The sequence below is a fragment of the Ammospiza nelsoni genome, chromosome 5 (genome assembly GCF_027579445.1).
Source record: "Ammospiza nelsoni isolate bAmmNel1 chromosome 5, bAmmNel1.pri, whole genome shotgun sequence".
Taxonomy (NCBI): Eukaryota; Metazoa; Chordata; class Aves; order Passeriformes; family Passerellidae; genus Ammospiza; species Ammospiza nelsoni.
In genome coordinates, this window is record NC_080637.1 from 17956669 (window position 1) to 18028757 (window position 72089).

Genomic DNA, 72089 nt, shown 5'->3' on the forward strand with positions numbered 1-72089 from the left:
ATGTGATCCAATACAAGTCTGTATACAGTGCTTGCAATCCAAGATTTTGGCAGCAGTTCAGCTACAGGGATGACTTCCACAAAAAGAGACCAGAAGATTTCCCTGATTTCAATACAGCCAATACCATCTAAGGCAGAGAGATAGAGCAAAGACAGACTCATTCCTGGGCTAAGGCCTCCTGTGGCTGTGGCAGTGCCTCTGGGATGGCCTGTTTAGGAAGGGGAAAGCAAAATATTGGAAAGCAGGAGCCAGGGAGAGGAGTGAATGTGTGAGAGAAACAGCCTTGTGAAACCAAGATCAGTGAAGAATGGGGAAGGGATGCTCCAGGCACAGAAATTCCTCTCCAGCCTGCCGAGGACTCCATGCTGGTGCAGGTAAAGGCCTGAAAGGGACCACGACCCCATGGGAAGCCCATGCTCAAACGGGTGCCTGGCAGGACCTGTAACCCTGGGAAGGAGAGGAGCCCAGGATGCAGCACTTTCAGAGGCAGGACTTGTGACCCCACAGGACCCACAGTGGAGCAACTTGTTTCCGTGTAAGGGATTCTTACTGGAACAGCTCATGAAGATCTGCAACCTGCGTGAGGGACTACACAATGGAGCAGAGGAAGACTGTGAGGAGGAAGGAGAGGCAGAGACAACATTGGATGAACTGACTGCAGCCCCCATTCCCTTCCCCCCGTGCCACTGAGAAATCATGAGTGGAATCCAGGAAGAAGAGAGGGTGAGGGGAAGATGTTTTAATTTTTTTTTTTTATTTCATCTTATTCTATTCTGATTTGATTGGTAGAAAATTAAATTAATTTCCCCAATGGAAGTCTGCCTTGCCCATGTTAATAATTGGTGAGTGATGTCTCCCTATCCTTCTCAATTTTTTCATAAAGTCTTCTCTCTACTTTCCAGCCGACAAGGGGTGTGGCAGAGAATCTCTGGTGGACACCAGGCATCCAGTAGGGTTAACCCACCACAGTCTGACTTCAGGAGTAGGCCCTTGGTTTCTTTTATTTTCTTATAGATATATGTCTGGTTTTTTATGTTGGTACTGGTTTTGGCTGGTATAGAGCTATTTTTTTCCACAGTAAGTAATATGGATCTGTGTTTTGGATTTCTACCAGAAATAGTGTGGATAGCAAAAACATGATTTGTTATTGCTGAGCAGTGCTAAAGAAAGTCAAGGCCTTTTCTGCTACTCACTCCATCTAATCAGTGAGGAGGCTGGGGAGGCACGAGGATTTGGGAGGGGACACAGCTGGGACAACTGAGCCCAACTGACCTAAAGGATATTCCAGACCACGTGGTGTCATGCTCAGTGTATAAAGTTGGGGGTAGGAGGAGGGAGGAGAGAAAATTTGAAGTGATTATATTTGTCTTCCCAGGTCACTGTTACATGTGAGGGGGCCCTGCTCTCCTGAAAATGGCTAAACACCTGCCTGCCCATGGGAAGAAATTAATTAATTCCTTGGTTTTCTTTCCTTATGTTTGTGGCTTTTGCCTTCCCTATTTAAGTGTCTTTGTCTCAACTCACATGTTTTTCCAGCTTTTACCATTCCAATTTTCTCCCGGACCCTACTGGTGAGGGATTGAGTGACTGGCTGTGTGGTGCTGGGTTGCTGACTGGGTTTAAACCAAAACACCTGCACTACAAAACACTAGATGCTGTTATTACATCTAAGATAAAAGTAATTCGATCACTCCTAAATCAGTTCAAAACCTGCAGCAGTTTTCAGCCCATTGTATGCTCAGTGTAAGCATACTGAAATACAGGAGATATAACAGCCTCAGTTATTCACTTTTAATTCACTGCTGGAAGTTCCATGGAGCCCTCAGGAAAGTACTCAAGAATGAACTCAGGCAAACAATGAAGGACAGAAATATCCAGTTACCATGAAAAGAATATTTTTCATAAAAACATACTGCTGCCTATATCTCTCCATCCTTGAATGAGCTCAGAAAAATAACTTAATTGATGAGCCTGGAAATTGTAATCCATAATTCCACTTTGTTCTGAAACTCATGGATTCAATAAAAAAAAATGCGACCCATTGCAAGTTCCTCTACATGTCTTCTGCTAGTTCCTGTGTATTCCAGAAATGTAACTACTTTGATATTTTCCCCATAGACTTTAAAAATGTCTCTTCTGCTACCTTAATTCTCTTAAAAAAAAAAAAAAACAAAACCTATACTTGTGCATTTACTTATAAGTAAAATACCCATACCCACAATAAAAATAAAAAAGATTGAAAATTGGTTGGCAGAGACTTGTAGCCTAGAGGATGTTTCCACTCATGTTTTGAGTAGAAAACTGGAGCCTGGCCATGTGTATTTTTCTTTACATCATCTGTACACATTAGATTCAGTGAAGTTTAGACTCCCAAGCACATGTAAATATCTACATATACAACCTTAGGTGTGGTAATCCTAATCTCAAAAGTGATCCCACCCTTGAGACTTGTTTCTTTTACTCAGATAAAGCCAACTAGTACCATTTGAAATGTCCTTCCCCTATATTAGGCATCTGCATTGAACTCAGATGACCAAGAGATATTTTCATTCTTCAGCAGCAAGTGAAGACCAGAGAAATCAATTTTCCAGCACCTAAATTAAATTGAATTCTTTTATTTAGGAAACTGACTGGTGCCCAGTATGTTTACTTAATATGAAATTTTTATCTCACAAATGAAAAATTCAAATGCAAAAGAATCCTGGTGTATAGTTGCTTCTTAACACAATGAATATCATTCTTTGTTCAATTTATCTCAGTCATTCCTGCTAAGGATATTTTTCCGGATAGACATATCCTTGCATTATGGTTCAAGTACTACAAACCTATGGAATGCTTAAACAGTCGAGGAAAACAAAAGGAATATTGGATAGTTGTCACATTTGGGTGAAAGCTACAGGAGGAAGCTACTAATTTCTCTTGATGAGAAGCACTGTGAGAGATTAATATAATATGGATTAAATTCTTTTTTTACCTTTGGTCATTCTGTGGGATGGTGGGGAAAATAAGTGGGAAAAAGCTCTGTCTTCCCCTTCAGAGGGTCATGCACTTTTAACACAATCCCTCATGGGTCCAGAAAGTGAAATTTGCAATGTGCCCTCTGAAAAGTTTGCATACCATTATAGAAAATGTATGGTAGTTATTCCTGATTATTCGTATTAACAAATTGTCACGTCTAAATGCTTGTCTGTCTTGAATGATATTCAGAGATATAATACAAAAGAAGAATATTCTTCCAGGAAATTCTAAACCTCTGTGATGTGGGATCACAATTATCCTTGGCATTATAAGAAAAATCCTTACAGACTTAATTTTCCAAGAACTTAGGCCTTTTTTTACTGCTCCTTCATCCCCTTTTTTCTTTGTTTTTGCTTTATTTTTTAGTCAATGCTTCTTAACCTTGATCAGTTTGAAACAGAACTCAATAGTTTGGTATATTTATTCAATGGATTCCTTTATAGATCCTTTTATAGATTTTTTTATAGTCAGCAATTCTGTGAGACCTTACCAAGAAGAAAAGAGCGAAGAAATATAAGGTCTTATAATTAGCAACATATAAAAGAAATTATAATGAGTGTACATAAGGTGAGAATGCAAATCTTCCCTACGTCTTTGTAGATGAAGGTGTTGGGAATCGGTAGCTAATCCATGGAGAGTTTACTAATGAGCCAACAGGACTATAACAATTCAGCAGATATTTAATAAATACTTAAAATATGTTTATACATCTGTTGCTTTCTCTTTTGTGAGTTGTAATTAAAACAGCGATTGTGCCTCTCTTGGGTAGAATGGTTTTGAAGGCAACACATGCACTGAGAAAAATAGAAGAGAATGAATTGCTGGGTTTAGAAGATTTGCTCTCTAGGTAGACCTCACACTGGCTTTGCTGCAGTTTGGAGAGTTTTATTCTTTCTTGCCTCAGTTATTTCTGCACAATTATCTTAAACAACCTGCTGTCAACAATTTGTAAGCCATGAGTCATGGATATTTTTTATAGCCATTTCTTTTTTTTTCTATTTTTCTAAAAAGTAAATTAAAATAGTCTAGAAACATCCAAACAGAATGTTTCATCAAGAGTTCAATATCTAGAGAAAAGCAAATTATATCAGTGTCACATAATGAAAAACAGGTACTCCTTTAATACCCCAAGAATGGAAAATGGGAAAGTTTAATCATTATCTTTCTTCAAGACTTTTAATGCAGTTCTTGTATTTGGAGTTCTCCTAGCACTTTCAAAACAAGAGCTTCAGCAAAAGAATATGTTTGACCACAGGACCTTTTCATGAATGGTTATTTCTTAACATATTGTAGTTCTTTAAAAAGTTTCTATATTTCGTGTATCAAGAATTGTCAATATAGAATTGACATTTGGAACTGCATGAAGATTATCTCCTTAGCTATTGTCTTTGCACATTTGACCTCAGTTTGATCTAGAACACACAATTTGAAATTATCATTAAAAAAAAAGTGTCTCAAATATAACATCAGCCAACAATTATATTTAAACCAGAAAATGCATTAGAGCAGAAATATCTCTTTTAGCATTTTCCAAGATAATAGTCATTAAAGTGCTTCCTTCTGAATATCTATATCAAGAACTTCATGTGTTATTTCTTTCAAGAATCCTCCAATTTAAAGTTAGCAACTTTAGCGATACTAAATTTTACCTAGAATTTTGTTTGTTTGTGTGTGGTTTTAGTTTTTTGTTTTGTTTTGTTTTGTTTTGTTAAATATATAGCCTGTCATTCTGAATGGCTTCCATTCTCTTTCAGGTAGATGTGAATTTGCTCTGCCACTGAGGAACTGAAACTTTTCTCAGTAGTGGTACTGTCACAAAATCATCTGGACTCATTAAAATTTCTATTTTAATCCTTTTCCTTATAAAAGTATCTTACCATCATAATTTTTTGCCTCAAGATCTGAGCTGAAGGCAAAAATAATTTAGGAAATATTTACTGCGGAAAGATCCCTTCTTTACCTTTTTCACATATTTATGGGGTCTTTAGATTATTTTATTTTCACTCTTAGAGTATTTACATATCCTAACTGGAAGTTAAAAAAAATTTGGTTATCAATGATCTACTCCACCAAGAAATCGGTATTCAGAATTTAGCATTTATATGGGAATATATATATCATAATCTTATAATTATGAAATGGCTAAAGGGATTTTCTTCTAAGGTTCTGGAAACATTTGCTTTAGGAAGGAAGCCAAGCATGACCAGAAGTAAACTTTCAGAAGTTTATTTCATTAAGTCCAAAAAAAGTTTAATAAGGAAGGAGGTCTATTATACAGCAAATTTGAATTTCGATTTTATTGCTATTGAAAGCTGTCACTTTAAAAATAAATGTGAATTTCATTCCCAGGAAAGAACTAACTTCTTCATTTAACCTTTATTTTTAATGAGAACCCATTTCCCATAAATAGCAACAATTATCTCTCTATAACTGCCTTCCACCTTGATTCTGAAAGAGACAGCAGATTTTATGTGCAGACAATATCTATATATATATATTATTTAGGCATAATTCATGCTAAAATGTTTCAGTTCCAATAAATCTGAAATGTAGGTTAAAATACAGCTTTAATCTGAAAAAATGACTGCACAGATTGATGGTTAAATTGACTAATAGTAGAACAAAATGACAGAAGATTTATCATAATAAATGCACATAAAGGATCCAAAATAAAGATAATGCAGCATAATGAGACAGAGAAAAAAGGATTATGATGGAGAAGGAAATAATAGGCAATATATTTAGTCTCAATTTCTCTGTTATCCTCAGCCTCTCATGCAAGGAAAACTGAATTTACACTGTAAACCATCCAAATTACAACTTTTTTGTTGTCTGTTTAAGAATCTGAAGCATTGTCTGCATATAGATGCAACAAATCTGCATAGACTCAGCCATCAACACACAGCCTTTAATACAATAAGGGACTTTCCCATGTCTTTTCAAGACTTTTCCATATACCAGGACAGTGAAATTGATAATATGCACCTGTCTATTTGCTGTTCATACAATGAGGTAATGCTTTTCCCTCTGCAATGAAGTGTTCATTACTTCAGAAAGAAGCATCGAGAGCTTTCATGAGATCCTACTGGAACCACTTGTTCCCTCTCCACATGTTATGAACAGCTGTCTGATTTGGAGTCTGCTTTCAAAAAGTTCAAATTATGTGCAGTAATGAGGAAAAAAAATAGTAACTTTTGCTATGCTGTTTGATGTTTGCAATGAATAATTTATTATTTTTTTCAGAGTTGTTGATTTTCAGTGTACTGTTGTTCACTGCTTGTTCTGCACTTGCTAAACTTGTGCTATATTCTGATCTTACAGTATTTTCATATGGATCCAGACTCTTTATTTACACTTGCAAAAAGTCCCTCTTCAGCTTTCTTGCAGGCTCTCTTTGGATACTGGAAGTCTGCATGTAGGTCACATCGAAGACTTCTTGTACATAATTTTTCATGACTCTTATGATCATTACTTTTTCCAGTTTTCTGCTACATCTAGGAAACTGCTGTCATGCTTTTCTGGGCATGATTTACAAAGCAAAAATTATTTAGATTTTTCTGTATTTTTTTCTTTTGTCACATTTTTATTTTGTTTTATTGCCTAATCTGAATTATCTTAATTCTTTCCTATCTGATTTAAGCATTCATATTTTACTTAAAAAATAAAATAATTTCATAAAATCATTAAGTTAGTTTTCTAATGCAAAGGTTTTTTTGATCATTCTGTCCTCTAATACATTTAAATGTATCTGTTCTTTTCATTACTTTTTAAGTAATGACTTTTGACTTTTTTTTTATTGTGGGTTTGTTTTTGGTTTTTGTTTTGTTTTGCCTTGTTTTGTTTTTCCCAGCTGTATTCAACAGAAGAGCTAAAATATAAACTAGCATCCTGTGTTTTGTCAATTGAGGAAAAAGACATAGTGGGAGTTCATATCTGGTCTGACATGAGTTTGAAATTAGGATGTCTAGATGTAGATACTTACATATGGAAATCTTCCTATATTCTAAATGTATTATAATAGCCCAAACAAACATACTTCATAGATTAAGTTATATATAAAAAACAATACACTTATTACCAAGTTAGATGCCTAAAGGACAGGCAACAAGCTCACTTGGCTGTCCTTATCTTGAACTGAATCCCGTCTCTAGGCATCCACAGTTATAGGAGTTGAAGCAAAATGAAATTTCATTGCTGCTCAAAATCGACTACAAGACAAAATCCATTCAGAAAGAAGATTGAATTAATTTTATGCTCCAGGAGTGCTGCTGATAACTTCCTGACATGGCTGACCAAGGAGCAAAAATACAAAATGCTCTTCTGGACCTGATACTTACAAACAAGGAGGAACTGGCCTTAGATGTGAAATCTGGGAACAGTCTTGGCTGCAGCGAATATAAAATAGTGGATTTTAGGGATAAAACCAGAAAATTGAAGGATCACAGCCTTGGATTTAAGGGAGCATAGTTTGCCCCACTCAGGACTCTACTTCCAATAATCCCATGGGAGATGACCCTGGGAAGCTGTCTGACTTTCAAGGATCGCTTACTCCAAATCATAGCATCCCAACTCTCCCACCTACCCCAGAGGCACAAAGAGGCAGGGAATGGGGATCGTGGTCAGTTCATTGCCCACGGTTTCTCCACAGCTCAAGGTAAGCAGTCGTTCTCTCACTGCACTGTGGGATCCCTGCCACAGAAGACAGTTTTCTGTGACCTTCTCCAAGATGAGAACAACAGTTCCCTGCCAACTGCTGTTAAGAGGAGACCATCCCATAGGCTACAGTACCCCTCAAACTGCTGCAGTGTGGGCCACTCTTCCATGGGGTGCAGTCCTTCACAGACAGGCTGCTCCAGAATGGGTTCACTCTCCATGGGCCTTCTGTACGGTCAGGGCCTCCTCTCAGACATCCATCTGCTCCAGCATGGTGCTCTCCATGGGCTGAGGGCCGATCCCTGCATCCCCATGGATCCCCATGGGCTGCAGGGGCACAGCTGCTTCACCATGCTCTGCACCAGGAGCTGCAGAGGAATCTTGGCCGAGTGCCTGCAGCACCTCCTCCCCCTCCTTCTTCACTGACCTTGGTGTCTGCAGAGTTGTTCCTGTTACAAGTTCCCATTCCACTCTTCTCTGGCCGCAATTACAACTGCAAAATTGTGTTAGTACAGCGAGTCTGTAGCTGAGCAAGATAAATCTGGCCATAACAAATCCAATTCAGCCAAATTTGCTCATTCTAGAAAAGAGGTAACTGAGACTGCAGCCAACCCCATTCCAGCTCAGATGAAGATACACCACGGGCCAGAGCTAGGCAGAGAGAGGTCCCCTCCAATCAGCTATCAAAGCCCCACAATAAACTCATGGCTGTTTGCTGATGATGATCTGTGTGTTGTATTGTGTGTCTGTCTCTTTTCTTTCTTTCTTTCTTTCTTTCTTTCTTTCTTTCTTTCTTTCTTTCTTTCTTTCTTTCTTTCTTTCTTTCTTTCTTTCTTTCTTTCTTTCTTTCTTTCTTTCTTTCTTTCTTTCTTTCTTTCTTTCTTTCTTTCTTTCTTTCTTTCTTTCTTTCTTTCTTTCTTTCTTTCTTTCTTTCTTTCTTTCTTTCTTTCTTTCTTTCTTTCTTTCTTTCTTTCTTTCTTTCTTTCTTTCTTTCTTTCTTTCTTTCTTTCTTTCTTTCTTTCTTTCTTTCTTTCTTTCTTTCTTTCTTTCTTTCTTTCTTTCTTTCTTTCTTTCTTTCTTTCTTTCTTTCTTTCTTTCTTTCCTTTCTATCTATCTATCTATCTATCTATCTATCTATCTATCTATCTATCTATCTATTATCACAGAGGCATTACCATAATCTCTAATTGGCCCAGTTTGGACCAGCAGCATGTCCATCTTTGGACCCATCAGGGACTGTCTCTGCCACATGTGGAGGAAGTTTCCAGTAACTTCTCACAGAAGCCACCCCTCCAGTCTCCCCTGCTACCAAAACCCCAATCCTTGTTCTGTGAAGCAGCTAGCTCATCAGAGGAGGAAGGTGCAGTGTTGTTTATCCTGACTTCAGCAAGTCTTGCCACAATGTCTCTCATATCATTCTCCTAGATAAGCAGATGAAATATGGGTTAAATGAGTGATTGTTTTGAATGTACATTTCCTTTGTTATGTTGTAAAATATTTTTTTTTACAATAACAAAAAAATGCTGCTGGTTACAGCAATATGATCTGCCTCCTTCACTCTCTTTCCTCCTCTCCCCTTGCTGTCCTTCCTTCCAGTAAGAGTTTCTGCAGAGTATTATTTGATTGTGCAATTTTAAGGTATCCTCATTACTCAGGATAATAAATCTCTGGTGAGGCAAATTGATTTTCTTATATAAAGAACAATCTAAAAACTAAAAAAAAGAATCCTATATGGAGAGTACAGAATTTGAGATTGTTACTTCATGAAGAGTCCTTGCTTTTCTAATTCAGAGTGTGGTTTCAAATATGAAATCAATAGAACATCTTCTAAGGTTCACATCTCTCTATGTAAATTAGAGCTGGAGTGTAGGTGGTATTCTAGATGTTTCCCACATCTCAATTAGGTACCAGAGAGCAAATGTAACTAACATACAACTTCTTTCCTTGTTTGAAAATAGAATTGATAAAAACTTAATGTCCATGTGATCTATATCTTTGTGCTTGTGTAAAAAAAAAAAAATTACATTTTTCTGCCTATATTTAAAACTAAAATGAAGAAGGGATTTTCTTTCTCACAGTCAAAAATGTCTCCATTACACTCGTTGACTCATAAATATCTTTGTTGGTATCAACTTCTTTAGTACTAACAAAAGACAAATAAATATAGACACAATTCAATCTTTTTTAATATCAGTAACATTCTCTTTTACATTGTCATTTTAGCTTCCAATTATGTTTTGATGTGGGAAATAACATTTTGGGATTTTTCTTGTGTTCAGATCAGATCTCCTTGCAATTTCATGTTCTCTTTTCTACTTTTTAAATCAAGTAGGAGTCTTTGGGAAACTGATAGTAGAATGGAAAACAACATTATGACACTACAGACATCCTCCGGGCACCTTTATTTTATGGTTTTTTAGACCTTGTTCTTTGTCCTCAAGAAGGCATGGAAGCAAGGAAAGATATAGTATCAGAAGTATGGCAAGGTGTTCAGATCAGTAGAAAAATAAATTAACTGGAAACCTGAAACCTGGAAAAGAGAAGGCATTCTGCTTAACATCTATAACACAGATTGCACACATAGGTTGGGAGAGGTTTTCTCTGTCTTAAAACAGGTCATGATGCATCAAATTAAACTTGTTGAGTATAGTATTAGCCTTTACAGTTTTCTCTATATCAAGTGTTAATTAAATTCTTGATTTCCCATGATTTTCATGAGAGTTCATATATTTCATACATTCAGCTATATTTTAATGCAATAAGACTCTGGTAAAGACACTCTAATATAAATTTTATGGGCTTTTTTCATACTGGATGTTACTAATTCCTATCAATTCCCTCCTGAATGGGACTAATCATTTATGTGTTCATAAAGACAAGCTTGCTACACCAAAATCCTCATTGACATGCTAAAATGAACACATACTTAGCCGAAGCACCTCTGCTAGAATAAAGAATTGAAACAGAAGGTTACTAAAGTGATTTATTACTTATATTGTATATCACATACTGATAGCAGATTATGAAAAACAAAAAAGGTTTTTTTTTTTCTATAATGCAGGTTTTGGACTATTCTGTTTTTAAACATAATAAGATTTCTCATAATGCATCACTGAAGTTTGAGTTACAATCAGTGGGAAATCAGATTTATAGGGATCTTCTATGGCTCAACTTTTTTGTCTTTGAAATTTTCAAGTAAAACTATCAGCAATTTCCCAGTGTTACAATAAGTTAATTATCTAAATGTTTCAAGAGTTACTCAAGAATTAGAATGAAAAGAATTCAAAATATTTTAACTTTTTTTAAGAGGAGTTTTAAAACAACATAAGTATGTGGTTTTGGAAAAAAACCTTTCTTATTTTTTGCTTTCAACTTCAAACTTCCCTGTAATTTCCTTTTTTATGAGGCAGATATCTACATTTATTTTGCTAGATAGAATGAGCATTTTTGAAAGGAAAACTCAAAAGACTATTTTTCTGTTCGTTTTAAAATATAAGGAATAAAGCATTAATAAGTATTAAAAATATAAGGAATTTTCTTATTTGTAGTGTTTACAAGTGATTTAAAATTTTAAATGGAAAATCCAGAGCCTGAAGACTGAGGAAAGAATGGGCTTGAAAAAATTTAGGAGGGGAAAAGTGCATTTTCAAAGGATATAATTAATTGGTTGCTTTGGGACTGAAACTAATTAGGAAAGGAATAAGAGCAGAAAGACTTTTTTTTTCAGTCTGTATGTAATATTTGGTGTGCTGTTCATGTAGTTTTTATGTGTATTTCTAGGACTGAGTGTTCAAAGAAACTGTAGAATATATTGTGTGCTTTAGCCCTATTTTGACCCAGACACTATGGTATACCATCAGTTTTTTTACTGTATCTCCTGGGCAAAGCATCATAGCTTAATAAAACTAGACAAACTAAAGAAATACACCTGGATGTAACATCTCTGGCACCAACTGAAGGAACAGATATAGCTAGAACAAGAAACTACACTTTCATCCTGGATTTAAAAACTAAATCAAGCTGAAATAGCTTCACAACAAAGGCATTTCAAAGATGTTACATATAACCAATGTAATGTCTTACTTTTACAGTTTACAAAACATCATTGGGAAAAAAAAAAAAACCCCATCACATTTTCCATGCAATGATCACAGGTGCAATGTGTATGGTTAACACAAAATTAAAATGACAAAAGTATCATTCATTTACTTTGAGTCACTCGTAATATGCATGGCACACCTGATAATTATTTTTTAATTGTTCTAGAAATTCATACAGAGAATAATCTCACCACTAAAGATGCAGTTTAAAAAAAAACAAACCTCTCTTAGATACTGTAGGGAATTCGTTCTCTCTGATTAATGTTTGTTACTGTTTTGATGATGTACTGTGTACATTAATATTTTGTTTCAGCACAGTAAAAGAAATAAGCATAATAATTAATTGTGTTTTGAAATTATCATTAGTTTTGCATTAACAGGAGTGAGTATATATATGTGTTTAGTAGGCAGTTTAAAAATATTTTTATTTTTTCATTATTTTTTAATGCAGTGCATCTCCAGTGCATCACCTGGGCTATTTTGGTACTAATGACAATATAAACTTAAACATCAGCAACTTAAAAGCAGTCAAAATATATCTTTCCATTAGTGGGAATTTTTTCCTACTTTCACAGAATTTTCTTAATGAGGTTGATTGAAATAACTGTTGTTCAAACTGGTATATAAAATTAGAGGTCTTTCTCACCGCAACTGGTCTTTTTATAAGTATCACTTGAAAAAGTTGGGTTAGTCCTCCATTAGTACAGACTGTGGTGGAAAAAGGTAGGGAATTTGGAACATTTTGCTCATAACAGTTTTATACCAGTTTCCCAGTTGCCACATTTATTGCACTGCAGTCCATATTTTTATGCTGAGAACATAATGATTCCATTGTGTTTGAAATACAAAGAAATTTATGCTGAATTTTCTCTAAGTTCCAGCCAAAACAATATTCTGTTTCACACAAAACATTAAAAAGCTAACAACTTCAATTGCAAAAAAATTGATGTATCTCATTCTTTCAATAAAATGAAAAAGAGTTAGGAAGGTTTAAATCATGCAAAATAGTTTAGAATCTTAATCCTTACATTTGAGGGAGAGCAAAATGAAGCTCCAAAACCCTGTCTTAACTTAGGTATAAAAATTAGAGAGGAACTGCTTATTTTCTTTATCCATAATAGAAAAGTGAAAGCTGACAAAAAAAGATTAGGTATTAAATGCATTTTTATTTAAAGTTATTTTAAAATGTGTTTAAAAGCCTGACAATAGTTGGTTGACTATATCCACTTTATTGTAAAGGTGAAAATGTAGAAGGCAAAATATATTGAGGGGCAAAGCTGAGCAAACTAGCCAACAAGGCAATGAAAAACTGAATGATAGATCAGCCCAGTTGCTGGTTTTGAAAATTTTTTGAGAAATAGTGGAACAGCTGTTCACAACTGAAACTATTAAACATCTTGCAAAGGAGGTCTTCGTATAGCAGTCTACAGGGAATTCAGAATAATTGTTACTCTAAGAAAAAGTAATAGGAATGTGATATAATATGAAGATGATAGTTGCTTTCTGTACTCCTTACATTTTAAAAACCGTGAACATATTTTTGTCAAAAATACTTTTAAAAATAAATTGCTAACATCTAAGGGCACACCACATATTTATTTAGGCTCCTCAATAATATTTTTTATTTCTTTGGGTAGGTCATTTTTTGTGCACAGCTGATATGTCATTAACAAAACAGTGTGTATCGATGAGGTACTGGTGACAAGAGCTGATATTGATATATTTTGGCAGTGGATGCCTCTGACCTCATATAATTTCTTCTGATTTTCTTAAGTTATCAGTTAAACTGATTTCTGTCATGCCTAAGACTTCAAACTGAAGTCAGAACACTCTTTTGAGACTTCACTGTTTCATCAGTTTTGATTTGGTTGGGAAGAGGATTGTTACAATGAACCTCGCCTTCCTATAAGTACTGTTGGAATCTTATAAACTCAATCTTGTCAAGTTCATTATCTATATTTTCCTTATTTGTAGAATTTTTTTCTTCTCAGTGTCTTCTAGAGTCGTAGAATGATTTTGGTTGGAAGGAACCTCTACGATCCCCCATCCCTCCTATGGCCAAGGACAGATCATCCACAGCCTATCTGGACAGCCTGTTCCCAGTCTCACTATCCTAACAGTAAGAAATTTATTCTGAATATTTTATCTAAATCTGACTTCATTCTGAAGTCCTACAACCATATGCCATAACAAAAAGTCCCTCCTTCCCTTTCTTTTAGTCCCCTTTAGGTACTGGAAGGCTGCTAAAATGTCTCCCCAGAACCTTCTTTTCTCTGCACTAAACATGCACAACTCCTTGAGCTTCTTTATAGCAGAGGTGCTCTTGTATATGATGACACTGGTTTTTCAAATTCAAAAAAGGGTTTTTCACCTTTTGTGATGTAAAAGATTAAGAGTTCTGAAGCAAAATTTTGAGCTGTCAAAATTTCAATGATATAGCAGTTAAGCCTAGACTATCAATATGCATATTGCATGCAGACATGAGGATTTTGATGGGAAGGAGTACAGAGAGTGAGTGAGCCTGCAGTCAATTTGGTAAGTTAACATTGAGTTTTGAAGATTATCTGGGTTTTCTCAAATACAGCAAAGACACAGATTTTATTCTTATATCACAGAATCACAGGATGATTGAGGCTGGCAAGGACCTCAGGAGGTCATGTCCAGCCCCACATTTCAAACATGGGCACCTACATCTAGTTACTCCTGCCTAAGGCCAGAGAACTTCTGAATATCTCCGAGGAGGGAGATTCCACAGCCATCCTGGGGTGACCTGTACCAGTTGTCAGTAATGCTCACAACAAAATAAGTGGTTCCTTATGCTCAGATTGTTCCTTCTGTGTTTTGGTTTATGATCATTGTTTCTGGTCCTGTTACTAGGCACCATTGAAAAGAGCACATGTCCATCTTTTTTACATTCTCCCTCGAGATATAATTGATACATTTAGGTAATATACCCTGAATATTCTTTTCTCCAGGCTAAACAATCCCAGCTTTCTCAGCCTTTTTTCATATGAGAGATGTTCTAGCCTTTTCATAATGTTAGTGGCCCTTCTTTGGGTTCTCTCCAGTAGTTCCATCTGTCTCTTTCATAATGTGAAGCCTAGAACTGGATGCAGTGTTCCCCACATTTGGTCTTACCAGAACTGAGTAGAGTAGAAGAATCACCTCCTTGACTTCTGACAACATTCCTTCTCATGCAACCCAGTGTCTTGGATTCTAATTAAATTTGGAACAGCCATTTCAGAAGAGCAAAGAATCCAATATTCCAAGTCACTTATATTTGATTATAGGAGACCACTTGAGCTCTGGTCTTTAGTTTGGCACCCTTGTACCGAAAGAACAAAGCACAGACACTGGGTTTGACTTTTAATTTCTTCCCATATGAATCCAACAAAGTGTATCATATTTCTCCAGCAGTGTGTTGCAATGCAAAGGGAAGTAGGTCAGTTTAAATCACAGTAAGTGTTTTACTCTAGGTGAGAACTTGCACCACACTCTCTCACATGTGAGACTGGCAATTGACATCTGTGGCTCTGACAGTAAAGTTGGCTCCTGTCCTTTGTACTCTACCACACTCCTTTAGTGATACCTGAGGTGGATCTGAACCATTGGATCAGGAGAGAATTTTTTTTAATTTTTTTTTTAAGACAGGCTCTGATACTGCCAAAATTGCCAACATACTTTGAGGTCCACAGCTGGTACCTGGCTAAGGAAGTACATGGCAGTACCAGCACCTCTCATCTGCCTATGCCACATAATTTCTTTATTTCCACTGTCCTTTTCCAAGTAGTTCCTGCCCTAAACCAAAGAGTTTATAAACTGTGATGAGTCTCTGCTCAAATGTAGGGCAGTACCTAGTATGAAGAATCTACTTTATCTTCAGGGATTCTTTCCAGCTAAAATTCTTCTGTGATTCTGAGCAGTAAATTAGGGAAAAAACATGGATTTAAACATATACCTACAGTTAAAAGTAGCTATAAGGTTACAGAAAGTAAGCCTGTAAGCCTAGACTACACTACATTCTCTGTAATGATGAATTACTATACACAGAGAGCTCATTTTTGTGTGCTTTGGGTGACCTGCAGACCTGTCCCAGGCCACATGTTACAGGCACTGTAACTGCAGGGAAGTCAGAAGAAAGTGGTTTAGAAAAGGGACAAACTGATATATGTTCAGTATAAAGATTTCACTTTTTCACTTTCTGGGGAAACAGTCATCATCAATAAGTTTTATCTGCTGCGGTAAAAAATAAAAATCTTATATTTGGGTTATGGATTGTATGGAACAATATTTGAGTGAAAGTTTCAGACTAATAACATGTGCTTTCATTTCTGGTTGTGTTTCTGTAGAGGAAAATATAGTCAAAGGTATTCAAATACTTTTGTGGCCTGTGACCTTAGTGCCTCAGCTGTGGAAATAGAAACAAGAATAATAAAATTTACGAATTATTTTAGTTGGTTAGTTTTCAGTTTTGTTGTTTTGGGTTTTTTTGGTTTTGTCTTGGGGTTTGAGGTTGCGTATTTTTCTTTAGACTTTTAATTTCAAAAACATTGTATTTAAATGCTTTGGACATTTACTTTGGGGAAGTACATTGATATTATAAATTATGAAAAAAAGAAAGGAGTGCTGCCTAATATCCATTTCCCAGTCCGGAGGTACTAACTGTGACTGTCTACAAAATCAAAGAAAAACACTTATGTGAGTGAAAGGATGTCTGATTGAACACTGAATTGTATTTATTGCTTCTGGGTGGAAAAGAGATATTAAATCCCTGTTTGGGAGAAGAGACTGACCTAATGCATGCCATGGCAATTCTCTACAGTCCTTCACTTTGTTTATTCTTAGTGAGTGCATTGCAAAGGTGCTCCTTTATACATTTTTACATAAAGCACTTTCTAAATTCAAGCCGCACTAATGCGATTACCGGGAGTATGAGCACACAAAGGCTGGTTTCTTATCCCCACATTTAAATTCCATATACTCTTTCTTCTGCTTCATTTATATTCTGGTAAGCATCTATGTAATTCTTCTTTTCTTTTATCAAATGTATGAGCAAACTATAGCAAAATCATATCCAACATACACAAATCTTCCTTAGCAAATCAAATCTGAAGTCAGAAATACAAATGATGAACTAGAAACAGAAAAACATATTATGTTTTTTTCTAAAATAAAAAGTGCTCTACAAACAACAACAAAAAAGACATTTTTCACAGTTAAAGCGTGTAGCAGAACAGTTTTTCTTCACATTAAAAAGCAAAGAGGAATTGGAAAGGATATGTTCCTAGATACTTGAAAGAAAAATTGGTGGGCTATTGGTTGCTTTCTGGAACCCATATATCTTCCTGAAATTATGGAATGTTTGAAAGATAATTTCTCAATTTTTTTTCTTTCTCTTCCCCTGCCTTTTCCCTCCCTCATACTTTATGAAGATTTTTTTGCTGTACTTACACAGACATATGTCTATGACCTAATTTTGTTCAGTTTTCACTTTTGGATGTGTAGTCCAATTTTTTTTTTTTAACTGAACTTTTATTTGATCAGTTTGATTAATCGCAGCAAATCTATTTTAAAAAATTTAAATGTTGAGAGCTTTTGAAATATTACATACTGATAGAATGGCAATTTGCAAGAGCTGCCATCTGCAAGCCATGTTTTCAAACAGTGGTACAAGATGTTAGCCTTTTGGTCTTCACAACCTAAGCATAACCTCAAAAACAATAATGACCTGATCTCTCACTACTGAAAACTGTTCTCATCTGTGGCAGAGAAATTCTGTATCTAGGAGGAGTTTGATAAACTGGGTCAAGCACATTGTTAGCTTGCAGACATGGCTTTTGGGCAGGGAAGGGAAGGAATATAATTTAATAAAATAAAAATTTTATCTCTAACCATCAAAGGAGATATTAATTTCTTTCTGTTAAATGTTTTTAAAATTAGACATTTGTTTTTGCAGTGGTTACCCAGTAATCTGAACTATGTGAAAGACAACCTAACCAAATAACAAACAGCAAGCATATGTGAAATTCTTCACCTGTTTAACACTCCAGCTGAGTCATCCTGGATTTTGTTGTAATATCTGAATAGCCCAGGAGATACGGCAACTATTATCTAAAATATTTGTTTTCAGTGCTTTAACACCTAAAGCCCATGAGGTGAAAAGGGCTGTTTTGCTGAGTGGGAGAGGATGACAAGCATGTGGGTGAGGCAAAGGTGCAGCTCGTGCCATCTGGAGTGCACCTTCCTGGGACTCTGATGCCACGGCAGCGCAGTCGTGCAGATCACTCTCCTAGGATGGAGTGGGACTGGTGAAAGAAAGACAGAAAGACGCTGCAATAGGATAAAGTGTTAACAACTGTTCAAGTGAGATCAAAGTCAGCATTTCACCCTTAATAATGCGTTGACAATAAGTGGTTAATTTTTAAATACTTTAGGGTTACGTTTTGCAGGCACAAATCAATGCAGCAATTGATTTACTAAAAAATGAGTCGATCTACAACCGCTGATCCATTGTAAAAGATAGCTTTTAAATTTTGTTCTGAGAAACTGAGTTTGGGACACCAAAACTTTAATGTTGTAAAATACAGTCTGCAGGCCATTGGTGACAAATTGATTATGAAAATTAGATTTTTTTTTTCTCCAATACTTTTGATCACTTATTAAAAAGTGTTTGATTGCTCAAAAAGTAAAAATAATAAAAATAAACATGTTTTATTGTGAAAATCAATTGCATATAATGACAACTTAAAAGATATTGGCATTTATTATCATAAATTCAAGCCCTTAGTAGGTAGCAAATATCTTGTATCAAACACCTTGTGGAAATAGTGACATTTTACATGTGCATATCCCCAGAGAATACCTTACAATCTAAATGCTTGTAAACATTACTCAGGATGTATTTCGGTGTTCAAGATGTATTCACGTGTTCCAGGTCAGGTGGGATGAGACTCTGAGCAACCTGGTGTAGAGGAAAGTGTCCCTGCCCATGGCAGTGGGGTTGGAACTAGATGGTCTTGAAAGTTCCTTCCAACCCAAATGATTCTATGATTCTGTTTATCTATTATTTGATAACATAATCTTACTTTGATTTTCTATGAGTATTTCAATAATCTGTCAAAAAAATTCTAAGCATTTTATATATTTTTAAGCTAAAATATGCTTATTTTTTGCTCCATAAACCATTCAAACTAATCAGTCAAATAAGATAAATATACAGTTTTAACATTACAAAATTACACTTGAGGTCTTATAAAGTTGTTATCATCATTCCTTTAATTATTTTTTTACAATTATTTATATCTTTTTATACATGATGCATAGCTATTGTTTCTAAGAGCCTTAATATAAGAGAAAATAATGCAGGAAAAGTGGATATTCTTTATTTAAATAAGTGTTTTAACGTATGAAAATAAATAGCCAGTGTTTCAATAAAGTGTAACTTCATCAGCACTTTTGATGTTTAAAATAATTTCTTAATATGCCTAAATTTTTTTACTATTTTTTTTCTTAACACAATATTTGGATCCAAAACTCTTTAGAATCTTTTGTAATTTGTAAGTTTTAAGGTATATAATTGGCAAGAGTCTTTTTCTATGATTTCTAAACTAATAAAGTACCTAATTCTCCACAAAATCAGTAAGAATTTTGATGAGATGCTGAATTATTTGAAGTTGAAAAAAGGTTCCTTCTATTCTCATAAAGGAATATTTATAAAAAAATATATTTCAGTATTTCTCAGAAAATATTCTTATTATTTCAAAATTTATTTCCTAAAGGAATAAAAAGTTTCAAATTGGGAGCACAGTTTGGAGCACTAGAAGAAAGGTTTTTAAAGTTATTTTAGGCCTTTGGTTTCTAGAGCTCTGGATTTTTCAAGAAATCTTTGTGTAAGACTATCTTATTTCATAAATCTATATTTTGTTTAATAAATGTATTGGTCTATGTAAACTCAAGGAAATAACTTATAATTGGGCTTAATGGATGCAAAATTAAGTCCTACATATTTACTAACAGTGAGGGTTATGGTTTTAATCTGGGCTGCAAAACTTTTACCAATTTTCAATAGTTAATCTCCAAGAATAAGTTGATGCTGGATATAAAGCAAATTATTATATAACCAGTTACACAAAGTCATCTGGTAAAACACAACATTAAGCAAATTACAAGGGGTTTTAATTGCGTAGATTAACTGGTAATAGATAAAACTGTCATGGCTTAAACTTGAGAGCAACAGTCTGAAAAATGTCTGTATAACTCTAAGTAGAAACCAGGAATACTGAAAAAGGATTAAATCAATGTAAAGGCTGGCAAAGTAATAATTCGTGTTTTAATTCTTATATATTATAATAAATAATGGTAGGGAGTATGTCAATAGTTAATAAGTACTACATATTTCCATAAAAAGATTGGTTTAGCGATCCCATAAGTGATTTGTGTAGCAGTGTAATTGCATAAAAATTGCAGACATTATTCAGAAACAAACTAAATCACTATAAAACAGTGTTTCAAGGGCAAGGGTAGCTACATGACAGAGCTGGAGGCTACTCCAAAGCTGCCAATATAATTGTCTGAGGAATTTGCCAAGGAGATAGATGCTGCTGACAGAAAATATTGTTCCACTCCTCAACATTTGGGTATAGCAATGCTCAAACCTGAGACAAGCATAAGTGAAACTGTTCATTCCCATGCAATGTCTATGCATAGTGTAATGCATCTACTAAATGTAAGCACAGCAGTGTTTTCCTGGTTCTCTTAGACAAATGAGAAATTGACATGTCCACAAAGAATAAACTTTTCAAACTCTGCTATGAATCTAAAAGATTTTACCTGTACTGCAACACACAGGAGCAAGTGTTGGCAGCTTGAGAGAGAACAGTTTTAGCAGAATCATAGTGATCTTCACAACTCTCAAGTCAGCAAGCCAGGACTAATAGTTTCATCTTTGTTGTTCTGGTATTTTGTTCCTTGCAGAATTCCAGAAAGAATTGTCTTGGTTTACACTATGCAGACTCTACTGGAGTCCAGGAGATAAATTGAAGCAGAAAGTTCTGTTCCCTCTACCACAAAATGCTGAAGTGATACATCAGGTCAGGGGAAGCCCAAGCTGAAAGCATATAAACTGTAAACCTGCCACCTGAAATTCCATTTTAGAATGGACCATATTGCTGTTGATCAGTGAGGGCATAGCTGATATTAATCTTCTGACTTTTTGAACTCAGGAAGGGCAAAGGCTCAGAGTATGCCCTGAGAGATTGCTCTGTGGTGAACACACAGACAACATGTTCATTAGTGAGAGAAAATGGAGTACAGCTGAGAGCAGGAAATGCACTACAGGTGTAGACATTGACTACAAAAAAATCTCAGAGGGATCACTGTTGGAGAGACACAAAAGGTTGCCTTTAGGCTGACCTACTGAAGAGTGAAAACTTATAAAGAATTTAAGAAAAATACAAAAGCACAAGTCCTGTGTACATATAAGTTGTTTATTTGTATTTTTATTTGAACTTTGAGTTTAGTGAAGGCTCCAGAGAAAAGGGAAAGGACAGTAAAATGCCAAATAAAATGCAATACCTGTTGTTCAGATAGGAAAGGAAATTCTGGTTATCTAAAAACTGTGGTGGGTCTGAAGATCTTGGAATCATGGCAGATTTATTTCTGAAATTGAATTGAATTAGCTAAGTGAGCATCATTTCTCAAATGGTTAAATTGGCCATCACAAATCGTTAAGAAAGAAATAAAGAGTAAACCAGAAAATTTCATTATATATTATTCCATTATATGGAAAACCTTTATTCTTCCACTGTCTGTAAGACTCCATGAAGTTCTCATCCTTCTATTTCAAGACTTCTGGAATAAAATACAAATAGAAAGAAAGTAGAGCAAAGAAAATTAGAAAATATGTTAAAAGGTTGTTGTGTGAGGACTGATTAAAAGACTATAATTCTTCTCCATGTCAAAGAGAAAAGTAAAAAACAGTAAGATTTGGGTTTCTAAAGTCACATAAGGTATTTAAAAGAAGAACTCCACAGGTTTATTACCTAGTTTTTCTAGAGAACTGAAGCAGATGAGTACAGGATTAGGCAGCAGGCTTAGTTAGTCTATTTTCATACAAGATATAAAAATCTTTGGCACTAATTGAAAACATGAAGAAACTCAAAAATCTTCAAAAAATAATGGCAGAAAAGGGTTTTTTTGATAGCTGAGGGGTTATACTTCTCTTTTAGCTGTCTGTTTTTACCAAGTACTCTCCAGAGTCTCATATCTGATAGAAGGCCTTTGACCAATTCATATAGTCTTAACTTATTGTCCTTTATGCTTTAGTCATCACAAGAGAAAATAAAAAGGGGAATCAGAACTAATAATATAAAATTTAGGATAATTTGCATTGTTTTTTCATTTTTTTTTATTATCTACTATTTACAGTTCTTGATGTCTTAGAAGTCACAACTATGACATGACTGGGTTAGATAAGAGAATGTCTTGTCCTATTAATTTGCTTGTAGAATGAAACCATGACACAGGCACAGCCTAAAAAAAAAAAAGCTGGAATTGGTGTAGCTATCTAAATTTATCTCTGGAGGAATAATGATAATTCAAATAACCCTTATCTGCTCCCATCTTTTATAAGGTTTTCATACATATGCTCTTCCCTTGCCTTGCCTTATCTTGCTTTTCTCGGGCCATGGCTTTGAGTCAAGTCTTTTGTCTTTTGTCTTACTGTCTCAGTTACAGCTCCAGATGTAATTGTGTCTGCCATACCAGCTCCATAGGATGTTCAGAGTTTAACAAGGCTTCATTCCTTACAACTGTTATGGCCCATAAAGTGATTGCTAAGAGAAAGTCTTAAGGTGAGTCAAGAGTTACCATGGGAGCAATCTGTCCTAACCAGGCTACTCTGCTAAGTCCATGAGGGCTCTGCACAGTCGTTGGACTCTGGATATGAGTGTTTAAAGGGAGAGATAGCTGGCAATAACTCAAAGCAGCTGTTCTCTTCCCTCTCTCCCTGCTGCCAGGACAGGTGGTATCTCAAAATTTTCTCGTTCTTTGATAAACATATAATAAAATTGCTTTCATTTTGTTGCATTTGGGAAAAAAATTAATACTTCTGTCAATCTTCATCAAGCCCCTACTATTCATAGTGTTGCTATGAGAGAAGACTAAATTGGCAGCTGCCTCATACAGTACTTCTGAAAAACAGATCAGATTCATCGGACCAAGTCCTGCTAATGTTCAAGTCTAGCTGAGTCTCTGCAGACTTTAAGACACTGTAGAGAGTTTGGGTTAAGTTATCCTTTTCTGCTTACTATTTGCAGTGCCATCCAGGTGTTAATTTCCAAGACACTTTGTCCAAGACAGCTTGGAATTAGGAAAATACACCCGCTACTAGACATTAAGCATTTCTTAGTCTCCTAGATTTTGTCTCCTAAAAATAAAATTGGCAACCTCTATTCACTCTTAACAAGTATTTGGTCAACTTTTCTTTAGAAATAAAATGACATTTTAGATATAATATGATATAATATAAAATTAAAATTTAGAAATAAAATAAAACATAGCCCTGTTATTTTTTTAATCAATCCCCCTGGAATACGCATTTTATTTCTTTGGCTTCCAAGTTACTGCAAATTGTTTATCATGGTTCTTCTAATAACCTCCCTCTGATGGCTCTTTTCTATATGCCTCTGGAAATTAAATCTAATTAGAGTAGCTGTAGAACTGTTTGGCATATGTCTCATAAAATTCTTTACCCCATGCCCTCCTCCATACTTAATACTTCCTAATTAACTCTGAAATGAAAATGAAAAGGAATTGTCACACATACAAGTTTTCACCCAGACAAATGCAGTAGAGCTCCCCACAGAATAGCTTTGAAAACCACACTCACAGAGAATGAATGAATTAGTATATAAAACAGAGAAAATACTTTTTAAAATATATTTATATGATTTTCACCCAGGTCTTCACTTTCTAAAATATATCTTTTTGTTTATTGATAACCCAAGTAGGTCTCTTATATCACAACCTCTTACTTTCCAATAAGGCTAAAATTCATACTCCTAAATTGGTGTTCTTATGTATATAATTTGTATAGTAGCAGATTAAAATTAGCTTTAACAAAACATATATTTCATGTGTTTTAGAATAAAAAAGAAGCAGTGAACAAAGGACCCAAAATTATTTACTGACATAAAAACAACTGTTAATGTTGATGCTTTAAAGAAGCTGAATATCTTAAGCTTACATTTTAAATTTATACTGATTTAGACTCTGTTACTCATGATCAGGAAATTGAGAATATACCACCTGAAGTTCTAGTGTCTTTTTTAAACCTGATTTTCCTCTTTCAGGTTTCAAACTTCTAGACACAGTGAATATATTTAATATGTGCATCAGGTTTTACAGTCTTAGTTTACAATTGGAATGGTCTTGTTGGGCCAGCAGTGGCTAACAACCAGACTGCCACCCAGTCACTCACTCATTCCCCTCCATTCCACAGGAAGGGAGAGAAAATAGGAAAAATAGCAGTAATGAGAATTTTCATAGGTTGAGCTAAAGACAGGGAGATTGCTTACCTGTTAAAAGTGTTGGCAAAATGATTGAACTCAGGAAAATAAAAAGTTGCTAATTTGAATAGATTTGGCTGGTGAGAAACAGAGTCAAACAATAAAACAGGAACTTTACAACCCCATGTCTTGGTTTAGGACTATACATCCTAAACCATACATCAATAATTATACATCACTAAAATGAAACTGATCCACATGTGCAGTTAAATGCAAAATAAGACAAAAAGTATCATTGAGGTCATATACATAATTTTACATATTTTGTTTCTTCGGGTTGGATTCTTTTAACTGAATGGGTCATTCAAGGTGTTTTGCTTAGCTGTCCATCTCACCCTTGTGACAATAATGTTGGCTAGAGTTAGTAATATCACCATTGGTATAAAAATTCTCTTCATATTAGCCTTATCTATCAGCTTTTTTAATGTCAACATTATGATATCCTCTTTAGGTGAATTTATATCAGCATTTAAACTAACTCAAAAGAAGAGCAAATAATCTGAAAATTAAATAATAAAAATCAAGTGCCAGCAAGAGTATAAGCCTGGAACAGATTCTTTTTCCAAATCAAATATATTTTTCTACCATATTAAACGTATATCCCCTATGTTTATATCTGCAAGGCTTTTTATATTTGGTTTATCTACCTCTTAGTCCAGATAATTTTATAATAATAATTAATAATAAATATAATACTATAACTGTTATTTGATAAAAAACATCTTAAAAACCTGAAAACAATGGTCAGTTTAGAATGTAACGCCTGTTACATTCAAACATATGTGAATGCCTAGCTGTTATATGAAGAGAAATGCAGAAGATATTGTGTATGTCTACACAGGCTTTGATGCATTCTTGCAGCAATTCAATACCTTTCTGCAACCATACTAAATTTGCTAAATAGGCCCTAAATTTTCTATTATCCTGGGGTAATATTCATATGGGAAGGAGGTGGTGTTGGCAAAGGTAGAATGAGCAGAAACAGGGTGAAACCTGGGTCTTTGAATGACTTAACTCTTGTTCCATGTTATTCTTTGTGCTCCCTGTAGACCTGACACAAGTGTTCCCCTGCTATCCTGATTTAGAGTCCCACAGCAGCTCAATCACAGTTTCAAGGCAGACCTTATGAGAAAAAGATTTTAAAAAACCCCAAAATATGCTATTTAACTACTACACCTACACATAGCTGCTGACACTATTCCACCTGTGTAAAGACAAAAGGATTTAGAGATCTCTTACCACAACATTAAATAAATGAACAGTAAAATCTGAGCCTGAGGTTTCCAGCACCATGGGTGATCCAGAAAGATGTGGAAGGAGCAATGCTGATGTCACACCATGCTCCCTTAGGAATGTTTGGTTTTCCCCTCAGATTTAAGCATTCATTTGTTTTCAGGTCAGAGTTAGGATTCAGACAACCACAAAGTTCTAGGGACACTGGGACTGGATAAGGCATGCCAAGGGGACCACAGCACTGCACCAATGTTGCTCCTTCCACACTTTTTAAACTTAGACCACTCCTTCTCCTGGGGATCTTCAGCCCCAGGCCATTATTGGCATTAGAGTTTGGAAAACCACAAAGCCTACAGCTCCAGGAACGGTGGAGCTGCAAAAGGCATTCCAAGAGGAGCATGGCACTGCACCCACATTGCTCCTTCCACACATATTTCAGCTGACCCATTGTGGTGATCAGTGCCAAGCCATTGTTAGGGCTGAGGTGAGGGTTCAAAGAACAACAAAGCCTACAGCTCCACTGACATAGGGGCTTAAAAAGAAATTTCAGTGTGTGCAGTGACCCAGATCCATATTGCTCTTGCAGAACTTATTACATATATGACATTTTTCTTTCAGAATTGTGCAGATTTTTAACTTAATCCATACTGTTTGTCTTTTGATAATTCTGTAAAGTAGAGGGCTCAAGGTATTCCTCAATTTTTCTCTTTCTTTATTTTTTCTTCTTTACCCATTTAAGTCCTATTTTTAAACTCACAAGGATTCATCATGGTAAAGCATGGAATGGACAACAAAAACAAACAACTTTAGAAGCTGTCTCACCAAAGACTGCTTTGCAAACAGAGTAATCTTCTAAATCTAATATTCATCTTCTAATATTGTCATCTAATACTGTCATCCTCTAAATCTAATATTTTACACTCACACCTCAGCTGGGAGCAGACAGAGGTGAAGAAACATTCAATGATACAACAAAGTTGACCACTAGTCTAATGAGGAGAAAAATACCACCATGGACATATATCTACAGAAAAGATCTCAGGATGTCCAAAACCTTCTCAATTCTGCTCTTGAGAACAATTGTTGACCAAGACCCAAAGGGACATGGATAGATGACGACAATACCAGGGTACAGGAGTAGGTACTGGAAAGGTTGCACTTTTATAACAATTTAAAGAGTATGAAGTTTTCTTGTATTAACAGGATCATTTGGATGACTAGACTCTTATAATGTTGATTACACTTACAGAAAAAACATAGCACATGTAATATACTCCTTTCACCCATAAGAGCATTATGGGGGTAACAATGGGTTACATGTAGTTTTTGAGGACAATTGATGTGATATAAACATATTGTAAGAAAAATGCACATATACATATATATGTAGACATATATGTATATTAAGAAGCATTTTCTGAAAGAGATTTGAATTGGTCATAGTTCTCCTCTTTGTCCTAAAGAAAAGGTCACTCAAACAAAATTTAACTAATTATAATTTTTATTCTTAGTGGGGAGTGGCAAGCTCACATACGTGAATGAGAAAAAGTTTTAGCCAAAAGAGATTCTGCCCTCACTTCTATCTATAAAGCCTTAAAGTTAGGGTATAGCATCATTGAAATAGAGAGTAAAATTTGGCCTCCACAGCTACCCAAATTAATATTAATAATAGCAACATTTTAGATAAAGTGTATTTTAGATCTCATGAAAGTTGTTAACTGTCTTAAAGATTTCAAACCTGCTTCCTGCAGCAGATCAGACAGCTCAGGAGCAACACCAGGGAAAGCTGCTGAAGTTGATTTATTCATTGAGCCTGAGTACTGGTGTGGTGGGACTGCTTCTAAAGGAGGAGTTTTATTTCACTCAGTTGGGATTGGTTGAATTATTTATTGCAGTTACTGCATTATGTATTTCTGTTCACAAATAGGCTTTGATTTGTATAAATGTATTTGACAAGCATCTTTGTTCAATCAGTGTAGGCAGAAAAAATCCAGCTTTTGGGTGCCTCAGTGAAGACTCAGTCCTGCAAGGCACTTGGACTTGTCATGACATTTTTTTGTGACATGGCATTTTTGCTCTTTGAAATATTGACTGAAGGCTTCAGGACATTGGTGAATGACAAATAACAAACAAGACAGAGCAACTGGTTTGTTTTGTTAACAGATCTTCACACTTCCATACGGATCATCCTTAAGGACTGCTCTCTCTGATATTTATGATCAGGCAAATAACACCCTCATTCTTTTTTGTCAATATAAAATAAAAAGGGTCAAAAATAAACACTCAACTAAAGGGCTTTTAGAATCTGAACAGTCATTCATGCATACAGGACTTTACAAATCCCATATAATTTATAGGTCAAGAAAAAAAGAGGAAGAAGTCGAAAAAGAAAATCCAAATTGCATTCAGTTTCTTCTACCTTGAACTTCAAAACCTAGGCAAAATTGTTTTACCATTATGCTACCATTATGTTACCATAAGTCTGCAGACAAGACAAGATAAAATAATTCCTCTCTAATTTGCTTTCTCTTTCCCCTTACACATTTTTCTTCACCTTCTTTGAGTTGTCTCTGGAACTCATAACATCCGATTATGAGCTGATTTGTCACACAAATTTGTTAAAAATATGTGTTTGTATACATGTAGATCTCTATGTTGCCGGCTATTTTATATGTTAGAACCACTTAGGGAAAGGCTTGATAAGACTAAAAGCAGCATAAGGCAGAGGGCAAAGGTAAAGAGGGAGGTATCATATAACCTAGGAACTGCGGGTTGATACAAATGGATCTGAAGTCTAAGCTACATACTGTCATGTTATGATTATCATTCAGTTTTGCTAACAAAGAGGCAGCATTAATGTCTCTCAAAACAGTGAAACAGATACCTGCCATGTGACTGCAGGGGGGTTTAAACACTAACCCATGAAATGGATGAACTACTACAGTAATAAATTTGAATCTCTTGTGTTTGTAAATTACTTCTTTTTTAAATAATATTTTCCCCTTAGAAGTTCACACTTAAAGAAAATGAATAATAACTGCCCAACATTGCAGGGTGTGGGATGTAATCATAATGATTGTGAAAGACTGGAATACATGCCATCCATGTGAACAAAGAGCTTGCTGCAAGGACAACCAACACCCTCTTACCATTATGCTATACTTTCTTTATATGGCAAATCCTGTTAATCACTGTTGAGAAATATTTTCAACCTTCAGTAAACTAAAAGAGGTGTGTGCAACACTGAAACTTAGAAACTAAATATATGCATCATGTTATGCGATTGTAAAAGGTTTCATGCTAACCAAAGATTGGGCCTAGGCCTGTTTCCAAGACAGCAGGGCACTCTGCCTATTACCCAAAAAAGAAGAAAACTACACCATTAAAAAGAGATGGCTACAGGATTAGAACTATACTGTGCGGAAAGCTTGGCTTGAAACATGTATGTAATATCAAATTAAACACTTTGAGCCTAGTGCCACATGCCTACAAGGGAATTGTTTCTGTATTTATATAACCCAGTAAATGTGATCTTTGACATTTCTAGTAAAAGACCACAGCATCCAAACCACTTATTCATGACTGACATAAAGAACTCCAAGAAGACCCAAGTTTATACAAGACCCAAAAAAACAGGGCCTATCCTTGGCTTTTGGTGTACAGTGAGCATATATAATAATCTCCTATTGGACTAATTTAGTCCAGTAAAGAGATTCCTCTACTCCAGAGGGCATTCAAAGGAGACTGTCTCTCCTCTTTAGGAAAATATTTGTTTTAGTCTTTCAGGATTCTTGCACAATACCATTCTTTGCAATCCATTCTGTAGGAACATAAAGATTCAAAGTATATTTCACCATACTTAAAAAACCTGTTACCCTCTTTAATGAGACATATTAATGTTTTGTGAAGTGTTTACACAAATTTTAACTATATATTTTTGAAACTTCTTGTTTGTTGCAGTTTTACTTTCTTTCTGAAAAATTTTGCAAGAATATAGGATCTTTGTTCCTTTACAGCTGATCCACTGTTTCTATTTTTCTCCCACTTGAAAATCGTAATCCTGAATTCGTGACATCACAGTTATCTCCAGGAGGCATTATTATGTTTCTTCAAATGGAGAATTCTATCATCAGATGGAGAGTAAGGCATAAAGCCTTGAGTAAAAATAGAAAACTCATGAATCCATTCATGACAAGTAGTAAAACTAACATTGGAAAAATCATATCATGTTTCACATATGTACACAAATGTTTTGACTCAGTGATTAAAAGTAATTTTCTATTTTCAAATGTTGGAAAGAAGTAAACAGTTGAAAAATATTCACAAGGGTACTTTTCGTCTCTAATTTCTCTAAAGACAATGCCCTGTGCTGTGTAATCACTCTGCAGCCTTTTTACTCAGATAGACTCCTCTAGGAAGTGTTTCAGAACTAAGTTGCCCTGAAACACAACCTTGAACCCTCTATACAAGGAGATCAAGAGCTTGAACTAAAGACAGATAGAAATTATGAAAAACTCCCTATAAACAAGGATTTAGACTACTCTTTTAAGCATCAAACACTTGAATGCCTTTTTCCCTTTATTTTTTTTCCTTGAATTTTTGCATGAATAATAGGATTAACTTACCAAAGGGTAAGAAAAAAGATCCTCAAAAGTTCTGCTCCTAATTTTTGAAAAAAACACAATACACTTGACTCAAACATTGTTATATCTATTTGATTCAAACCTAACTACATGTATTTCAAGCTCTGGGTCTGCCTATAATCACCAATTGTAGGCACAGGTCAGAGTGAAAAACAAGCTATTACTGAAAGGGTTATCAGAATGTCATGGTTTAACATCAGCCAGCAACTAAGCACCACTCAGCCTTTTGCTCACTCCCTGCCAGTGGCATGGGGAGAGAGAACTGGAAGAGCAAAAACATAAGGAGTACTGGTCAGTGTGAAAAATAAGTTATCTTTGAAAATGTTATATGTTACTTACCAGGAAAAGAAAAAAATGGGTATTTTATTCTGGATAATAACAATGGACCTTTTATTCTGGTTCTGACTTAACTGATATGACCCCTTTGAAGCTGAGACCAGAGGTTCAGAACTTTTAAAAAAAGCCCCCTCATTTGTTTGCGTCAAACAAAAGTTTTATAAGTAGCCAGTAATAGGTTTGCTACTGGTATTTTAATGTTCCTAAATCTGTAGCTATTGCTCTGAGCAATTTGAAAAAACCCAGCAATGACAATTGATATGTTAACCTTAGAGAGTTCACTGATGGTCCATGAAGGCATGAAGGTGCTGGAAGATCATGGAATATCTTCATTTACATTCAATGACAACTCATTCTGATGCCTTCAGTAAAGCAGAGAATGGTAACAAAACCTTCTGCCACTCTGTAGCTAGGGCACGAGTTCTATTCTATTTACTCTATATTCTACTCTGAGTGTAACTCAGTACAGTGTGTTGGCACAGCAAGATCTCAGTGAAAGAAGATTCAGAAGGTCTCATAATTTTTTCTTAATATACATACTGTTTATCTCAGTATGGTTAGGCAAAAAACAAGCGCTTGACATTTTAAAGTTCATAAAAAAAATAATCTCCCATCTTACATGCACAATGCATTGTAAACAGGAGATTTACTATAAAGTTCTGTGAAAGTATAATGACTTTTCAACATGAGTAGAGCGAACATATGTGACCACTAAATATTGATGTCAACATAATATATATTTCATTAGATAAATGTAATAAAATATAAATGCTCTACTACACTATATAACACAGTATATATAGACATAGATATTCACTTAGTATACAAAAAATATTTTCTATGTAAGTGTATGTGCATATGTGTAAAGAGACTTCAGGAACTCTTTTGATGCAGTATAATTTTTTTTTTTTTGACAGGAGAATAAGTCAGTTTAAAAACAACCCACCTATAAGTTTCTATCACTTCTGATGAGTAGTCTCATTTCAATTGCAACTATTGCTTATCTATATGAACTTACTTTGTCATAAAATATGCACGAAATTAGAAGATACGCTACAATTCCAAAATATAGTTTTATGGATTAGAAATAAAGATTATTTAATAAACTACTAATCTCTCAGATTTTTTCAGATCTGAAGGCAATTTTGGTCATGTGGTCAGTAATTAAAATTATTCTGTTTCATGTATTTATAGAAGAATTTTATTTACTGTGCTTATTTATTTACATATTAATTCAAAGATAAACTGCAAGTCCATAATAAGTTAAAAAATATGGAAAACTCTTATATAAATGATTATATAACTGTCTCTTAACACTTGGTATCCTCTTTGCATTATTATTTTCTTATGAGACATTTTGAAATAAGATACAATTTGGGTCTGCTGCAGAAAGAAATGTTATTCTTCCAGAAGATTAATTTAAAGTGTAGAGACAGAGTAACTATTTTTAATATTTACATTAACATAGCATTTTTAGTGTATTGTACAAAGGCAAAATTATTTAGATTTAGATTATTTATTAGTCATTTACTTTCTATTGATTAAGACATAGCCTAATGGAGATGGAGCATAATAAAAGTAATAATTTTTTACCTTGTAAACTGACAAGCTGCTTATATCTTCAAGGCTTCCCTTTTCAATACTGCAGATGGTAAACAAAGGTAAAGAAAGAACTAAAGAAGTTTATCACTGTCCAAGTACATGAACAGAAAAAGAAGGGAAGAGATTGGAGGGCAACTGCTTTCTGAGTCCAGCCTCCTGCATATACCTGACAAGAAAGGGGTGTATAGATGATATATCTGATAAGCTGTGGGTAATCATTTGGATGAATTTTGTTCATTTACATTTGGATATCTGCATCTTATTTTCTTGCCTTAGGGTCCCACCACAATCAGAAGAATCAGAGAATAAAGTTTCAAGAATGTCTCATTTTACCTTGAAGGAGATATTAAAAACTGGTCAGATAATCAGTGTGATGAATAAGGGTAATTTTCTTCCACTAACAAGTGAAAGAACTGCAAAAACCCTATTTCATATGTAGACATCATAATTTTAGATATCTAAATCTAAATCCAATTTATTAAAACAAATAAACAGAATAAACACAAAGGAACAGGAAGTACAAATTTTATTTTAAGGAAAAATAGGATCTCAGTATCTGAAATACATTAGCCATTAAAATTTGTCATGGTTTATAAAAATCCCATTCTACCCTAACTGCCCAAATGGTGTTGAAGGGTAATTATTTTCCAGTCTACCTAAATTAGGAGAGATATATTTCTGATTTTTTAAAAGATGAATTTTCAAATTAAAAAAAAATAGATTTTTTTTCCTCCACAAACATTTTAACTGTTGTTTGTTTTACATTTACTGAAATTCTGTGCTTTATGATTTCCTCATTAAAAAAAAAAAAAGCACCCATTGTAAAAGAAACTCAAAGTTTCTTTTCTCATTCATTTGTGTATTTATATAAAAGTTGAACATTTAATGCAGTAATTGGGCTTCCTACTAAGTAGTAAAGTCACTCAATTTATAAGTTTGCAGGAGTCTGGGATCTGGCTTCATGATTTGTGTTTGACTTGCATTTTAAATTAAGTTAAAGTATTATTTTAAATTATGAAGAAGAGAAGATTTGCAGACCTAAGCAACTGTTATCAACCACAACATATTTTGAAGGATTGGCAGTGCCATCAACCGTCCCTTGTGCAAAGTATTTTATTAATTGCAATTATTATTATTCACCCAGGCACTTTCAGGTTCCTCTATCATGAGTATATTCTTTGACCTAGGACATGGCTCTTAAATCTGCAAGTCAGTGTGAGGGAAGATGTGCACTTACAGCCTGGTTGAGATGTATGAGCGTAGCTGCCTGTGCGTGACTCTGAAAGTTTAATCAGTTTCAGTAAATCTCTTGCATTCAATTATGGGTCACTGTGTGCTATTTCTATTGACCTCCTAAGTGAAGAAAGCTATTAAAGTGGGTATGTTTGTGCACATCACAGTACTGTACCATGAGCAGTTACACTGGCATTCAGGGGAAAATATAACAGAAATAGAAAAAAAAACTTCAATAATTCAAGACCTGAAAAATATTAATTTATACAGTAACTGTAATTATACTGCAATGAAGAAAACCACTATTTTTGCTGTAATTTCTTAAATCAAATATATGCTGTACTTAACTTCCCTTTGAGAAGCAGGTCAGCTTGCTACAAGTAATGGAAAATATTTGCTACAGTGATTTGAGGTTTTATTTCAGACAATCATCCTGGACTACCTGGTGGTTCTGAAGATCAGCTGTCAGCACAAAGGATGGATTAATAAAAGATACCCTCACCCTGGTAGAGTAGTAAATATCAGCACAGAGGGGTGCATGCTCTGTTTCCAAAGCTGTGTGGAGAGAGAACACCACTGTACAAGTTAGTGGGGTGCTGCCAGGTGAAAGTTTCTAGTCAGCAATCTTAGCTAATTGAAACATCCACAAGAAGAAGCAAAGGGATTATCTGGTATTACCAAAAAAAAAATCTACATGGAGCTGGGCCTAGGTGTTGCAAAATTAAAATGGTATTTGGAAAGAGTAAATAACACATGACAAAATAGAAACAGATTCTAATGTAGAGCTGCAACTAGGCTGCAGCGTAAAATAAATCTACGGACTAGGATAAAATCTGCTTGTGACTGCATTTGACAAATCAAAAAATTAGTTAGGAAAAGTATGGAATGAAACTGAGCTAATGGACTAAGCCCACTTACTAAGTTCTTTGAAAGGGATTCAAAGAATAATTTGAATATTTACCAGTTGTAAGAATAATTACCAGTTGTAAGTGATTTTGTCCTAAACATTCTGACTGTTAAGAAGATAAAGGTATGATGAAAAGAGAGGGTCCTGTGGAGGTGGGACAGTGCTGTTCTGAGCCAACTTCTTGCTCCATCTTGTCACTTGGGCTCAGCTGCCTTGTGATTCCCTTCCTGCATGCATGCAAGAAAATTTAGTTTACATAGGAGCTGTACACCAGATTAACTAGAAAAGGCAGCAAATCAGGCCCCCTCATTCTTTTTTCTTCTCTTTTGCTCTCATTGCTTGCCCCAGCTCTGGATCATCCACACAGCAGAACAAACATGGGATCTAAGGATGGAATGGTTGGTTTTGTTCTCTCTCTCCCTTTACTGTCATTCTTTGTCTCCCTCTTTGCTTTTCCTGGGCAAAGCACAGCTATCATATTCTACCTTGTATACTTCGAGCTGAACTGTGTTGTTGGAGTGGGGAGCTTGTGAAAGCATTTTGGGTCTTGGTAGCCAGCACCTTTGAGAAGTTCCTTGTGAGGAACTGATGATGCCTCAGGTTTTAGCTTTTATATATTTCAGATTCTGTGCTGCTTCAGTGCATGTCTCTTGGCTTCATATTAGGGGATAGTAAGCTCTTTTCACAGAGTAGGTCGACAAAACAATTCCTTCTATAGTTGGGGACCCGAGGACAGCAGATCCAGATCTCAAGCCCAAGAGCATAAACAACAGTGGACTGAACAGAGAAACACAAGAAGGATGGGACTTCATGAGCTGAAGCTGTAAGGGGAAAATTAGCTCCAATATGCTAATGGACCAAAATTTATAAAAATGCAAGACCCCTAGACCGCTCGTCCATTTCGTGACCATTTCACCTGGTTTGTAGTCCTGGCTGGGTTCTTGTGCTGCCCAAGTGGATCCATTGAAGTCTTCTAAAAAATACTTACTTTATTCTTTAATTCTGTCTAGCCTCTGTTCTAGGTCAGCCTTCATGAGGCATCATTGAGAGCTTATTGAAGTTTACTGTAGAAAAATTAAGGCTTAACTTCCACTTGTAAAAGTGTACTGTATGAAGTTAATGGCTTGTTAGCCAACATCTTTTGAGTCTAAACAGTGGGCTGGTTGCCAGAATTATGGCAACTGTAAAATAAATAAATAAATAAAATCACAAGTTCCCTGGTAAATGGTCTTGTGTCTATGTTTAGCTTGACAAAAATTTATAACAAACGTGGCCTCTAGCAATGGGTCGTGACAGTCACATAAAAGGAAGCACTGGTGAGCACAATGGTGAAGATGCAACAGTTCTGAGCTCTGCAACAGTGAGCTGCACATCTTCAGTCATGAAGGGCAGTTGGATTCTTGCTTAGCACATTGTTTGCCCAGGGTACCTTCCATTCTGGCTTCTTCAGACTTTAACGTTACCTTTATCGCTATTATTGTTATTATTAAAAAATTTATTTTAAACCTTTGTAAACATAGTAACATCTTATCAAGCAGTTTAAAGCCACAGGGGCTGAAAGTCATGCCAGTCCTCTGGATATTAAATATTATATTTACAAATATTAATACAAACAGAAAATTGAGCAACATCTGATTTCAATACAATCAATATTATTTCATAAAAATTGTGAGCTATGACTTCCTAATATGCCTTCAAAGCCTTCAAAAATTTAGTCCACCTGTCTACCTTTCGATTAAAGAAGATGGAGCATAATTACCCCAGTTTCAAAATACTCATTGCACAAAACAGTGGTTCTAAGATAGAGTGTGTATTTGTTTGGTTGTTTTTCCAAATGATTTTATATTATTATTATAAGACTTCTTTTCCAAATCACCCATCTTAGGTTTCTGTTTTAAATGTGGTTCTGAACGTCATACAAATATTAGAGTAAGAAGCCTACAAAATCTAACAACTTTTTCCTGATTGAGTATGAAGACCACAGCAAATAAATTTTATTTTTTTTCTAAGCATCAAAAGTGATTCAGGCAATATCAATCAGCTACATCATAATATTTTTCAAATGGCATGTACTTCCAATTTTAACTATATGCCTTACATATAAACTACAGAATGAGTAATGTAATTGATTGCTGTGGAAATTAACTGTGTGAGAAAAATCATTATTATTTCAAAACTGTGGTAAAAATAATTCTTTTGTTGCATGCTAGAATTAGCATTTTAGACCCATTATGGGACTGTAGACCTAAGGAAGTTATCATTTCCTTTTGTGTTTTCCTTTCCTATTTTACTTTCCCCCAGAGTTAATATACCTGCCTACAAATCAATTTTAATATTCTAATAAATAATCCCATAATATTTCACTCACAAAAGCAGTCTGGGCTGACAATATTGGTATGCTTCTAAAGAAGCAAGTCCTCCACATACACCAGAAGTATGAAAAAAAATCAATTTTCAGCATAATACAAACAAAAGAAACCATTGAAATGCAGTCATTGCATCTATTTGCTTACCAGCTCTTTTGAACTACCATGCGCATTAATTACAGTCAGGAAATTACATGTAAGGAGATATACCATGTGTCTACCTCCTATCTAGGTCTTTCTTTCTCATGCAAACTGTGAGTGCCATGAAGTGAAACCTTCAGTTGCAGTAGTTGAATATGAGCCCTTATCTAAACAAGGGGACCCTGGTTGCATGAAGAGACTTCTCCATTTCAAAGAATGTTAATCACAAAGTTGGAAGGGTGATGTTGGCATCTCATTCTCTGATATCCTGGGGGACACTACTGCCCTTGATTAGCAGACATGAATCTTTTGCCTCTCTCTTTTCAGAAGTTGTAATGAAACTGCAGATTCCTGGAAAAGTTTGATTTGGTACTAGTATTTTGGTTTTAAATTGATGCTTTTCTACTTTTTATATACTAACAGATGAACTTGCTGTATAAACCTTGTAAACTGGGAACTTAATTATCTGCAATATTTCAAAATATTTCAAATGTATCAAAATATTTGGAATGGATTTGTGAGTGCAGGAACTATGATGCTCCTTCTGGAAAGCACAGGGGGTTTGAAAGCTGATTGAGATGTTGCTAGCAAGGTGTGTATGTACTCCGGACATCACCACACTTGGAGTTCTGATAAATGTTCTCTTTTGAAAAGAACCAAGATGTCCCTTTCAATATCTGTTGATTAGTCCTGAGTGCTGTCAATTTTCTTTTGTCACAGCTGCTATTAGCTACTACAGGCTAAACTAGAAATTGGTCAGACATTTAAATGTTGGTGATATTTCAATTAAAGTAGTAGGTTCTATACAACATTGGTTCCCACAGATTAAAATTTTTTTTCTATTATCTAGTAAATTTATCGGGTTTTTTAATCTGGAAGTGAAAAGCCCTGACTGAAGGATTGTAAGAGTAAAGAAAGCTCTCTGGGAAAAAAAAAAAAAAAAAAAAAAAAAAAAAAAAAAAAAAAAGATGTGAAAAATGAGGTTTGGAGATATCAAAGTTTAACAAACAGAAGCAGAGTTATTCAACATTTTGTCTACTTATGAAAATATAAACCCCAAAATCACATGAAGACTCTGCCTGACAAAAGAAAAGAGAAAAATCATTTCAGTTCCACTTCTGATGCAGACATGTCACTCAAAATTGCTTCACATTTCACTTCATCTGACAGTTTTTATTGGCAATTTGACACTTACCCTCAAAAGTGATCGCTCCAGCCCATGGATCAAGCTTATCAGGAGGGAAATCTCTTCATAGCTGTGACTGAGCCCTAACTGAGCTCTGACTGTTTCAGGGACATCAGAGGAATTGCACTTCAAGGTTATAAGTACAGACGCATATATTGAAAAGTGTATAAAAGAATGAGAGTGCATATATGATATCAATTGAAATGTCATTACATAAAAAAATATAAACAGTGTACACCTTGAAATGATCTCAGTTGTATTTTGCCGGTTAATAAAATTGTTCATGCTTCATTATTTTGATTTGCCTCTACTTTCTAATGGTAGATAAATTGACTTCTTTATTCAGGTGCACAGTACCGTGACATATTGAAGCTGGTTTTGACATTTCTAGAAAGAATAGTGAGAATTTGTGGATGGGAAATATGGTATCTTTCATGCTTATTTAGAGCGATCCAGCAAAGCGCAAATTGTTGTTCTACTACATTCACCTTTCACTTCATGTGTTACAAATATTACAGAAGACAGACATTTTCACACATTAATTAGCAATTAAAAACCTTATAAATAAAATCAGTTCATAGAAACTTGTCTTATTAAGATGCAAACTATTATTCCAGATGACTTTTAAATAAGAAATGAACAGAAATGTTGAAGACAGACTACTAACCATGCAAGAACACCTTCAAAAACAATTTGTTGAATATTAATGAACTGAAAATGTCATTTCTGGTCCAATTACTACAAGTAATTAGTTTTTTTTTTAATTATGGAGGAAGTGCAATTTTAATAAGGTCAATTTTACAATTACAGATTTGAAAAAAATCTTAATTGTATTGTCATCATCTTATATAAAATATAGAATCAATTCAATAACATCTGCTGAACTTAATGTAAGGAGAGAAATAATACTGTGCTAATTCAGTAGGAACTGATATTTTAATGAGATATGGTTTGTTGTTAAAGGTGGAAAAGAAAATAGTTTACCTATATATTAGTTATAGTACAAAAAAAAACCCTGATAGCATTACATTCAAAAATATTTTATGCTAATGATTAAATATACAAACATTAATTTCTATTTTAAATATTTATTATACAACTGATAAGTTTACTGAAATCAAAACATTTACCTCTTACCTTGGAGAGCTACTACTTTTTACTTATATTTGTTCTAACTTCAGTTTTTGTGGAAAAGTTCAGTTCTTTGCTATAATAGCAGTTCATCAAGGTTGTATTATCTCTGAAGATTTGAAAGCTCTAGGGTCAATACATTTATGTACCTTATTATTTGTATTTATCTTTGAGAAAATATATCCTTACTAAGGTCTTTGATTTAACTTTAAAGTTGGTTGCAATTCAAGTAATTTTTGCCTTTAACCCAGAATGTGAATTTTATTGAAGAGATTGAAATTTCAATGTTGCATTAAGCTAGCCCAGATGCAGGTAGCATTGCCATTACAAGTAAATTTTTGTAACCATGCACAATATCTGCTCTCATTAGCTACAGAATGGAGACCACTTATTACCCATAAAATTAGAAATTTAGGACCATAATTTTTTTTAATGCAACCGATCATTCTGTGAAAGGAATAAGTCAATATATCAGTAAATATATAAACTGTTGGTTACACTTCAAATAGAGGTTTTCACTAATTGTACATCTACACTGGTTTGTAGTTCTCATTGTAAGGAAATGTCTAAGAAGAAAATCACAAGGTTTATTGTCTTTCAAAATATATTATATCTGTCTCTTCTCCTCTTCCAGACAGAAAATAAGTTGTTTTTTATTTTTTAGTATTCTGGAGAAGGAAAAAATCGGACCGAAGTAAGTTAATACTAGGTCACAAAGTAATAGATCAACATTTGTCTTTAATAAATACAGGAAATTCATTAAGAAATTAATCTAAGAATCATTAGCACATAATCCCAGGATTATGTACAGCATTTGTCTTGCAAAGATAGCATTTTAATCAAAGATATGTAAACAGTATATTAACCACAATAATTTTCTACTCTCTGTGTGTGTGCATTCATCTGATATCCGCACTCTGTTTATCCAATCTGGTGACTTCCTCATTAAAATTAGGATGAGGTGTTTTCTCAATTACAGTTTTGATGTCCTCTAACCATAAAAGTGAACAATGTAGCAGGAGCAGCATGCTACCACAGCTTGAAACTTGTTGTGCTTTAATTGTTCAGCTAGGTCGAAGTGACATTTCAGCAGCATAAGTTTCTAGCTTTCCTAGCTGAAGTCCATCTCCATTTGTATGTTTTAAAACATGATATCACATTTTTCATTTATCAGCTATGATGGGACCTGCTAAGTCAAAATATTTAATCAGATGTCTTTATGCATTTATGGTGAGTGGTCTGTTATATTTGAAAATAAACAAAAAGCAGATTTTAAAAAGAAAAATGTAGATGAATTTTTTTCCCTTTAGAAGAAAGGGGAATAAAAACCCAAACAGATTTTTCCCTAGTGACTCCTCATGTGTCACAGAGACAATGTCAATCTGAGATACTGCCTTAATGTCATTGACTATAAACCTCAGGATTTTCTTATCAGGCTTTTTGACACAAAATTAAGCAAGATAAATCCTCCAAACTTATATATATATATAAAAACTTGCACAAAGTGTTAAATCTTTTATTCTCTCTTAAGAGTTTTGATTTTTTCTTTCTTATTTGTCTATAAAAAGATACCTAAAAATTAAATACATCACTTTTAAATCACCTAATGACTCTACTAATAAAGAAGATACAAATCTAAATCAAAGAACAGAAAAAATAAAAGGCTGAGAGGTTCTCCATCAAAAAACAAAGGAATACTGACTGTTGGGGAAAAATAGAAAAATAAAGGAGGAGATGTAAGAAGTGTAAATGTAAATTTAAAACCATTGTGTTTTTATATTGCTTTTTCCATCCCTGTGTTTATAATCTCTTTCAATGAAGTCTCACTTTTGGATGCCAGAATATGGACCTTTAAATTTTTGCATTTCATTTTTTTGTCCATTTTCTTTACATGAGATATGCACATCCCAAATTTTCTGAAAGACATAGCTGTTGAAGTAAATTTCCCATGAGTAGGCTAGTAAATAATAAGTTTCCAGTACCAAATAAACCTCATAGAAATTATGTGGTTAAGTATGTACTGCCCTTATACTCTGGTACATAAATAGCCTAACTGACATCTGAAAATCAAGATACTGTGTCATGTCAACTCTGGTCTATTTTTCAAAGGAAGTTTAAAAACTTGGGCTTTTTTATGATAGAAGATAGTAAATTATTTGTGAAATAATGTGGGGGTGAGAAAGGAGGTTCATTGAACAGATATAAAAGGCAATATTCTTATAACTGTTACTTCATCAATGGTACTGATCTGACATGTAAAAGCTGTCCTCATGGAGCTGGATACTGCTACTACACTGTTGAAGTGAGGGGAGAACGACCATCCTATAATGCATCAAACTCTATTTATTGATCGATCAGTCAGCTTAAATAATAGTGTTAACGAACTCCATGCATATTCCAAAATACAGCTTTATGATAGGCTAACAGAGAAAACTCTAACCACTCCTTTTGTTTTACAATACCGTTGATTGTTTACATAAAACAAAACCAGTGTTCTCACTGTGATACGAACGGTTCCCAAAACTTCCATATCTGTTCCCAGGGTGCCATCTTTTCCCAGAGAGGATGTTACCTTTGTTATGGGAAGACTGCCTGAGAACTTTATTGTTTATACAATGATGCCTGAGAGAGACTAATTGTTTATAGAAGTCAGGCTGGGAACTGCTTTGAAACTGCTTCACAGCTACCTGTTACTTTTCTCTCAGTTGCATGGCTTCATGGCCTTTTTCCTCAAGCCATGCCTGAACTAAACTCTCCACACTACACAGAACCACAGAAAAAAACCAACTATGCCTGGTTCTGGCCTAGGTTCTAAATCCTAAATAACTCTCTATATAATTCCTGAGGCTTCATTATCCTTAAAGCACAACTGATAAGGATTTCCTTGATCAGAAGTTTTACAAAGTGGATAATATAATTATTTTTTTGTTTTTCCACATTATTCATTAAAGAAAATGCTGAAATTATGAGAATCAAATGAATAATTCATCACAACAGTCACTAAACTATTACTGGTAAAATTCCATTTTGCCTAATAATATTTGTTGTTTGATAAATCTCATCGGGGTAATCTGGTCAAAATACCAACCAATTACAATGGCTAACCAATCTTCAGAACAGCACAAAAAGGTAATTCTTTTGAATGCTGACAGTTTCACAGATACAGTTAAGGTTAATGTAAAATCATAGACAGAAAATTAATGTCATAATGAAGTATGCCATGAAAGAGAACCTAGTATAGAATATAGCACATAATAGATGGCAACATTAACCTACTGAAGGGACTTGCAACATCCAAAGTCTTGCTGAGTACCTGGGATTAGCATCCTAGTTGTTCATTTTAACTACCTCATTCAGTGCATGACCTTGTGTTACGCCAGTGATTAATTCTGAATAAACATTAACCTGTAAGTAAGTGTCTGGTGAATTGGATATTATTCAGAATGATTTCTAATAAATGCTTAAGCTGCACTAACTTCATTTTAAGGTTTACCACAGTCAGAGATAAGCCAATTTTAAAAACATTTCATTTAAAACCAATTTACTTATTAACTGCATTGCTCACAAATTTGATGATCAGGAGGACTTTATTTGAACAGCAGGTGCATGAAAAAATTGTCACAGATATGATCATTTTTCTCCTGGTAAATTTTAAGCTGCCAAAGCCCTCCAAATTGCAAATGCCATAGTGACTCTAGTGATGTCAATAACAGATTTCTCAGCAGGCTCGCTGGTGTCAGTTACGAGGAAGGTTAAAGAAGCCCTTATGACTAATCACCAAGGTGGGAAAAAGGTTATACATCTTCAGTTCACTCAGGCTGCAGAGGGGACAGGAAATTCCTTTTTGACCAACAACGTTCGATATGTAGATATAGTTAGTTGGTTGGTGGGTTGGTTGGTGGGTTGGTTGGTTGGTGGGTTGGTTGGTTGGTTGGTTGGTTGGTTGGTTGGTTGGTTGGTGGGTTGCTTGGTTGGTGGGTTGGTTGGTGGGTTGGTTGGTTGGTTGGTTGGTTGGTGGGTTGCTTGGTTGGTGGGTTGCTTGGTTGGTTGGTGGGTTGGTGGGTTGGTTGGTTGGTTGGTGGGTTGGTTGGTGGGTTGGTGGGTTGGTTGGTGGTTGGTTGGTTGGTTGGTTGGTTGGTTGGTTGGTGGGTGGGTTGGTTGGTGGGTTGGTTGGTTGGTTGGTTGGTTGGTTGGTGGGTTGGTTGGTGGTTTGGTTGGTTGGTTGGTTGGTTGGTCGGTTGGTTGGTTGGTTGGTGGGTTGGTTGGTGGGTTGGTGGGTTGGTTGGTTGGTTGGTTGGTTGGTTGGTTGGTTGGTGGGTGGGTTGGTTGGTGGGTTGGTTGGTTGGTTGGTTGGTTGGTTGGTGGGTTGGTTGGTGGTTTGGTTGGTGGGTTGGTTGGTGAGTTGGTTGGTTGGTTGGTTGGTTGGTTGGTGGGTTGGTTGGTTGGTTGGTTGGTTGGTGGGTTGGTAGGTGGGTTGGTTGGTGAGTTGGTTGGTTGGTTGGTTGGTTGGTTGGTGGGTTGGTTGGTTGGTTGGTTGGTTGGTTGGTTGGTTGGTTGGTTGGTTGTTGGGTTGGTGGGTTGGTTGGTTGGTTGGTTGGTTGGTTGGTTGTTGGGTTGGTTGGTTGGTTGGTTGGTTGGTTGATTAGTTGGTTGGTTGGTTGGTGGGTTGGTTGATTAGTTGGTTGGTTGATTAGTTGGTTGGTTGGTTTCCTGGCACTGCGCTAAAACAGAATGAGGTCTTACCTGGTAAGAGATTCTTCTTTCTGTAATTCAAGTAATAGAGTCTAGCAAATATTTGGAGCAAAGACTCATTTAAAGGGTTTTTTACTTTAGAATTCTTTGCTCATATTTAGCTCAGGAGCAATGCAAGCTTTGAGAGTGGAGAGGGAAAATTGGAATTTCTCCTTAGAGTAAGTTTTACTAATAGAGGTGAGCCTTCTGGAAGTAAAAGGATAGATTTTTTATGAAGAGGTTCTAGATCTGAGACTTATTATTCTGTTTTGGCTTTTTTTCTCCCTTGTTTGATTGGTTGGTTTTTTGGTTTTTGGTTGAGGTTTTGTTTGGTTGGGGTTTCTTGGTTTATTTGTTTGGGGATTTGATGTGGTTCGGTATGTTTTTTTTTAAATTTTTCATAATGGTTGAAGTTCATTGATATTCATGTATATTTCACATGTGCTCCTGTCATTTCTGTGACATGTCATCAAGACATCTGAATTTACATGTAAGGGGAAGTAGGGAAGCCACTCTGAGGAGTGCCTTTCTATAATGTATGTATTGAAACAATAAGAATTACTGAATTATTTTGAAGATGCACTATATTAACAGAGGCCTCTGTATATACTCCAAAAATGATGTCTCTTCTCATTACTTCTCATTCTCATAAAATGGTTATATTTCAAGGCTGAGTATATTTTGGATTTGAATTAACTAAATTAATGAACTGAAGGAGGAATCAGTTCTGAAGTCCTGTAAATCTTTTCTGTGATAGTTTATTCTCTAACAATATTTTTGGCAACAATGTCCCAAACTCACTTTCATTTCTTATTCAAAAATAATTTAGCTAATGAATCATAACAGATTCATATGAAATTCATGCTATATATGTTCCATGGCTAAATCTGTTTTCTCTCAATTCTATTATGCATGAAATATCATAGAAAATTGAACTAAATCCCCCTAAAATATTTTATCTAAAAAAGAATTTTCATTGTGTAAATAAAGCAATGTACACTGCTACAGTACACTGTTTATAACCAACAGCCATACTACTTTTTCCAGCTAAATAGAGAAGACAACTGAAACCACTTAAGAATTGTGAAAGTAGAGCAAAGAAAGTGAGATGCTAAAAGAACAGGTAATTTTTTTTTTAATTATGTTTGTGTTCAACTCAAAGAATGCTTATAATTTACCTATATTTACTTATGGCTATGTCATACATTTCCTTGCTACCAAAGTGAACTGCTTTTTTCTGCAAGTAAAACCTCTCAATAATATAAATGTATGAATATTTTATTGATGACCTAAATTAGACCTTTTATTCATACATAGAAGAGAGGTATAATTCATTCATTTATCACTAATAATTTAGTTAATAAGCTTCATATCTAGCAATACCCATATAATCATATTTTTAAGCCATTAAAAATGATAGATTTAGACATAATGGGCTGATACCAATGATGATGATGAACTGGCATTTCCTTAGATGTTGTGCATACACCACTTGAACTAATAGTGTATAAGAAGTTACTAAAGAAGGAAAGAAAAACCTAGCTGAACACATTCATTTTATTTTAAAAAATATTCATTATGTTTATCTCCAAGATTTATACAGAAGATGAATACTTTCCAAAAGTCACAGATAATATCTCAGAGAAAAAATTTAAACCTGTTGCTCCTTTAGTTATTTACTTACATGTAATTACAGATAACCTGGAAAGGAAAGCATGGGTCTGTACTACTTTCACAACTTAAAAATCATGGCTAAGATCTCTACTTGCTGATAACCCCAGAGTAAAAAGAAAAAAAAAAGTAAGTAAGCTCTAATGTAGCTCCTAGCAGCCAGGTAGGGACACTAAATCATAATTAATTTTTTTAAGTTAGGAAAAACAATTGTTTAAATTAGCTCCAGAGTTTGTGTTTCTTCTATGTTAGTCATGAGTGTAAGAATGAGTGTAAGATTAGAATTCATAGTTTGAAACCTGGATTTTATTTTTTTAATGGAAAGTTGTTTTGTTTGACTTTTTTCTTTTCACGGAGACAAAGGAACAATTATTTCCACATGTAATTATGGCCATTTAGTAGAAAATTGTTGCCTGTCAAACACATGAATTTGTGTTTGTCAATGTCTATCTAATCCTTATGATTTTAAACAATTCTTTAGTTTTTAGGCTGTAGAAATCTACTACAAGGTAAACATGACAGCAAAGGGCTCTGAAGAAAGTCTAGAAAACTATTTTATTTTATATTTTACATTTCTTAGTGGTTAATCTGCAGCAGAAAATATCTGGATGTTGGGACCTTACCCACATGACTCTATACCTCCGTGGTATATAAATTCTATGTAGCTAGTTTGGACTTGAGAATATCACTCAGAAAGAGGAATTTCAGGCCAGGATCTAAAAATCAACCTGTAGAGACACCAACAAATGAAAAAAAGTGTAAAAAACTAGTTAATACCATCTAGGCTACATCTTATTCAGTGTTCATATCTTGAAAGAAACTGTAAAAAGCAAATTGCATTTCTTTCTTTCCTTTCTTTTTGGATGTGGAATACAATTTCTTATGCTTGAGTTCCATAATCCTAGGTGATTATGAATATGTTGTACTAGCTTTTGTAACACACCAACCTTTGTACCAATTAGTTCTACCAGAATAGAATACTATTTATGGATGCACTCAAACATGACAGATATACTGCTTTGATTTTCTGTACCTTAAATGTAGTGTAAACACTGTTAAAATCACATCAGAGCAATGTTCTCTGAATAAGTTGCGAACTCCCCCTTTCAGCTGTGTTAGTCTTTGCTAGAGGTCATAAGGAGAAATGACATTTTTGAATGCGAGGAGACTTGCCAATACATGTTAAAATATAAGACCTTTAGCAGATAGTGTTTCTTCAAATAATTTTGGAGTATTTTGATGTGAATCATTTCAGGAGAGAAAAACCAGAAATAGCATGGGCATTTTACTCTAAAAATTTTCTCCACCTGTCTCACATAAAATTCCTTCAAAGGCTTCTGCCGTACAGTCAATTAAATATAATTTATTTTAGTCAATTGAATGTAAACAAAAGGGCTTTCAAAATATTCTGCTAATTTAATTGATGACAAATATTTTTATTCATATACACCTAAATAATTACACTATAGTATTATTTTTACACTAAGTCAAATATACTTGGCCTAACCTTTAGGCATTCTTCTAGAACTGAATCAAGAATTCAGCTGGACCCTGATTCACAGGGCTTCAGGTTGGAACAATTTCTGCTTCCAAGAGCCTCGCTCCCTTTCCTGAACATGGCAAGGTTTCCAGAAAGAGTCCTTCAATACAGATCCTTACTTGAGACAGTCACCTCATGATTATGAGAATGCAAATCATTGCAGAGACTTTCACTTTTTCTCTTCTAGTACTCCAGACATGAAGAAGCAAGGTACACTATTATATAGACTTTTCTAATATCAGGGATCTCAACTTTATTTTTTAGAGGATATGACCATCTTAAGTATTTTGCATGGTCTTTCAGTGTTTCTGTCATCAGGTTTTCAAGATAACTGATCTCAGGAAGAGCAGAAACTGAATAACTAAAGCACTTTCATTCAGAATTTTTGGATCTAGGTACCTCTACAAGAAATTCCATTAAAGACACCAGGACTTTTTTCCATCTAGCTCCTACTGTCTCTTTATTTACAGTCAATTAAACATTTTTTCAGCTTCTAGTGACTACCAAAGAAGCAAAAAAATAATTATGAAAACACTTTCCAAGGGAGGAGCTCTGCCCTATCTAAAATATTCAGCAGTTGAACTCAATGATCCTTGTGCCTTGATCCTCTCAAACCCAGGATATTCTATTCTATTTATCTATCATTTATTGATCTATCTATTTATCGATCTACTTATGTTTCAGTATCATCTCATTATTTCATTGGAAGAGCATTACAGTGATTTTATGAAGGTCAGAAACACATAGGAGGGAATAAGTTATACGGTTTCCTGTAATTCATAGCATAATGCTGATAGACCTTGTTTTAAAAATCAGAAAATCCTAACAGAGGTGTTTTATCAGGAAAAAATTACAGAGAGAAAGGGAGAAAGAGATTTTTCCTGTAGCCATATTTGACAGCAATTCATATCTTCACTGAGATGTTCAAGTAGATCTGGCATGAGCCCTAGTTTTGACTGCTTATTACACAGTTCAGATTTGCTTCAGAAGCTGTACTCAGGGGTAGCAATGCTTATGAAATGCTCTGAACAGAGACATATTAACAAGTCATCATGCAAATCCAACAGTTCGAGTGGCTCTCTAGCTACCTGAGTTGCATGACATTTTTTACCCAGACCAGGAACACTTCCCTACACAATCAGTAGCAAAATTTTATACTGAAAAATGTGTGGGCAAGTGAAAAAACATACATCACTAACTTTCCTATAAAGAAAAGTACTCAGATTAAAAATTCTTCAGAAAAAGCAAAAAAAGGTGTTCATTTTTTCTCTGTATGATTAATATAACACTTTAAAATAATTATCTTACTTTATACCTTTATAAGGCATGACAGAATGAATACTATTGAAATTGTGGTCATGGAAACAGACTGCACATTATTTCACAGCTGGAATATAAACATCCTCCAGGCAAAAAAGTACTGTTTTTTCTCTAAATTAGATTTTTACTTGGCAAAATAAATGGGTGTGGGCTTTGTTTGTTTGTTTATTTTGAGGGAGTAAGTGAACAATATGCAAGTAAAATTGCTGGGTAGTGAAAAGTGGATATTCATATAAAATAATTGAAAGTAACAGTGAAATCTGGGGTTTGGTGTTGTTAAGACAAACCAGTGGCATCTAACACCTTCAATAATGAAAATTTTAAACTATTTGATTACAGTAAAACAGCACAAAGAACACAAAGAACTGAAAATGAGACAGAAAAAATATCTTTGTCAGACACAACAATTCAATGCGGTACTCTGCTTCCAGTGAACAAACCTCAAGGGTGTAACTATTTTCCTGCAGCCAGGGAATATTCAGTATTTATAAGTCCCAGTGTCTCTTTTAACATAAGTGGCAAAATAAATAAACTGGGGGCAGAACATGGGATACCTGAAACCAAACAAACAGAAACTCCATATGAATTTAATTAAGAGATTTAGCATTGCTCGCTTTCCCTCAAATAGAGAAAATTTATTTAACTGAATCCTAAAGCATTGGATGTTCTTATTAAAGCCATAAATAATGTGTAAATGGCATGCATTCTTTTTATAAGCTATTTTGCTATAATTTTTACAGAATTTCTCAGTAGTGCTATTGCTCTACTTTCTGTAATCAGCTAGTCTGCTACTCCAACCCTCTGTAATTTTAAAAAAGCAGAGACTTTATCTTTTCTGAAGCTCCAAGGAAGCTTGGAAGTAGCCACATATTGAGATCTTTCCCAAACAAAAATTCTATACAGGAAACAAGCATAATATTCTGTGAATACAGTACCTCAGTAAGGACTCAGGGAAGAAAGACTTCATTGATTTTAAGAAAGGACAGAAATTTCCCTGGAGTACAGCATTTACTGTTACATCCTCACATGTTTACTGGGCAGCTGAGTAGAATCTTCCCCAGTGTCCAATAGACTCAGTGCCAGCTGGCTCCAAGTGGGAATGCTGCTTGCCAGGACTGAGCCCATGAGTAAAGGTGCTGCTGCCTCTGGGGTAATGCATTTAAGAAGGGGGAAATACTGCTGTGCAACAGCAGCTGAGGATGGGAATGAAAATATGTTTCTCTCAACAGTGCTGCAGACATCAGTGAAGAGGGAGGGCGAGGACATGCTCCAGGCACCAAAGCAGAGATTCTCCCACAATCTAAAAATGAAAATTAAAAGGTTCTACATCCTGAGGCAAAGACTGCAGTATAGATTCTGTGGATATCAAATGCAGAAGGCAAAGGAAGATGAGATGTGACTTGACTGGAAGTTCATGAGTTGAGTTCCCCAAAAAAGAAAAAATGAGTTATCATGGCACATGAGTAATTCTGAACATTTTAGTTTTTCAAATAACAATGATTTAACATGAAGTGCATGACTTTTTCAGAGATCAGAAATTAATACTTGCATAATTTATACCAATTTTAATTATTAGGGGTGCAGAGATTTTCTTTGATGTGATTTTAATTCAGCAAAAGAACATGGAAAGCACACATATTTGTGAGATCTCATTGTCTACCAGCATGCTTTTAAGATAAGGTAGCAAGAGCTAGTAAACCAAGGCAGGCAGGCCTAGAGCCAAAGATTTACTTACATGTGAAGGTACATGAGCTATGATGTTACAATGAGTGCGATTTAGTTGTTTACAAAGAGATACATTATTTGAGATGCAACAGATTATCAGAGATATCTCATCGTACAGTACTTGGTGGTAGTATTTCACAGCCTTCAGGAGATCTGCAGCCTGTTAGAAGGACAACTGGAGGGCAGATAAGACAACCAAGGGGATCTCACTGACTCATATAGTTACTATATTTATATAACCAAATTAAGCCCAACATGTCAGCTCTATTTCAGAGAAATCAATATTCTGATAACTTCTCTAGATTTTAAACAATAGCTGTCAGAAAGGACTCCTGAAGGTTTAGAAGGATGTCCCTGCCTCTGTGAGTCAGAAAAGATTCTGTCAGGAAGCAGGTAGGGAAACTACAGGCCTATCAGAAGTCTAATCTAGGTAGCAGCAAGGCTGATCAGGGTAAGCCTATTCACTTTGGATATCTGCATCAGGAGCCACTATTTTTTAATTTATTGAGATCATTTTTACACCAATGCTTTCCATATAGAATAATTTGCCTTTCCAGAGCTGGTGGACTTGTGCTAAGAAATGCACTTAATGGGGATTTAGCTATTTTTGTATCTAAGCTGCAGGACTATTTAAAGTTTTGCCATAAAAATTCTGCATAGGTACTGAAAAAGGAGAAAATGAAGTTTCATGCCATAGCTGTAAAACCAACCAAAAACTTATCAAATTACATTTAAATTACTAGATACAGTCTATTGAGAAATGCCCAGAAAAAGTATCCTAAACAGAGATAAAAATACATTGATATAATGTTATTAAAGCCACTAGCTAATTGTACTTCAACTTTCAATTGAATTACATCCAGAAATGAAAAGTTACATATTACATATTATGTCAGTTTGTTTAGTAGCTTTCTTTTACTCTTTAGGGATGTGTTTTCTTAAGGCATATGCAAGCTGAAAAATTGATCTGTCTGGTAACAGCACTGCAGGAATTAATTATCACCTTTGTTTAAAAAACTGTTAAGAAGCAAATTCTCTGCTGGCCTAGCTTCATTTGAAGTCATTGAAATAATGTCCAGAGAGGATGTGGCAGTGGTTTCAGATGTATTTTGTGATTATTTTAACAATCATTAGATTTTTTATTTTAAATATAATGTTCCAGTTCCTAGGGGTTTCTTTTCCATAGCAACATTTTATCTTGAATGCATAGTTTCTATATCATCTTTTCCTATATAAACATAATGTATTTCAAAGGATGGTTAATTTTTCCTGGCTAAGTTATGCAGTATTGCAGGACACCTGTAATGTTAAATTTACAGTTAGTATACTTATTTTATTTTAATTCTGTAATTACATCCTGCCTGATTTCTGTTACTTTCTTTGCACATATAATGCCAACATTTTCAAAATATCTTAAAATGCAGAATTTTTATCCAGCTAAACTGAGGGTGGTTTTTTATTGGCATGTACAATGATAAGTGGTGTACCTATGTCTCTCAGAATTTTTTAGAAAAGCAAGTCCCCTGGATGCTTTTCTAGCATGAGTGTATGTGTGTGTGTGTCCATGTTTTTCCCCAACTGTACAATGTGATTTGAGCTTTAAAGTGCCATCTCATTAGAGGTTAATAGTATTGAGTGTTGGCTCCAAACACCATTTAGTGATTATGATCCAAGCTGTATACTATATAAATAGCTAATTGTTTAACCTGACATTTCTCATCTACATGAAGGAAATGGATAAGAAATCTGGCCCTTATTTGAATAACAATTTCGTTAGAATTTCCCAGACTAATCATCATCATGTCATGCTATTTTCTTCTGTTGTGTACTTGCATGTAGCAGCAACAATGAGAACAACAATATTTGTTATTTTCTAATTATGTTTCACTCTACACCATAAAACACCAAAAACATCTAATAAAGCATGTAAAACATCAGCTATTCTAAAACTAATGACACTTATTTGCAGTCCATTTCAGGGATCATATCTGATCTCAGTGGTCATTATCTCTCCTCATCCTATGTTTAAAGCAATTAGGGCTTTTAAAGCCAACAGGCAGAGCAGTTTGTGGAGCAGTTCCTGGGCTCTGCTTGGCAATCTTCTAGGTCCTCTGGGAACTTTGTCCAAGATCACTGTAAAATTTGTGGGAGGTCTCTGAGAAATATCAAAGTGCCGGCTGCTGACAGAAGCATTACCTTGGGGTGCTGTGAGTACCAGCCTCCAGCAGCTTCCAGCAGGCTTTGTGAACTGCCCTTGACAACAGGGGACTGCTGGTGAGGAATGGCCAGGCATCCTTGCAGCAGATACAAGGGAGGAGCCATATAAGAGCTGGTTTTTGATCATGGCTCACAGAAGCACCAAACAGATGCAGCCTTCTGTGCAGAGAGGGGTCAGGACCTCTGCTCAGGACAGGGGTAGGGGATCAGGCCCTGCAGAGCAGCCACTGCAGGAGCTGTGCCTGTAACATCAGAGACTTGGCCCAGACCAAATTTCTGGGGGAGGACACAGCTCAGCACTAGAGCTGTAAGGAATGTCTGTGGCAAGGAGGAATCTTTCTTGTCTGCAGGAGATGAGCAGGCTGGTTGATTTCTTGTGCTGAGAATAAAGAAGCTGGAGAGCAGTGAGTTGTCTCATCCCTGGTGCTACAGAGATTGACTGGACCTTCTCTAAAACACCACAAGAGCTTTTTTTCCTTTCTGAGAGGAAGGAAAAAGATAAATAACACAATCAGAGCTCTAGGCTTTTGAGAGAAGACTTCAGCCTCTCTTCAGTTAGAGTTCAATAGCAAATGGTGCCAGAGTGCAGGAGGAGTGAAGAATGCTGGTTTATTGTATGGGTTTTATGGGGGTCCTGCTCTTGTGTATATGTGTATGGATTCATCTTCAGGATCAAGGATGGTCCATTGTGATCACTCAGTTACCAAGAAAAGGTGGCACAAGGCCGGCATGGATGAAAAAAGTCATCCTCAACTCAAAGATAAGTTAAAACAAAAGATGTGGAAGAAGGAGGAATATAGTGACACTGTCTGAGCATGTGGGTATGAAATTTAAGAGGTTAAATGATATCGAATCCGACAAAGGTTGTGAAGGGCAGTGGGAAGGGCTTTTACAGGTAAATCAGCAGTAAAAGGGACTTTGGAAAATGTGGGCCCCAGGCTGTATGGGGCAGAGGAGATGGTGCCAGAGGAACTGGAGTCATGGAATATCTCAGCTTGCTCCTTCACCTTGGCCTTACTGTTAGGGTTTTCTCCCAGAAGTCTCAGGCCACCGAGATGTGTGGATAGATCTAGAGCAAAGACAGGATTGTAGGAGACTTGGACTGGATAATCAGAGGCCCTTCTAACCTCAACCATTATGCAAGTCCAGTGTCAATTTATAAGAGAGTTAATTCCATAAGGGAGACAGTTGCATTATCACAAATATTTTAGTTATTTACATAATTATGTTCAGGTAAAAGAAAACAGACAATTTTTGGATTGAAAAATTTTTCTTCAAGAGGGCTCCAGACAGAGGTACTGAAATAAGAAATGGGAATTATAGTTTTTTTAACAGTTGAATGCTTTTCAAGGCTTATATTTTAGTATTCATATATGACTAGCTTCTTGATAGATATCTTTGCTAAGAGTTTATCTAATTTTATCTGCCACTTCATGACACCTTACAAAATACCTGATGTAAAATGAATATACATCTCATTTTGGAAAACTGGTGTTTATATTTCTGAAGTAATTTCTATTTAAATTAATTGAATAAATGAATTAATCATGGGAAGTAATTTTCTTGCATGCATGAAAAAGGAAACTGTTTATTAGGGGAAACATTTCCTTGATACATGCTCTTCATCTTTAGAAATAATTAAAATTCAAAACAGGTCTGTCAAGAAATTTCTTTCAAAAAATGTAGAATCTTTAAGACATAAAAACTTACATTAGAGAGCTTTTCATAAACCTCCTACAAATATTTAATCAGTTTAATGAAACTGTTAGTCAACAGTTTTTCTTGATGGGGCTATTTATTATTTTAAAATAAATAATAACATTTTTATAAGTCAATGCCTAGTAAAGATTTTGGCATGCCATTTTGTGTTATTTTGGCAATGACTGTAATTAGATATACAGAAAACAGAAATACTTTTACAGTTGCAATGATACTCATGGAAAAATAGTAAAAAAAACTTTCTGCATTTAGGAAAAGAAAAGCTAATTTGTAAAATCTGCAGTCTGCACATATTATCTTAATGGACAAACTATATATCTAGTAAGATATTTTTAATGGGGATGAGAATTCAGGAGGAAAACACTATTGTCTTTAACTTAAGTTTCCTAAGGAAAAAGATATGTTTAAGTACTATTAGAAACTTTTTTTATTCATTAAGTTTCTTTTTTGTTTGTGTGTGGGTTTTGGAATTTTGAATTTCCTAATATGATTGATTATATGTCTCTTTTTTTGGAGAGAGGTGGAATTAAAAAGTTCACATAATTAAAAGTATATCAAAAACAAGTGGAGAAAGTGTTCTCCGGCCTTATAGAAAAAGGCAGTTAAATGAAACAGATCTCTTTTCCACTGATTTCATTCTCATGTAGGATCTGCCCACACATCTAAACTTTCTTTCTTGCCACTAGCTTTTAATCACAACTTTAAGGGAAGGTATATTGAGATTATGTCCTTCAGGTATATAGAAGGATTTTGAAGTTTTGATGAGCACACACTGACACGTAGATTCAGATAATTTGATTTTTAAATTAAACTCTATTTAGTTAGGTATTTATAAAAATTAAAATTGGAAATTAAAAATTAATTTAATGATAATTCATTTTACTTTTAAAGAAAGGCTAGCAATACAAAACTTTGGATATTAAATCTTCATGCTATCTGTAGTCCTGATTCTGTTTAAAGCCAGACTTTAGGTGAGACACAAATCTAAGACTGAATCCCAATACATATCTGCTCCAAGAGAGCCTGAATTACATTATTTGAAAGCACTGACATTGCTGCCTTTGAGTATTTTGAGAGGCATTAGTCTCCTTCTGAAGGATGGTACAATTTGAGGTCTTGCTCTCAATCACCCTCTGCATTGGCCTTATTTAAATTATTATTACCAATCATCTACCTGATGTTCTCAACCCTACATAAGAATACATAGATACTACAATTTACATTTTTTTATCTTTGAAGCGTGAGAGAAAAGCTAAAAGTAATTTTATTAAGCAGATCTAGTAATCTAAAAAACATAAAATACTCTTTCCAAAGTCACTTGGAATTTGTACACCCAACACTGTCTCCATATTCACCTTTGCAAACAGAAGTGGAAAAGAAGAGAAAGAACAAACTCAGTCAAATCCAGATTGGTCGTTTTTGCCATAAGTTTTCACTACTTTTAAAGGGGATTTACCATTAAAATGAAGACTTTAGGGCAGAAAAGCATGTTTCCTTTAACCTGCCAGGATAACCAGCATTTGTATTAAGTGCAGTGGCCACCATCAGAGATTCACATGCTTAACTTGTTCTAAATGTCTGAATTATATAGTGCAGAGCTAAAGACAGAATTACCCCCAAAGGATGCCACTTTAAGAGTTTCTGCCCTTCAGTTGTGGCAAAATTGATTCATAGTTTAAATTAAGAACTTCTAGAACCCTGCAGGGTGAAGCTACCTCATTGGCTTCTGCGATTCTCAGATGTAATTTTTCTTTCTCGGTCTGTACTATAAAATCCATCCAGAATTAAGCTTTCACAGAGGATTGGGAGAACAAAGCTTAAGTTGGGGCAGCTTTGAGAATTAAATCCGGGAGTAGGGGAGACAAATGTTGCTAGACTTCCTTTTACAAACTATGCAAAAATATTCAAGATCATTTGCATCTTTTTCTCTGTTTTGATTGATTAATGTATTCATTCTTACTCTCCTCTGCTTCCTATATTCTACCCACAACTAAGATAATGTGTTCACTTATGTTATTGGCAACACAGTGCACATGAAGACTGATTTCTTACATAAATACTCCAACAGTAGCAATGGAAAATGTATCTTTCAATCCTGTGCTTTGTTATGTTCTCCAAAAAAAAAAAAAAAAAAAAGAAAAAGAAAAGGAATTGTGGTAATTAGAGCTGTTGAGCTGTATAGGAACTTTATAATATAATTTCCAAAATTTGGTCTGAGGCAACATGAATGTACTCACAGTGAAGAAAAAAGTTCTAATACACCAGAAAAACCTACCTTTTTCCACATGCCCTTCCCAATTTTTTTTTGGTCACTTCCATTAATGTGCAGATCTTTTTTTCTGAACTTCAGTTTACACAAATGATCATCATATGGTTTTATAGAAATGAAGTGAAGCTAAATGAAACATTTTTTGGTTAATCAAAAAGCAAAATCATCAGACATTCATTACAGACAAATCTATTTCCAACCAACTATTCAAGAATAGCTATTTGGAAAAATAATGACTTTAAAACGAGAATTCTAATTATTTTTCAAAAAAATATTCCTTGCATTTGTCATATGCCTCTGAAATTTTTGAATGGAATTGAAGTCTGCTTTTAAACATATTTGCATAGATGTCTTTCTCTCAAGTAAAGTTCTATTTTAAAAAAGTTAAATGGAGGTAAATATAGTGCTACAGAAATTGAGACTTGGGGTGGAGAGAAGGGAAGAAAAATGTAATCCTAATACATATTTCTCAGCACAACCTTTTCATAGTGAACTTGCATTTTGTTGTCTTTTCTGCGTACTTCTCCTTCATTATTTCCTGAGCCAGTATTTTTGTCTATACCATCTATCTCATACCATAGCCTTTTGCTACTTTTAGTAGACTTCCCATTTATTTCTGTCTTCTAACATGTCATAAAAATTTTTACATATCTTTGCTTTCAAGTGTATGGTCCTCCTTTACCTTCTCTTAATATCTTATGACTCTGATTTCACAAAAGGTCTCTCTTTTTCTCTTTCCCTTGTGCAAGCATATTCCAATGTAATATCTTCCTTCATATAGTACTATTTTGAAATACTGCCACCATATCATACACTAAACTATAATATTTTTAGGTTTTTTATGAAAGAACCAGAGAACAGATTCAAAATAAAATTTTGAAACTTTCCACAGTGTGATTTTAATTTAATTTCTACGTAGAAACATTTTGGCACTAGACTAGCACTAAGCACTATGTTAAAAAAGTCTTACCAACCAAAACAAATTGAAATTTTTTTGAAATGAAATTATCTGTCTTTAGCAAAATGGCACTGGTATACTGAAATATTACCATCTTACAATCTTACAATATAATGAAAATTATGTTAGTACTAAATATGATATTTAAAAGAGTTGTGAAACAAAGCTGTAAAAACTGTGGTGTACCATAGAATGTTTAATTTTTAGCTATCCCACCAAAAGGAAGTAAACAATACCTTGTTTTCAAACTAATTCAAGACCAGGATCCTCATCAATAATGCTTTGCTCCAAGCTCTGACTTTTTGTTTGTGAGCTTATGAGCTGATCCTGTAATTACTTCAATTATTTTTCTATCTGTAAAAATTTACTATCTCTCAACAAAATTTATTGGAACAACAAACTTTAAAAAATAGTAGTCAAATTCAAAGCAATTGATTTTTTCCCAATATGTTTATAAATATATTGTTCAGTAGGATATTATTTAGTATATGTTTATGAAAAGCACACAAAAAGAAAGAAGGTGACTAAATTGCATTACACTCTTTAGTATCTGCTTTGAAGACATGCATTTGTCCGTAGGGGTTAATCTTCTCCACTGGCAAGACAAAAAGTCTTGCTTGGTAATAAACTGTGCTTCCCTAAAGTGTGTTTGGGAGACTGGAAAAGCCATAATCATGAAAATTCTGAGAATAACTTGATCCTCACTAGCTATTAGGCAGGACTATATGGGATAAGATTATTGCTGGGATGTTTTCATAGAGGTTCAAACATCAGCTGTTAGCATATGACAATCTCTACACAATAAAATGGGGAGTTTAATGAAGAATTAGAATAATAAAGCAACAACATTTCTAAATTATATTTGCTAAAACAGAAGTTCCTAAATGATGTAGAGTTTATTCAGATAGATATCTGTCTTTTGAGTCTTGTCTTAACCTTTTAAAATGATCTTTAAACAGTTTTTAGTGCTCCTCATTCAGTAATTAAATTTAAAACAGCGTGTTCTGGGTTGTTCTGTTGACTCATTCTTTTCAGACAGCAGAGCCCTAATAGAGTCCTATGGTCTGGACATCAAGGAATTGTGGCACATGATTATCACAGCACTTTTGGGAGGGCCAGCCTGACTTGCTGTGCGCAGCCACTGGCACAGAACCAGAAGAGTGAAAGCTGTAGTAAAAGCCTACTTTGCCTTTCCCTCATTTCCTGTAATATTATCACTGGTACCATGCACGGCCTTTTTACAGTGAGTGACTGGACAGGATGAAGTGCAACAGAAAGCTTCTCACAAACACAGACACATACTCCTAACTCATGGAAAGAAGATACACCACCAACAGCACCAAAAAGCCAAAGTCCTGACCATTGCCAAACAGGGACACAAATAGCCAAGAACCAGGCAGAATTTTCTGGGAATATGCAGCACAAAGCTACACCACAAAACTGGCCATGTCTGTGCTTCACCACCTTTTAGCAGAGGCAACTTATTCCTTTTTTCCTCAATTGTATTTATAGATTGCAAGAGAATTTCTGTTTGTTTCCCTAATTCCGTCCATCTGATGAAATTAAAGCTCCTCACAAAATAGCACAAAGCCTCACTGCTCTATTTATTTCAAGTAAATATAATTGCCTTCTTGTTTCTGATAGGGAAATTGGAACTTTGGGAAGAGTGACTTGAGCTAATATAGTGGAGGTGAAATTTTAGGCTATATCATAATTTTCTAACTCATTAAACTTCTATCCCTGTAATTCATCAAATATTTAATGTTGAAATTTGAATCAGAACTACTGAATTTGATATAAAGATATATAGCTGATATAAATATAAAATCTACTTATTAAAATATCAAAAAAGTAAATATAGAAAAAAACATAAAGATTTACAAGAACAGTATTAGTTCACAACTACCACCACATAGTAATTTATCAAAAAAGACTAAAAATCTATTGAGAGTGGGTTGAATTTCAAAAGTTAAGAAACTGTATGACTTCATTTTGAAATAAGTAATTTGAGATATCTTGAAGAGCATACTTTTTTGAAAAAATGCTGATTTTGGGATGGTCTTTTAATTTCTGACGTCATTAGAGCAAATAATTCCTATTTCATATGATGTTTACATGGTGCTTACTTCGCTGGAACAACTGTAGTGTAATGAGTAGTATCTCATAAGAATGTTACCATTATACAATATAGCAGTTTCTTTAAAATAATATGTTCTTTAAAACTATCTGGCACTTACTTTTGACTAAATTTGTATCTGTAAAAGGAAGTGGAATTTATTATCTCTCAACAAAATTTATTGAAACAAAAAACTTGAAAAAATAGTAGTCAAATTCAAAACAACTGATTTTTTTCTTTACTACTACATTACTTTACTAATGACTAAAATAATGTTAAAATAATTAACAGAGCAATAATAAATATAATTAGAATGTTGTACCTTAAAATTGTATTAATACACAGTAATATTTTTAATTTCAAGTTCTAATAATAATATTTATAATCAGAAGCTTCTGGCAAAAAGAAAGCATGACCCTTTTTTTTGGAGGGCATTATTTTAATTGGCCTATATAATCTCCTTTTCCAGTAACTTTGTTATTTAAAATTCATGTGATTTTTATATCAAGCTTAGTTCCACCAGAGCATGAACATTTTATAATTCATACATGAAATATTAGCCTGCAAGCAATGCCATATTGACACAAGCATTTGTACTGTGTGAAGACTAAATTATTGATATTAAAATCAAGAAAGAAGAAATAAACAACTTGAGACAATAAATATCATTTATTATGGCATTGTCTTTTTAGGCACAAAACATCTTCTTGCTTGTCATTTGTTCTGTTTCAAATAGAATAAATAATTGCATTTTTTCAACTTTTTTCTCATTTATAGTTAGAAGTCTGGCCTTCTGCTGAAACAGATAACCTTTCCTTCCTGAGATAATATTAAAATAACCTTCTTCCCACTTGGAGGATGTGTACATTTAGATATCATGGCCACTGTACATTCACCTGGAATCCAGCTATGAAATCATGCAACACACTAATCCTCTGGTGAAAGTCTTAAACCAACGAGGGAGTGAATAAATATCACTGTGACATTGAGTTCAATAACAGAGAAAGAAGATGATGAATAAACATTTCTAACATCTTCCACTTGCGACCCAATTCTTCTCTTATAGTCAAAAGCTGAATGGTTGTGAGTTGTGGATGAAGTTGTAATTTTATTGCAAATATAATTTATGCCTGAGCATGGGCCGCTGAGGACTTAAGGATTTACATTAGTTTAAAAAAAATACTTAATACTTGATGTATTCCACACCTTCATATTTTGAATCCATTTGATTTCAAATACACATTAAACTCTGAAATGTTTTGGTTCACAACTTTGTGTGAAAGATCATATAATTTTCAGAGTGAACCTGTTCAACTTCTTCACATCCTTGTTCATTTGTATATTTATATCTAGAATATATGGTAAGCAGTGGTAAGAGCAATAAATTCTGAGCATATTACTTTTTTGCACTGTTTACTAAAAGGGATTTATATAAATCAGCATTTCACCACAGATTTTGGGTATTCATAATCACTTTAACATCTTAGTATAGAGTAAAAGGAAAAGTATATGTTTTGTTGGATAAATGACATTTACACACTATTGGCAAAAGCCCAAAAGGCATCTTGAGGCTTTTCATAGGTAAAGAGGAAAAGTGGTGAAATTCTCTCTGCACATGGCTCTCAGTGGCATGACAGAGCTGCCTTCTAGCACAGGCAGTGAGACTTTTACAATGATCATAACAGGAACTCAACTTTTTACAGGTTGAAGAAGAGTGGGGAAATTCGGTCAATAATCTCTAAAACCATTCACCTCATCACTACGATTCCAACATTTGCAAGGGATGATGAACATTACTGTTTTTAAGATATGCTTTAGTAAGCATGGCTTTACACAGTGGACATGTGCACAGTATGTCCAGAGGAAAGTGACCAAAATGCTGAAAGGCCTTGAGGGCAAGACATGCAAGGAGCAGCTGAGGTCACTTGGCTTATTCAGCATGGATAAGGCTGAGTGGTGACCCCATTTCAGTCTAGAACTTCCTGAAGGTTGGCAGCACAGAGGGAGATCTCTCTCTCTGTGGTAGGACACAAGGAAATAGGATAAAACTGCATCACGAAAATTCCAGGTCGGACATTAGGAAAAAGCTTTTTGTTGAGAGGGTGGAACAGGCTCTCCAGAGAAGGGTCCTGACACCAAGCCTGTCAGAGTCTAAGGAGCATCAGAACAATGGTCTCAATCATAGTATTTATTTTTGGCAGTCCTTAGAGGAGCAGGGAGCTGGACTCAATGATTCTTATGGGTCTCTTTCAGCTTGAGATATTCTATGACTCCGTCCTGGAGATACTTATTTACTGGGCTGTCAGTCAATAATAGCCAGAATACAAACCAGAAGGCATTTATCCATTATCTGTTATTTACACAGAAATGTAAAACATATCAATGAAGACTAATAAAAAGGTTTGTTTTTTTTTGGTTTTTTTGTTGTTTTTTTTTTTTTTTTTTTTAACTAAAGGGTCGTTAGGAAAGAATAGGATATCAATGTACCTGAAAGACAGATGGAGATACTTTACATATTTTTTTACAAAAATATTGTTTTCAGTGAATGTTTTGTTGAAAAGTTGCTGTTCGGAAAGAAAGCTCATCGGTGAAGACAAAAGTAATTTTCCAACTGACTTCAGCAAAGTTGCATTTGCTCCATCTGCAGCCTACAAAACATATTCACAAGGACTTCAAGACTGAAGAACACCTGTTTTGACTTGCATGATCTACATGATTTCATATACCAGACTCATTTAATCAACCCCATTATCTGCACACATATAAGTCATCCATAAAAATATTTTAACTCTCTCACATCACACTGTGCAATCCTGTAAAACCTGAGCATAATGTATTGTCATTGACATGACATTCCTTGTGAAATCTCTTCTATAGCCATAGTAATTTGCAGAAAGTTACAATCAGTTATTTCTTTTGCAAAGCAGTAATATTGCTTTAAAATGAAGATGATACTTTATTTCAATTGTAAACTGGTCTTATATAAAAAGAAATTATAGTTTTCAGTTTCCAGAGAAAGACACATTTGATGCACACTGAACCTGCTGGGACACTTCTACTAGTTCAGACTGTCTTTGCAGTAGAAATGCAGATTAGTTATATTGGAGTTGCAGATTATTAAAGTAACACAGCAGGGTAAAATGCCAATGCTGACTTGACATGGACTTGCTAAAAGCAGCTCTTAAAGAAATTCTAATAGGTCTCAGAAATTGCTATTTAGAGTACCTTTTAGAGAACTTCCCTTGCACAGAGAGCATCAAATGTTCTTACTTATATTCAAAATAATGTGTTTGCACAGGAAAGGAGATAGACTAAATGCATAGCCTGGAATCTTCTCTATCTGCAATAAAAATGCAGGATTAAAAAAAAGTAGAAGATTGTCAATAATTCAGTACCTTGTGACCAGCCTATACATTCACATTTAAAGTGGAAAAGACCTGCATATGTTTTGAGATTCGTGTCATATTTAGTAGCACTCTTTGGTGTCAAGAACACATAAAATAAGAAGAAAAAGAACAATTTTCTTTTACAAATCAAGTATTGTAAGTGATTTCTCAGTTCATGGAAATGGATGGCTGCAAATGCAGCAGTTTTTGAAACTTGATACAATCCTGTAACCTCATCAGGATCTCTCAAGGTTTCCCTTACTGTATAAAAATTAATTTTAAGCCTTTGAATAAAATATCTCTCACTTAAAATGGTTAAAATTTCTAATACACATAACGACTATTAGATTGACTGTCAGTTATGTGAGCCAACATCTTTCTCGAACAGGACTTTTCCTTTAATGTTGTTATTCTTATTAGCAGAATTCAGGTTTTGCTGATACAATCGTGTTTTAAAATCATTTCTACATCTTCACAAGCATAGCAGAAAATCAGTTTTAGGGTGTGAAGATCACTGTGCACAATTATGCAATCCAGCAAGTGTTCAATGGGAAATAGAAGTCATATTTGCTTGCAGAGGGTTTACCACAGGAAGTTTCAGTAGCTCTGTGGATTGAATCCAGGTTTAGTACATTACAAACCTCCAAAGCATTTTGCCTACATAGATTTATGTCAGTATAGAGACTGCTGGGCCATTTTCTGGAACTGACTTGACAGAAAGAGAATGGCCTCCTAAGACAGTAAAAATATTTAGAATTCACATTGTGTATTCGTGCAAACACACTGTGATTGAGATTGCTTATATCCATAAAACAACACTGTCTCAGCCACTTCACATAGCTGCTGATCAAAGTGTGTGATAACTATATCTTCCATTTTTCTAATGTTGATTATACCAGTATTTCATGCTGGTATTTACCAAGAACATTTTGGTTTCCTGCAGAGTTTTTGTTTATTTTTTTTTGGGTTTTTTTTCCCTTTATCCTTTCTTTTGCTTTTTTGCTTTCTTCCCTGGATTATGAGGTTTGGGGGTGACGAATTTTTTTTTTCTTTTTTTAGCAGGATATTCATTAACTGATCTGTATGTCGTTTGAATTGTTCCTGCTTTATTCTGTTTTAGGAACCTTGCTTCCATGTTTCAGTTACAGCTTTCTCCTAGAGAATATGTACTCTCTGCTGGGTTAGAAACCGGCTGAGTGCTCGAGCCCAGAGAATGGTGGTGAATGGTGTTACATCCAGCTGGCAGCTGGTCACAAGTGGTCGTGAGAGACTGGCTAAAATTATTACTGGCTCAAAACAACTGAAATAGAAGATCAAATATGTGTTCTTTAGCAAAGGAAAAAATATTTAAATAATTTTCTATGAGCTGATTTCAAATTACCTTAGCTATCATACTTCTAAGCTAGTATTTAATAACTTCCTTCTAGGCAGCAAATGGTGTTTGGTTGATTCAATTCTACACGTCAAAAAATTTTAGCAGATTTAGCAGGAAAATTTACATACAATACATACAATTATTTTATGCAGTGAAGGGGCTATATTCTTTTTAGCATCTGATCAAGGAAACATGTAACTCTAAACATTCTACCATAAGGCAATGTAGACTCAGCACACACTTGGATGCCTCAGGTCAATTTTTTCCTATGACTGGTCACTCTGCAGTTTTCAAATATCCTGACCCAAGCATTAAAAATGAAATTATGGACTCATCATTTCTTTGCAGTGTAGCAGAATCATCTAATCAGTCCAGTTGTGTAAACAAGTGAGAAGAGTAAGTTATTTCCTAAAACATCAGAAATACTACAGGTGAAAACCTGCAGTAATCACACTAGCCACCAAGATCAACAAATTTAAACAGATAATTCCTTTTTTATTTATGTACATCATTTGAGTGTGTCTCTTTCATATTTTCAGCGTGACAAAAAAAATCCTTTATATGATATCTGCAGCTTATAAGAGCCGCCAGGACAAAATGATGACTAAGAAGGCTGCAAAGTCATACAGCTCCATCCCATCAAGGAGAAATTAATGTTAAAATTTTCTTAGCTACTTCCTTTGCAAAGCTGACTCTTAGTTGAGAAACCTGTTTCACAGGCCACGATGCCTTCCCTGATGCAATCTTACTGGCTCAGTGTAGGCCTATGCAGAAAACTGCTCCATGATAGGGGTTCTACTTTTTGGAAAATGTCTGTAACAAAAGTGAAGAGCACCATCTCATAGGTTGCACACACATACTATCACAAAAGCTAAGCTCTAAATTTCATTATTTGTGTAAGAAAAACCTTCCAAAATAGGCTTTCCAGTTGTCATAATTTATGAATCTCTATTTACTATCACTTTAGCTTGCATCATTTTTATAACGATTTGTAGGACAAAAAATAAGTAGTTCTGAGATTTTTTTGTTGCTTCTACGAATGTTATTCACATTATGTGAGGCATTCTAATATATGTGACTGCATTTGCAAGTGGAGGGAGCAGGAGATACATCACATTTGAATACAAAACCAACAGCTGAAATGTGGTCTAAAAATAAAATAGGGACAGATGGGGGCTCCTAAGAAAGAAATCCTGGTAAAATGTCATAGATTTCTGTAGATATTTTTGTCAGAGATTAAATAACTCTTTGCTTTTTGACTTTCAGTGAGTTTATATTACATCTTCATGCTACCAGTATAATATGCACAGTCAACAGAAAATCTTATTTGCATGTCTATTGTGCTGCACAGCAGATTTTTAATATCCAACAATAAAAGTCAGATACTGCAGTCTTGTATGAAGGTAGGTCTCTCTGAAGAGTTTTTTATAATTGCAATCTATATTTGAAAATATTAAAATATGTAACAAAATTAGTTCAGAGAATTAAAAATAAAGGCAAAATCCTAGAGTGGATAATGAAGTCAGAAGCTATCAGGTTAAAATAAAATAATAACTTATTTCTCATAGTAATTAAAAGCCATACAAATATTGAAAACATAAATAACTAAACATTAGTCCCAGAAATTAATAGTTCAGCAATGACATAGTCTCCAAAAAAAAAAAAATACAGACATGATAAGAAAAAAAAAAGTCCCAAACAGAATGTCAAAAAGAAATGTCGGTTTTATAAAATAATTTAAGTCTTTCTGTTATGTAAATATTTAAGTGTTCCTATTATGTTGAACATACTTTCACTCCCCTAAAGAAATTAATTTTGAAAACCTAAATGACCCCTACTCAAGCAGTACAATTGATTATAGGCATACATTACTATCAGTCTTCAGCAAACTAATTTCTTTGTAGAGTGACACTATTAGAAGCCAGGAGTAACTATCTCAGCAATTCTTTGAGTTGTGGACTTCAGTTAAAGTTGCAGAATATGTTAAAGCAAATCATTATTCTGATTCTGTTTCTGAGTAATTTTTTCAGCATTGCTTTATACAGAGGCTAAATGGGAGCTGTTAACTGAAGACTGACACTTCTTTTTAAATATTATTTTTATATTTATTTTTAATATTAATATATTATTTGTATTTCTGTGTGTAGAAAGTAATAAAATCAAGGGGGAAACATCAAATAACATAGAAAACTTCTGGACTGAAACTAAAATGTCCATTTCTGAGGAAAAGTAAAAAAATAGGGCAGTGTGAATTGAGATGCCTTGTAGTATATATGTCTATTTTTAAAAGATCCACAAAACCATTAGCAACAAAAATAAGGAGAAAAAACCTAGGAAAAAAAAAAAAAGAGATAATCCTTTCTTGTCAAAGGTGATGCAAATATGGAACATATTTACTTTTGTTATTTTCCATTACCTAAAAGTTCAAATCAGGAGCTTTGCATCATAGCAGACAGTAACATTTTAAAATTCCTACTAGTGAATATTCATGATAATTTTAGGAAGATGGGAAGGCATCCACAGCACTGTAGCTGTAGTGCCAGAATAACAGACCTCTCGTCCAGCCAGTGCCTTTGTCCTTTTTAGTCTTGCACTCACTCCCATGCATAATAAGTAACACTGTAGAATATTGTGTTTTGCGGTTGACACTTGGTATCCTAATTTCCACTGCTAAGTAAATTTCTTGCTGCCAAGTTGTAAACCTTTGAAATATAGGGTTTGTATTACAAGTGCTGCTACAACCTTGAATATAACTGAGAAAATGACACAATTATAATTATGCTCTATGAGAAACTTAATAATGTATTCTGAACTCATAATTTGGTCATTTATTTTCTATAATTGCATTTTTAATTTCTCTTTAAACAAACCTTTATCATTTTATAAACAGCACAGTCATCTCTCTAAAACTTAGATTGGCTTCTTGATTTTAGCCCTGAATTTCTTAGCTGTGTACATCCTCCTTCTCTTACTCTAATATTTCTGCAGTGACTTCAGACTGTGTGATACAGAAGTCTAAGGACCAGACTTCCAACTTCCAAGTACAGATTGCAACTCCTCTAAAGTGAACCTCTAATTTCACCTGTACCTAAGTGTCTAATATATTTCTAAAATTAAAATTTAAAAAAACCAAACTGTTGAAGTCAAAACCTAATTTTAACAGATACAGAGAGGTCCAAACCAGGCGGTGGGTTTTTCTTCATTTAACTTCAGCCAACCAAAAGTAAAGCCTAAAGGAAAGCTAATTGTCACTTCTTTCTCTGAATCATCTCCTGATTAATGTGATTTCAGTGTGATTAATCAACTTAGATGACACCTCTCTTTGCTGGAAGCTGGAAAATAAGAAGCTGTATGAGGGAACTCTTAAGGAAACTTCCCAGTGTGACCATTCTCGAGCCTCTCTGGCAGTCACAGTCCCCAGGCCGGAGGCTTTCACTGATGGGCCTGGAGCCCCTTGGCAGCAGCAGCTCCAGGGCCCGAGGGGAGCCCCCCTGACTCCCTGCACTCCCCACTCCAGCCAGGCAGACCAGGTTCCCTCACCCCTCTGACCCCTGGGTTCCCATTGCAGAGTCTCAGGTGTCTCATTCCATAAAGCCATTTATTCACAGGGCAGAGACACAGAAACAGCTCCAGCTGCTGCTGCTGAGGAGGGACCCCAACAAAGGAACCCCATGGCTTTTACACCTTCACAGTCTGTCTGCAGGTCTCACTCTTCCTCCTGGGGCCCCTCTCCTGTCCCTCTCCATTTCCATCCTGACCGCTAATGCCACCCCTTTTCATGCCCTTTGCTATCCAAAGATGGGTCCATTCACCTGGCTGGCACCGCCCCTCCTCGTTCCCTTCACACCCCAAAATTTGACAGTTCACAGCCTCTTGTCTCAGGCTCCCATCCAAGCCCAGTCTGCACCTCCATGTGCAGCTTTCCAGCCCAGCTACCCAGATCAGGTGAATTCCTCAACAGCAGATAAATAACATTGGGAAGATTACAGACTATAGGATGCTGCTTCTCCTAGAAGAGATACTTTTAGTGAAAATTCTAAGCCCTCTCATTAGTCTCATTTGTTTGTCCTCAGTTTTGTATTTTGGCTTCTCAGGTGCAATAATGGATTTCAATTTGTAGTGACAGAAATAATTAGATAGTTTAGTCAGACCTTCTGTATAATTCAGACCATGAAATATCTGTTACTTTTTCTTTTAATAGCTATGAAAATTTGTGCTCTTAATTTATTGTAAACAAAGATTTTTTGAGGGGAAAAAACCCATTCAAAATCTTTCTATTTTTATATAATAGTCCTGACTTCAAACCTGACAAAGCAGCAAATACTCCCAGTACTCCTCAATTAACTCAGAAGAAATAAAGTAAATAAAAAGTAAAAGCAAACAAACAAACTAGAAAAAGAGTAATTTATTTGAGCTTGTTTATTTATATCTATCAGTATCCATAACCCCCTTTTTTTCCCAGAATGAAACAACACCAAAACAGGATGTAAATAGTTATGCCTCAGAAGGTCCCCAAAAGATGCTCATCTCAGGCTACACACGATCCTTTTCCTCTGACAATAACTTTGACCTCAGGTATTTCCCAGTTCATACTCTGGAACTGTGAAACATACTTTTGTGCTACTACTAATGTTTGCAAAACTGTATTACATATCTGATTAACAAAACACCTCGAGATGAAAAGACCTGTGAATAACAACCTTGCACAAAAAATAGGTGCTATTTTTCTGAGAAAAAGTCTGTTACTAACTTAGAGGAGTAGAAGCAGTGATAGAGCAAAATGTATGTGTCAGTCTCAATTTTCTTAATACTTGAAGCCTATAAAAACTTAGAAGTATATTTACAAAGTTCCTCCATTTATGCAGGTGGTCTTGTACATATTCCCAACAATTACACCAAAAGACATGATGTATTACTCAACAGATCTACAGATTGATCTGAAAAGATCTAAATTACAGTTTTCACTTTTCATCATGATTTTAAAAAAATGTGTTCCCTATTCTGTCAAAGTAATTTCTAAAATTACCAGCAGACTAAAAATGCCAGTCTCTTTTAAATACACTCCCAAATTCAACAGGAATACAGACTGAATGCTTTTAATCATTTAAAGCTGTAATGCAATGAACCAAAATAAATATAATCTGAAATCTGCCTTTCTCTTCCATTGCCATTTAATAGAATAATTATAATGCAGTCTCAGAATTTATTTTTTGACTGCAAGTAACTTTCATTCTAAAACATGAGCAATCTGCATGAGAAATAAAAACAACAAACCACATGCACACACAGAAAACACACAAAAAACCCAACTAAGCATTGAAACAAGAAACCCCTCAACCTTTTTCAAGCACCCCACAATATCCATGCAAGGCTGACTGAAAGACATATAGAAAAAATGTCAACAAATTTCTGATAGGTAGGAGTAAAGGAGATAGAGCCAGATTCTTAGTCACACCCAGTGACATTACAAGCATAAATGGGCATAAATTAAAGAAAATTCCTGTCAACCATAACAAAAATGCTGTTATAGTGGTCAAATATTGAACAAGGCTGCTGAGACAGGTTGTATCATCTCCACCCTTGGAAGTAATCAAAACCCAGCTGAATATGATCCTGTATTGAGTAGGAGGCCTTCAGAAATGTGCTGAAATACTTGTATGATAATAATTATCTTGAAAGGCCATTCATCATTTAATTAATTTCAGTTCAATAGCCAGTGACCTTGCTTATCACCCTACCCTTTACTCCCTCTGAGGTTAGAATGAAATACCTGAGAACGAGTCTATCAAGCGCGCTTAAGTCTCTTTGAAAAAACAACATGACATTAGTGGACTCGAAGGGGTGATGGGAAGATCAATTTTTGCTGAGGTTGTCCAATCAGTCATATGCAACTGCATTAACATTGTTCCAGTGTTCTCTTTGTCTTTTCAGTCACCCTATGCACTGACTATGAATGTGGGAAAACACAGACTCAGAGGCAGGAGGAGATCAAGAATAGCACATTACTTCATCTGGAAGCAGGAGAAAAGGCAGCAGTGGCTGTTTATTCTGATGCAGAGACCTGTAGTTTATATTGATTAAGTCAGGGAAGCCAAGACTATGTGACCTTTTAAGGCTGAACAGCAGGTATCTTTCACACTGAAAATGGCAGCAAGAAGATTGTAAACACATTCTTTAATGTAGTACATTCAAGTTCCACCAAAAAACTTGCTTAGTATTAGTTAAATATGAATGTGGATTTCTATTTCTTACAAACATAATCAATCTTTTATTATCTACTATTTGGTGATTTGAAAACAAATGAATAAAAATATTCTTTTTTCTTACCATAATCTGAAATCATCCAACAAGGCACAGTTACCCGTGTCTGATGGGCACTTCTAATCAAAAGTTAGAAATCTGAAGTAAAATCAGCTTGTTAGCAGTTTTAAAATCAATTAATTCTTATTTAACAAGGTCTTACTTCAGCTTCTCCTGTATATATTTCAGAAAGAAAACCAAAGAATTTTTTGAAAGAGGACTAACCAAATGGACCCATGCACTTTAAAAATAAATTTCAATAATTGCACTAAGTAATCAACAAAGCTAGGAAGGAGTTTTCCTGTGTCTACCTGGTATCAATCAGTGTGGTATCTCATGAGCTATAAAATTTTCTAAGCAATAATTATGGTGACAAAGAGAGGAAAACAGAGAACCAAATAATATTATTCAGCTACAAGCACTTTAAAATAAACATTCTTAAAAGCTCAGGGCATTATTTAGGCGCTCAGTCTTTTTTAAGTTTTTATGTTTTGACTTGTGTGGAAAAGAAAAAGAAAGCTGCAATTACCTAAAAGTACAGACTCACTGCTGTGCTAAGCTTCAGCTTTCTTCTTCGACAGTATTGCATGTTACTAATTACAGTTTGACTGCCAAAATAAATTTATCAGGTTTACTGCCTTTTTAAAGGGAGTGGAAAGAACACAATTTTTGGTGAGGTGGAAGAGATTCTTGTGAAATTTCTAAAAAGTCTCTCAACTGCTATGGTAAATGCCTTGTAAATTGCCTAAATTCCCACTGTGTAGTATGAATGTTCAAAATTAAAGTAGTGTTTGTTTGAAAAAACATTGAAATTAAAAGGGCTGAAAGTGTTGGAGAGTTAATTTGTGTTTCCCTGGAGATGATTAGGCACTGGAAAAAAGTCTATGACTAAGTAAAATGTAGAAAAATTAAAGGGTTTTTTATTTTATTTTTGCCTACATAATTGTCTTAGTTTAAAAAATGACTATTTTAAAAGTTGCCCAGTTCAGAGGAACAAATGTAAAACATTTCCATAGCTGCATCTATCTGTGACATCTGTATTATGTAAAGATATATGTCTTCACAATTACTCAAATAGGTTACATAAATACATAAATGCTGGTAAGCCGAATGAAAATGATATTTTGAAATTTACACATAGCATCATTTAAAGTATTTGTCATTGGAAACATTTCCTTATTTAATGATCCCTCCTTGGAGAGTATGCCCTTAAGCAGTATGGACATATTTCTCCCCTTTTTAAAATTAAAGTTAGTTTGCCTCATCAACTCCCTTAAAGTAAAAGTCTGAGTATCTGAAGCAGTAAACTATTATCAGGCTTTATCACAGTGATGCCAGCTTTTGAGTGCTGGCCTTAACATTGAAAATGGAATGTGGACCTTAAGATGTCTAAGAAGTGTGTATTTTCAAGGATACAGACTTTGCATTTCAATTTGGATGTACAAAATACAATAAAGGATGATAGAAAATGCTTTGTTCCACTGTCAGCATATCAGAGCTGAATATTTGAGATTAGAATTGGCTGTGATTTATTTATCCCAATTTCTGGAAAAATGGGAGAGATATAGTCGGTAAAATTTTTATTTTCCTTAAAGGTCATTAGGAGCAGAATCCTTTTAGTGCGTTGCAATATACTTAGTCAACACC